The sequence below is a fragment of the Anolis sagrei genome, chromosome 1 (genome assembly GCF_037176765.1).
Source record: "Anolis sagrei isolate rAnoSag1 chromosome 1, rAnoSag1.mat, whole genome shotgun sequence".
NCBI classification, from domain to species: domain Eukaryota; kingdom Metazoa; phylum Chordata; class Lepidosauria; order Squamata; family Dactyloidae; genus Anolis; species Anolis sagrei.
In genome coordinates, this window is record NC_090021.1 from 52,309,690 (window position 1) to 52,381,778 (window position 72,089).

Sequence of the window (72,089 nt, forward strand, 5' to 3'; positions counted from 1 at the left end):
GTGGGTAAGGCAGAAGGGGAAATAGATGAGGATCATAGAATCATAGAATCATGGAGTAGGAAGAGACCTAGTGGGTCATCCAGGTCAATCCTCTGCGAAGAAGCAGGAATCACATTCAAAGCATCCCTGACAGATAACCATCCAGCCTCTGTTTAAAAGCCTCCAAAGAAGGAGCCTCCACTATGCTCTTGGACAGATTTCCCCTAATGCACAGCTCTCACAGTTAGGAAATTTTACTAATGTTCATGTGGAATATCCTTTCCCGTAGTTTGAAGCCATTGTCCTGTGTCCTAGTCTCCAGGGCAGCAGAAAACCAGCTTACTCCCTCCTCCCTATGACCTCTCCTTCACATCTGGATAAATGGCCCTCATCATGCCTCCTCTCATCCTTCTCTTCTGCAGTCTAAACATGCCCAGCCCTTTAAACCACTCCTCATAGGGCTTGCTCTCCAGACCCTTGATCATTTTAGTCACTCTCCTCTGAACATATTCCAGCTTGTCAACATCTCCCTTCAATTGTGGCACCCAGAATTAGACACTACAACAGTTGAACTCATCTGCCGACCGCCAAATACACGACAATATAACTTTGCTGCCACCAATCTAAATGTATTGGCCTACGTCCACACCATTCACTCTTCCCTGTCCCACTGGCCCACACAAAAATGGAGGGAAACTCTGATTTAAAGAGAGATGGCTGTTATCCAGACAGACCCCCTTCTTATATTGAGGCACAGAAAGACACACTGAATACTTGTGGTGAAGTATAAACAGATTTGTTTATTTGAACTAGAAGAAGAAGAAGAATTCTCAGATATTAGGAGAGGTTCAGACGTTTAGTGGTTTCAGAAGATTACTAAGCTGTTTCCTTAAAAGAAAATGGTTCCTTAACTACTCTTCCACAGAACTATGTTCACTCACAGGTGAACTAACCGGACTTCTCAAAACCCCTCAGTCCTCCCTTCCAGAGGCTTCTAATATCTAAGCACTCTGTCCCTTAGAGGCTCTCTAAAAAATCCCCGGAGGCTATTTTTAATTCCCCTCCTCACAGAGGTGTTTCCCTCCGACCTCCAAACATTTCTTTCTCCTCTTCCACTCTCCCAGATTCCTGCTGTCTCTGGCGCCCTCTACCTTCTGTAGCTAGGCAACACTCTCTAACTCTGCCACCAATCAGTCATCACTATCATATAAGGAGTAGGCTGTTCCTTCCTCCTTTAGCTTGGATTGGGCTTTTTCTCCCAGGGCCTAGAAATTCTTCTACACACTAGTCTGGCAAGGTAGGCCCATTTTGTTTACAGACACAGTATTCCAGGTGTGGTTTGACCAAGGCAGAATAAAGGGGTAGCATGACTTCCCTGGATCTAGACCCTATATTCCTATTTTCAACACATGACATTGTTGGCTCAGTGTTGTCCACAAGAACTTCAAGAACTTTTTCACACATACTTCTATTGAGCTAGGCATCCCCCATTCTGTATCTTTGCATTTCATTTTTTTCTGCCTAAGTGGCGTATCTTGCATTTGTCACTGTTGAACTTCATTTTGTTAGTTCTGGCCCATCTCTCTAATCTGTTAAGATCATTTTGAATTCTGCTCCTGTCTTCTGGGATATTAGCTATCCCTCCCTGTTGAAGACATTTTAAATGGCCGCCTTAGATACCTCTGACTTGTCTTTTTGCCTTTCTTGGCTCAGTGAAGGCTGGTGGGGGCTCCAAATTTCTTGTCTTGACTGGATTTCTTAATAGTGATCCCATTTACTCTCTCTCACACACACACAGATAAAACTCAGGTGCTCAGATGCATTCCCTGCCTTCTCCTTTTCTCCACACATTAATATAGCGTATTTTCCCACTTTGCCTCCTCAAGTTCGACAGCGCCCTCGTTTCTTTAAACAACAGTTACGAAAAAACCCTCAATTTCATCTCTCATCTTCTCTCCCCCTCTCTTCCATACACCCAACAACTCCCCCAGCTGTTAAAATTGTTTTTTTTCCCTGCTGTAAGCCAAAATGCAATATGTAACTTCATAATGGTAGCTTCTGTGTGAAATTGTATGTGTTAGAGAAAGAAGTGGGGGATGACAGCTGTATGCCATGGCACCTGCATTTCCTCTCCTGCTTTTAGTGTGCTTTGTTTTCTGAAGAGAAATGTGCACTTAAATTTGCAATTCTGATTGCTGAGAGACACATTTCCTGCTGCTGAATGGAAAACATTCCCTTTAAAATCTAATTTGACCACTCTGAATGTTCACAGCCAAAGTGAAGGTTTGAATCTTGACCTTTTTCCAAGTTTGAGTGGAAATACACTACTTCATAATGATAATCACTATATGTCATAGTGATTATCATTTGTATTCTCTTTCATATAACTGGGAGACAACATGCCTGGGATACAGCAAAGCAAAGTTTATTGACTAGTCCACTGACCGTATCAACATTAAAAACAAAAACAGAAACGTACACAAATAGACAATAATCACTATCCTAAGACTCCCATAATAGTGAACTAACATACATTCAAAGTTGATTAAGTTAAAAGAGAAGTAAAAATATCATCATTAAAATGCCAAGGTAAAATTTCAAACCACAAAAATTAAAAATGAAGGTTTTGTGGTTTGAAATTTTACCTTGGCATTTTAATGATGATATTTTTAATTATCTTTTAACTTAATCAGCTTTGAATGTATGAGGGGTATTTTAAAATAAGGTCCGTTTTGTTGTAGACACTAGTAGTTCATGAACATACCGCAATGAGCGCGTGCGTCGTGTACCAGCATGCCTCGGGAACAACTGTGCTCAGTTTCCGCTCTGTAGCTAATCTGTATGGTTCTGTTCTGTACTTTAAAAATATTTAAGACTATCAACTCACCCGCCGCATGTGATGTTCGCTCAGTGATACGGTTTTTGTCAGCAAGGAACCTGACTGCTGCAGAAATTCATCGGGGAGTGAATTGATAGTCTTAAACATTTTTAAAGCACAGAACAGAACCGTATAGGTTAGCTACAGAGCGGAAACTGAGCGCAGTTGTTCCCCAGGCATGCCGGTACACGACGCACGCGCTCGTTGCGGTATGCGCGCGAACTACTATTGTCTACAACAAAACGGACCTTACTTAAAAAATACCCCTCGTATTTTAGTTCACTATTATAGGAGTCTTAGGATAGTAATTACAGTCTATTTGTGTACTTTTCTGTTTTTGTTTTTAATGTTGATAGCGGTCAGTGGACTAATCAATAAACTTTGCTTTGCCTGGGATACAGAATCAGAATTAATACTATTTGTAACCTCTGAATCTCCTAAACATATCAATTGGCTTACATGCACTAATCATACATTTTGAATTGACAGATATTGCCCTGCTCTCTTGGAGTCTGGCTGTGTTCTGATGTCACTAAGACAGCTGTGTTTCTCGGGCAGCATCAGAAGTGAAGAAGCAGGGTCTAAAGATGGAGATAACACATGTGTGTTTATGTGTGCACGTGTGCTTATGAATATCGGCTGGATGCAGGATAGAGAGACGGATATGGATGCTTACTGATTCTAGTATTTTAGCTACAATATTGTGGTATCATATTGCACAGGAGGGTGTCTACATAGATGACCATGAGTTACTGCTGGATATGAAACCACTCCTTGAAATGTCACAAGCCTTGGGACAAAAGGTTGTGGAAGAACCCCAAGGATTCTTTCTAGTTGTCTGTTTTCAGGGTTGCTTGAGGCTTTGGATGTTGTTTCCCAGCTCTCTGATTTCCAGGTCCTCACAAATGCTTGGCACATCCCAGGCTTCAAAGGTAGGCTGGAAGCGGGTGGCATCTGTCAACTTTCATCAAAATAATTTCAATAATAATGAAGTATCTGGTCTATGTTCTTTCTTACAGCCACTTTGGCTACAATTTGTTCTTACATATGGTATTGTTAGTTTTGAGTATAGTACTTCAATACCTGGTAAAGCAACCTCACAACCTCTGAGCATGCTTGCCACAGATGCAGGTGAAACATTGGGAGAGAATGCTTCTAGAACATGGTCATACAGCCCAAAAAGCCTACAACAATTCACTGGTAAAGCATAGGTCACCTTGACTGTCATAGAATGAGTGACATCCACCTATTTTAGGGCACAGGAGGAAAACACCTAGTATTTGCCAAAAAAAAAAAAAAATACCAGCAGCAAGCAGAAGTTTTCAAACCAGTTTGAAACTTACCTATGTGCCACCAAATTAAGCCTAAAGGAAAAGGTGGATTTCGAAGGTTCTACTCAGACAATATAGCAATTAAAAGCTTTTCGGATAGAGTTAGGAATATTTTTCAGTTCTGGTCTTGCACATTTATCTTTTGCACTAAGTTGCATGTGTATTCAACTTGAAAGAAATCAGTCCTGTTCACCTGTAAAGAACAGTACCTTAGCAGTTAACTGCTCCTATTATTTCATTTTAATGGGTAAAGAATGAAGCTCTTATAGAAGACTTGGATAACAGGATGATTTACATCAACAGGGAGGCCATTTTAATATCTAATTGCTATATTTTATGCCTCCCAAGGGGACAGCTGGGCAGTCAAGTCAATGCCAATTACAGTTTTGCTCTCATCTAGTTTCATTTACAGTAGCAGAATAGTAAATCTGAAAATGAATCTACATATCCAAGTTGGTTCAGTTCATTACTAGTCATTCTTCTACACCATAGGGAAATTCAGATTAATATATGTGGAACAGGTTCCATAAAAAGATCACATTATTCTAGTCATGTGTAGGATTTTTCCATTCCTATTAATCTCTCAATTTACACAATATGATATATGTGTCACTAAGATCCAGGACATTAATTGCTTTGGTACCTTTCTATTATCAGCAAAATCTTGGGCATTGTAATTGTTCTATGTCTTACAGGATTATAATTCAAATTCACAAACAAATTGATTGATATTTTAATGACAGGCCTTTTAATAGCAATAATTATGTTTATGAAGAATATGTAAGAAGTTGATTTTGGATGTATGAATGATAAACTGCATAGTTCTGGGGTTTGTAAACTCCAAGCAAATGCATTAGCTATTATTTACTTAGCATCTGCTTGCACATAAATTACTCAGTTTCAAATCGTACTCTTCAAAAATAAAAATAAGTACAAAACAGAAAAGCTGATTTAACTAATTATGACAAAAACATGATAATACGTTTTGCTTTATTTTGGAGCATTTTATAACAACAGCATAACACAGAATTGCTTGACAGTTACTTGACAGTATGCCATGGTACACACATCCTGCTCTGGACACAATGATTTTTGACCTAATTAGTTAATGGGTTCTTGCATGATTCTCTAAAGTTAGTCCTTAGTTACCAGCATCTGCAGGAGCAGAGGTTCCATTTGGTGCTGACACAACAGAGCTTTATTATGCAGTATAGGCGTGGGGAAAATTCCTAAAAAGCTGCTTCTTACCAGTTCTAGCCAGTGTGGTAGCATCTACATCAGTTTCTCCCAAAATAGTTTCCTCTAGCTCTGTTGTACCACAAATCCAACGATCTCTCACTCGACTATATATTTTTTTCAGAGGACTTTGTTTCATCCATGTTTTATATACACTTACTAACATATACTTCAGAAATATATACATCAATTGGAACATGTAAAGTCATTACATTTACATGGGTGATTGAAATGAGAAATTGCTTCTTGAATTCTGAAATGGTCCATCTGTGTAGCCTGGAGCAAAGGGATAAAGTAAAGATATCTTTGGGAAGTTCATATAATTTATTTAAAACTAAAATATCTTTCAGGTTTAGAGGTTAATGCTTTCTTGAGTGGCCCCATAAGTAGCTATGGAAATAAACTTAGCAGTTGGCAACAGAAATAAAAAAGGATAGCAGAGTCAGACTTTCCAAAGATTATGCAGAGTTTTCAACCAGCTGATTTCCAAATTGCTTCAGTAGGTGAGTTTCATAGATGTTTATTTTCAAATTGAGCTGTCAGCACACTGCCAATTCATAAAACTAATCCTGTAGTAATATCAGACCATCATGAAATTGGCTGACAGACTGACTGCATGTAGAGATGAGAGAGAGAGAGAGAGAGAGGATCTTTTAAATCATGAATAATTCATGGATGTTGAAAACAGTGTAAAACCAGCTGTCACGCTAGACAAGACTGGCATGGGTGTATTGCAACCAGGCATGTAGTCGGGGGGGGGGGGGGGGCTTGGGGGGCTTCAGCCCCCCCCCCCCCAAATTCTCATAGTGGTTCGCGAAAAGGCCTTACTGGTGCATTATTTACACTGTTATGTTTATTCATACCATGATCTGATCACCCTGCTCAATATATCCCATATGCATGGGGATATTGGGGTAACAATACAAAAGGTTTGCTAGGGTAGACCCTCTTTCACTCGGACTCAGCCCCCCCCCCGAAACAAACTCAGCCCCCCCCCCCAATCGAAATCCTGGCCTCATTGCAACCAACATATCTTTCTACCTGCTGCAGAAAATTAAATTATATTGGTTTATCTTCAGGAAAAATGCCTTAACCAGACAATGTTTATCATGTTATTTTCATATACCCATGTGCCTCTGAAATGTTGTGTGTCTGTGTATGTTCTATATATAGGTAAAGGTTTTCCCTTGACATTAAGTCCAGTCATGTCCGACTCTGGAGGTTGGTGCTCATCTCCATTTCTAAGCCAAAGAACCAGTGTTGTCTGTAGACACCTCCAAGGTCATGTGCCTGGCATGACTGCATGAAGTGCCATTACCTTTTCAGCGGGAAGCATTATCTAACAAGATCTGGAGGACCATATGAGGTAAAATTTCTCCCATAACAAGTTACATTTTGTGTTAGACCTAATGCTCACAGACAGTAAACATCATGTATCAAAGTAAGGCTGAAATCTTCTACCCAACCCTAAGAGAAAGACCCACTGAAATCAATAGAATTTCCTTCTGAATATAATGGTGCTTTAAACCCAATCATCAGACTCTTAGCATTGTGAGAAAATAGTGGAAAGCTAGTGCCTTCTATTTCTCCTCAACATCATCAGGGGGAAAAAAAAAGCATTTTTGTGCATTCATCACACTGTCATGATAACAAGAAACCTATTAATAAAGCAGCTAGAAAATTAGCAGGTTACAAACTTATCACATAATGTTTAGCAACACTTTGAAAGGCAAATCTTCTCTGAAAAAATCTTCCCAGTGAACCAAGTCAAAGTTGACTTGAGTGTCCATAATAACAAATGTAGTTTTGAGAAAAAATAAAAAAGAAATGATGGATTCTCTGTATTAGGCTTGGTTGATCAAGAAAAAAAATGGTTCTAAACTTGTTTCGTATGTAGGGGGCGCTGGAAGTTCGATTTTTAAATTATTTCCGAAAATATCCTTTAAAAAAGTTCAAAATTACCAGGAAATACGAATCTTTTAATTTGTTTCGTTAATGGAAGGTGCCCTTCCCTCCCTCAGAACCATTAAAATCTCGCAGTTTCCCTTCCATCCCTTGCAGCAGAAGGGAGAGCTGGGCGTAGCCAAGCACAGAGCTCCTCGGAGGCCTCGCCCCCAGCCACCTCCAAGCAAGGAGCTCTGTGCTTGGCCACACCCAGCTCTCTCTTGGACAACTGGCCAGGGAGGAGAAGAAAGGTGACGGATTTTAAAAGTGTTGGTTTTTAAATCCGTCACCTTTCTTCTCCTCCCTGGCCAGCTGTCCAAGGGAGAGGTGGGCGTGGCCAAGCACAGAGCTCCTTGGAAGCCTGTTCCTAAAGGCCACTCCCCCAGCATTTACAATTCACTGGTGGACGTCATAAGGAAGATGGGGGCATGGCTTCGATATTGCAAAAACACTTCCGGGTTGCCAAAACACTTCAATATCGCTTCTAATTATAATAAAAAAACAAATAAAAAATGAATTAAGAAATTAACGAACTGGATCAACCAAGCCTACTCTGTATGTATAAAGTTGTACATCCATAGATTCAACTAACTACAGCTCAAAAATGGTTTTTAAAATGCCAAAAAGCTAACTTTTTTCATTCTATATAGGGGATGCCATTTCACTAAGCCATTTTATATAAGGAGCACTGAGCATCCACCCTATTTTTGTATTCATAGGCATTCATGGAACAAAGATATTAACCCTCCCCAAACCTAGAAAAGATATGAACCTACTCTAAAGCAAAGATACGAAGTTTCCCAAAACCTAAAAAAGAATGTGTTTTTTTCATAAGTGGGAGTGATAACAATTGGATATTCTGGGGAAAAATAGTCACAGGCAATTATTTCATGTCTTTTTTGTTTTTACTCCAGAAGGAAGTTTCTGGGTAGATCTTTCAGCATTGCAATAAAGCAGAACTCAGCTGCTTGTCACACACGCTGTAAAACTCATAGCTGAGTTCAAAAATAAATCTTGAAGTGGTGTTTTAAAATAATATTGTTGCAGCCAATACATGTTACCACAGATATCTTGAACCCAATTCAAAGGTTACAAGATGTTATGGATTACAGTTTTGCTATTATATTAGACCGGATTACAAAGAAAGTGGTTGTTTAAGAGCTAACATGGGCAGGGGGGATAATTCCAAATGTTGAAGAACTGCTTTCAAATATTGAGTCCAGTTTGGGAATCCACCAAGTATATTAGTCCCAGAATATGGGCAAAAACTATAGGTTCCAATAATGCCATTGGACAAGTTAGGATAGAGGACTCTGTGATTTCCCCAAGTTCTCTTTGCTCCTAATTATAACAGCAATATATATCAGTGATAAAAAAGGCCCTCGTGTATTTCATCCAATAGATGTGTTTTGTCTAGGAAAGAGCCGTAATGATCAGATGGACAATCATGACCAATTTGCAGATTTCCTTACTTTAGAAAAATAAAACTATTTTAGCTTTGCCATCCTCCTTGTGATAGCATTTAAATGCCAATGCTTCTTGATTGTAAAGTGCAATTATGACACATGACACCTCTTCTAGCTTTTTCTGCCATCTCTAAGTTTACCTAAAAATATTATATGTGAGAGATAAATTGATAATTTTTCAACTACAATAAACATCGAAAGATAGCTCTAATGCAATGCAAAGTATTTTCCGCTGTCTTGGCCTTGAATGAGCAATTAAAGCCCATCCATTTTTTAAAAAAGACCTGTTTCATGTAGAAATGCAAATGGCTAGAGCTTCACATGAAAACATCAGTTTAATGTGACCTTCTATAAAGGCAAGACTTCCTGCATTTATGAGAACGGTTTCAATTCAATGGGATTTCAAACATAACAAATGCAGAAGCACGACTCCTAGAAAAGTAATACCTGATAGCATAGCATCTGTACAGACATCATGGAGGTCAAAGAAGCAACAAAGTTATATGCAATCGTATAGGGAAAACTGAACATAGTTCAGGTGAATCCACTTAATTAAGCATGACCTTTAACAGACCTAGGCTGGATCCACACTGGCCCATAATCTGGAGAGTCAATCCAACATGCCCAATACTGAATCAGCTCTGGGTATAAGCCACACGGGGTCTCTTATTTTCACTGGAGAGTGTCAACCATTCAATGGCAATGACCACAGTTAGGCACTACTTGATAGCCATCTTGCCTCCCCCCACCCCATTATCTGTTTTGCGGTGGTCTCCAGCCAAGGTACAGGTCCTACCTATCTGCCATCATGAGACATTCACTGATGTGTTAAAGTACGGAGGGAGGAGGAGAGGAGGAATCTTCCTTCCTCTCACCCTGCTTTCCTCTCCCCATCCCATCCCAGAGCGTCCTTTCACCCCGACCAACATAACTGCATGTGATGACAGACTGGTAAGACCAATGCTGTGGCTGGAGACTGCCACAACAAGGAGATCAGGGAGTGAAGGGGACTTCTACCTTGTGTCCTTGGATAGACTAAGCTTAGAAAACATAGCATGGCAGTTGGGACAGTTGTTGTCTGTTTGATTTGGGAACTGGCCCAGCTGTCCCCACAAGCCCCAGGCCAGGGTGAAGTTCAAATTCTGGGGTAGAGATTGAAATTTACCCCAACCTTTAATAACATGGGGCAAAGTTACATCAAGCCTTCATTTTGTTATCCTGGATCATCCTTGTGTGACGTTTGATCACAATAGCTTAAATAGTTTAGAAGTATCAGATATTCTCAAATCTTAGAGGTCATCTGTCGAAGGTGCTTTGAATGTGATTTTCCTGCTTCTTGGCAGTGGGTTGGACATGAGGTCTCTTCCAACTCTATGATTCTATAAACTCCTAAAAGGCAACAACTACAGAACATTACAGCCTCTTCAAAACTAATATGCCAAGATAAGTCTCTTCAATACAGTGACAATCACATTTTATTGTTAAATATCCCCTGACATTTTAGCCAGAAAAGTATTTAAACATTATTTTCAGATAAAACAAAATTAATTTAAACTTCATTGAAAATGTTGTCCAAAGTCAACATCCAGTATCCTGTTAGAGACACACAAATTTTACCTTACAATTGTGTACGTCTTACAACAGAGCAGCTTACAACATAAAAAGCAAACATTCAATGCCATAAAAATAAACAATAAATTAAACAATACACGTAAATGGTATAAAGCATTCAATTGTAAAAAAAATCACAATAAAAGACCAGTAAAGCATATTTCACATCAATAAAAACAGAGTTAAAAGCCATATCCATATTCCATTCCTTATTTGGTAAGGCCAGATCTTCAGACATTGAGCTCTCCATATACTTGGAGCACAGTAAGTTTTTTAGTTGCTTTCTGAATGAGGTCAGCGTGGGGGCAATTCTGGTCTCCTATGGGAGAGAGTTCCAGAGCTGGTGGACAATTGAAGAGAAGGTCCTCTCTCTCATTCCCATCAGCCAGGTTAAGGTCTGTTAAGGTCATTTTGAATACTGATCCTGTTCTCTGGAGTATTAGCTATCCATCCTAATTTGGTTTTATCTGCACACTTGAAAAATGCACCCTCTATACTTTTACCCAGGTCATTTATCCATATTCTCTGTTTATATTTGGGATGTAAAAAGCCTGGAATCCTAACTATTTTAAAAATAGAAAAAAAATCCAGAATGTTCAATTTATGAGGTTCTTGGTGGTCTCAAAGTAGGAATGTCACACTTCAATAATTTCATCCTCACAGGAACGAATGAGTTATGTGTTCAGTTTTTCTCACTGTGAAAACATCTTCAAAATGTGCAGGTTTCAAAGACTTTCTCTCAATTTGAGTTTATCCAGAGGAGCATCAAGGGGCTTGCAACATTTTAAACACAGAGAGGCAAAGGCATGGAAGCCATTTTGTTGATGGCTGCTTTGTATGGATACTTTTCTAGAGAAACACAAATAAAAAAGAAAAGGAAAGTGGGAGAGGTGATTGTCATGTATTGACTTGCCTTCATTTTTATTATACAGTGGAGCATCGACTTAACAGCACCTCAACTATATTAGTTTTGAGTTAAGAGCTGTCTCTCAGCACAGGTTTTGCTTTACCATAATAGCAGCATTGCGAGTTAAGAGCTAGCTCTAGAAGGAATGCTTGTTGAAGAGTATGGGAATTTAGGGCTTTGGCGGAGCAGCCTCCATTCCTTGTACTTCTGTGCCTCATGGTCTTGTCCACTTTGGGGGATTGCTGAATGCTTTGCTCTTATCTGCTTTTAAGGAACTTTGAGTTAGTTGATTTTGTGTGATTTTATTCCTTGTATATTTGGCTTCATGAAAGGAGGGGGAGAGAGCAAGAGAGGGAGGGAGGCTGGAATGAGTACAGTATGATGAAACTGATGCTTCTGCCCCTGCATTTTGTGTTTCCTTGCCACAACTTTGTGCTTCTACCATTTTAAAGTTTATCTTTTTTCATTGTTTCATGTGAATGTGTATTTATAGATTATTTTTATTAATAAAATACATTTTCTTATTTAAAAACATGTAACAAAAATTTGGAGTGACTACAGGGGACCGGAAAAAATTAATAGCATTTTATATAAGAGCATATTGAGTCACAAGACAAATTAAACTCTTAAGTCAAGGTATCACAGTATGTTATTTTATTCCTATGTAACTGGGTTATAAGAAGACAGACAAGATGGCAAAGCAATGACTACCATAGAGGTAGCCGGGTTCCTATAGGAATTCATTTTTCTATTACCAATACTACCTTTGGATAGTAAATGGAGTAGCCATGAGACATAATGAAGAGAAAGCCAGTCAGTCAACCTGACTCCTTCATTATCCTATTTTTATCTCTCTTGGAAGCAGCAGATGAGTATAGGTGACATTGGATGCAAAAAGGGCAAACATAAGGAAAGTAGAGGCGGGAAAAAAATATATCCCTGGATAAATTTTGAAAGATGTCAAGTGGTCTCTAGAAGGTTCAACATGTTTTATTTACTTATTCAAGTCTTGACAAATCTGTTTCATTTGATATGTGCATACTGTTAGTTTTGGATAATCCATTTTGCTGAATGATACTGAAGTGCTTTCCCCCCTTTTGTATTTTAGGAACATATAATTATTATTATTTAAATGCTATTTCTGCTTTGGTATATAATTTTCTATTAAATAGACAATGTTCAGGAACACATCCATTTGTTTAACTATGATATTGCCTATTCCTTAGTATATTGATGTAATAGTGGACCAACAACTCCTCCCCAGAGCTGGGAGTTTTTTTTATCAGTATCAGGATTTTGTCTGGAGATTCCTTTCCATTCTTGTCACTATATATTCAGCCAGACCTCACTGGCATCCCTGCTTCTGCAATAATCCCTTTATTCCCTGGCAGCAAGAACTGGGCATGCTATCCTTTAGAGCTCTGCTCATGAGTACTAGAGAATTCCATCATGTGGTACAGCTGTCTAGATTTTAAGGGCATTTATGATCATGGCAATAGTGCCATGATCATAAATATGAATGGGAAACAGTTATGAGGTTGTAAATTTACTTTAAAACATTGTAAGTAACAGGATTCCAGCTGACATTTTAAAGGATTGAATGCAGAAGAAAAAAACACAGCCAATATTCTCATTATTAATAATATCTATGGATAGAGAAAGCTATCAGATAAAGACATTGCATCAAGAAATGATGAACCAATGCAAGAGTTTGTGACCCATGTGTGAGAATAAAAGGACTTCAGAAAACACTGGAAAAAGCAACAAAAAAAAAGTTTTTTCCTGATGTAATTCAGATTTTTTCACACAAAAATTGTTTTACACAAATAAACCTTTTAATTTTATTGTGTGCACAGAAAGTCCTGAAATATGAAAATTCATTCAAAATGCACAACATTTATGTAATGGAGATGGAACAAATCCATATGTGAAAGAACAAAAACACTGAAGGATTGCATTCATAATAACAACCCATGCTATATTGGCATCTTTCCAGTCCTTTAATAGATTGGGTGATTTTAGGACATATTGCATATTTCTATTTTTAAAGATAGTGCTGGTAAGATATATGTTTTCATTTCCATCTCTTTCACAGTTTCCAAGTTAAATTCCATTCTTTTCTTCAATGTAGATGGTTACATGTTGCATGTATGTTTCCTAAACATTTTATTATGATTCATAGTTATACATATGGCATAACCTGTTCTATACTTAACATGGTTGTTGTTGCAATTATTAACTTTATTTCTACCCCATCTTTCTACCCATAGTGACTCAAGACAGCTAAAAAATGTAACATATTTTATAAAAAATTAAAATTAGACAGATAAAAAACCTAAAATACAAGTAAGTATTTGTGGGCAAAAGTTAAAATAATGTTAAAATACTATTGTTTAAATAGAATTATAATGATATTCAAAGCTGACAATCCTCTCAAAATCCTATGAACATCCTCCACAACAATGTGCTCCTCATGCTCCCCCCCCCCCAATGCCTGATGGTAATGAAATGCCTTTATTTTATTGTGAAAAACAAGTAGAGATGGGCCATCCTGGTATCTCTTGGAAGGAAAGTCTGGGAGCTACCACCAAAACGGCCATCTCTCTTGTTTCCAACAAACATGCTTGAGTGGGTGGTGGAGCAGAGAGAAGGTCCTTCCCAGAGGATCATAGATTTCTAACAGGTCTGTAGAGAGATATACCTGGACATAAGCAGTATAGGGTTTTATAAGTAAAAACCAGCACCTTGAATTTTGCAACAAATGAGTTGGCAACTAGTGAAACTGTTGCAATAGAGGAGTTGTATGCTCTCTGTAGCCAGGCCCAGTTAGCAATTTGGCTGCTACTCTTTGGACTAACCAGATTTTCTGAGCACTTTTCAAAGGCAGCCCCATGTAGAATGCATTGCAGTGGTCCAACGTGATGTAACCACTGTTGCCATATCCAACTTCTCCAGGAATGAGGTGCAGTTGGCACACTAGCTTTAACTGTGTACACTGCTGATACCTTAGCTTTCAGATTAAGAGCCAGATACAAGAATACTCTCAAACTGAAAACTTGTATTCTCAGGGGGAGTGTGACCTCATATAATTCATGTAATTCAGACTGAATCCCTGTTTCTAGATATGTCTTTCCACTGAACAGAAGCACAACTGTTTTGTGTGGGTTAAGCTTCAATTCGTTTGCCCTCATCCAGTCCATTACAGCTGCCAGGCATTGACTTATACTCAAGTACATAATGTAAGCTATGTTTGTCTTGGCTGTGCAGATATTTATTTCCAGAAGTGTTAAAACCCAGAAGGATGCAAAAATATGTAGTAATGCATTTACATATATCATATATTTACATATTTTAATTGAACTATTCTGTCTCTTGCTATATTCACACTACCCCAGCTCAAAAGCATATGAGGCAGGAATTCCCAGAAGTTCTTCTTATTCATGCCAATTAGAATAACATTGCAGCAAAATAAATAAGTAAATGATTGCTTGCATGGCATTCAAAGCCCACTCCCTGAGGCAGGTATGTAAATCATCATTCACTTTTTTCTTAAACAATTTAACACTATTTTCTCCATATGCAGTTTTTGCTGACTATTACAGTTTGGGATTTATTCTGAGAAGAATCCACATATGCTTTTTGTGTTTGCACACAACAGCATTATTTTTGCACAGAATTTTTTTTTCATATAGAAAATCATGTCTCCTATGCAAGGAAATTGCTTTCTGTATAGAAAATAATATTTCAGTACAGAAAATGCTCTTTTCTGTGTTAATAATAATGTGGGAATAATGAGAGGAAAACAGGGCAGGACACAGTGCACTGGAACTGAATTATTTTACAAGTGTGGATTCAGCACAAATTTCTCAATGTGTGATTCTCCTCTTCCTTTCATATGGGATTTGAATATTTACAAATTCTCTTCCCATCCCTAGGCTGAGGCAGGTGCTTCATTCAGTAGGGAATAAATACCCTTTGAATTTATCTGGGGGTAAATTTCACACATTTTTGCATTTGAGATATTATGATATTGAAGGATCCAAATACCACCCTTACTGCACAGCCTCTTTCTTAAGACCATGTTAATTTGGAACAAGTTGTTATATCTTCAACAAAACAGCTCAATAGTGAAAGTTTCTTTTTTCATATCAGAAGATGTACCTATTAAGACCAGGAAAGCACACAGACTTTTTGCAAACTGTACTTTACTTTTACTCTCAAATTCAGAAAGGCATTTAGAAAGGTTTTTTCCTAATTAATGTAAAGGTGAGCTTGAGTAAGATCACTTACTTACTTACTTACTTAGGCGATCCCTCGTTGGACGAGTAAGATGGTCTTCCATTATGGATTTCCTTGTGGGTCCGTATGTGGCTGTGGAGCCCTATTCTTGCTCTGCATCTTCTTCCGCAGTGAGGGCATTGGTTTCCAGGTGGAAGGCGGTCCCGGTCGGGGTTGGCTTGACGCGCTTTCCTCCTGGCACGTTTCTCTCTTTCACCCTCCACTCGTGCCTCTTCAAATTCTGCAGCACTGCTGGTCACAGCTGTCCTCCAGCTGGAGCGCTCAAGGGCCAGGGCTTCCCAGTTCTCAGTGTCTATGCCAGAGTTTTTAAGGTTGGCTTTGAGCCCATCTTTAAATCTCTTTTCCTGCCCACCAACATTCCGTTTTCCGTTCTTAAGTTCGGAGTAGAGCAACTGCTTTGGGAGACGGTGGTCAGGCATCCGGACAACGTGGCCGGCCCAGCGGAGTTGATGTTGGAGGACCATTGCTTCAATGCTGGTGGTCTTTGCTTCTTCCAGCACACTGACGTTTGTCCGCTTGTCTTCCCAGGAGATTTGCAGGATTTTCCGGAGGCAGCGCTGATGGAAACGTTCCAGGAGCTGCATGTGACGTCTGTAGACAGTCCACGTTTCACAGGCATAGAGCAGGGTTGGGAGGACAATAGCTTTATAGACAAGCACCTTGGTCTCCCTACGGATGTCCCGGTCCTCAAACACTCTCTGCTTCATTCTGGAAAATGCTGCACTTGCAGAGCTCAGGCGGTGTTGTATTTCAGCGTCGATGTTGACTTTGGTGGAGAGGTGGCTGTCAAGGTAGCGGAAATGGTCCACATTTTCTAATGTTACGCCATTAAGCTGTATTACTGGCATTGGAGAGGGATGGGCTGGTGACTGCTGGAACAGCACCTTGGTTTTCTCAATGTTCAGTGACAGGCCGAGCTTCTCATATGCTTCTGCGAAGGTGTTTAGAGTGGCTTGTAGATCTTCTTCTGAATGCGCACAGACGACATTGTCATCAGCATACTGGAGTTCTATAACAGCTGTTGTTGTAACCTTGGTTTTGGCTTTCAGTCTGCTGAGGTTGAATAGCTTGCCATCTGTCCGATAGATTATTTCCACTCCGGTGGGAAGCCTCCCGTCAACAAGGTGAAGTATCATAGCGATGAAGATGGAGAATAGAGTTGGAGCAATAACACATCCCTGTTTGACACCGGATTCCACTTTAAATGGGTCACTTTGGGAGCCACTGCTGTCCAAGACTGTTGCCATCATGTCATCATGGAGGAGCCGCAGGATGTTCACAAATTTGTTAGGGCACCCGATTTTGTGGAGGATGGTCCAGAGAGCGCTGCAATTCACTGTGTCGAATGCCTTTGCGAGGTCGATGAATGCCATGTACAGAGGTTGGTTTTGTTCCCTGCATTTTTCTTGGAGCTGTCGTGCAGTGAAGATCATGTCCACTGTTCCTCTGGAGGGGCGGAAGCCATTCTGAGATTCTGGGAGGGTGTCTTCTGAGAGGGGCAGAAGGCGGTTTGCAAGGATTCTTGCGAGGATTTTCCCAGTGGAGGTTAGAAGGGAGATACCTCGATAGTTTCCGCAGTCTGTTCTTTCCCCTTTTTTGAAGAGGGTGATGATGGTGGCGTCCTTGAAATCTGCTGGGATTTTCTCGGTCACCCACACTTTTTCTATGAGCTGGTGGAGTTGGTGTGTCAGCTCAGGTCCTCCCTCTTTAAAGATTTCAGCAGGGATCCCATCTGGTCCACTGGCTTTGTTATTCTTCTGATGGTTGATGGCATTGCTGACTTCTTCCAAACTAGGCAGTGCTGCAAGCTCATCCCTGGTTTGTTGTTGTGGGATTTGTGAGAGGACCTCTTCGGCCACATTGGAGCTGCGGTTCAGGAGGCTTTGGTAGTGTTCTTTCCAACGTAGTGCAATTGAGTTTTGGTCCTTCAGGAGTTTGGTTCCATCTGATGAGCGTAGAGGCTGTATGCCATGGTTTCTTGGTCCGTAGATGACCTTTGTGGCTTTGAAAAATCCCTGAGCATTATGGGTATCTGCCAGGTGTTGGATTTCTTCGGCCTTCTTTGTCCACCAGATGTTCTTGAGTTCTCTTGTCCTTCTCTGGACCTCAGCTTTTGCACTGGCATAGATCTTTTTCTTAGCAGCACAGTTGATGTCTCTCTGCCATGCTTGGAAGGCTTTCCTTTTCTTGTCAATTAGCTGTTGGATCTCGATGTCATTTTCATCAAACTAGTCTTGATGTTTCTTGGCTTGGTATCCAATAGTTTCTTCGCAGGCTTGAATGATGGAGGTCTTCAGTTTGTTCCAATGTTCCTCGACATTTTCGGGGTGTTCTGTGGGTAGATGGTTCTTGAGTGCTGTTTGGAGATGGGCTCGTCTGGAGGGCTCCTGAAGGGCTTGGGTGTTCATTTTGCGCCTTGTCTTCCTTCCTTGGAGTCTGCGCTTGGGAGCGATCTTGATAGCCATCGAGGATCGAATTAGCCTGTGGTCAGTCCAGCAGTCGTCAGCACCTGTCATGGCTCTTGTGAGGAGCACGTCACGGCGGTCTCTGGCGCGTGTGATTACCAATGCCAATGCTTTGACCGGGGGTGCTTCCATGATGTCTTGAACTTGTTTTTCTGGTGGAAGAGCGTGTTGGTGATGACAAGGTTGTGCTCCGCACATTTGGTGAGAAGCAGGATGCCATTTGAGTTGCTGTTTCCAACCCCGTCTTTTCCTATGGTCCCTGGCCACAGGTCGAAGTCTCGCCCGACTCTTGCATTGAAGTCCCCCAGGAGGATGATTTTGTCCTCCTTAGGTATCCCCGATAGGGCGGTGTCCAGCTGACAGTAGAATTTCTCCTTGATGTCTTCTTCAGCATCTAGTGTTGATGCATAGGCACTTATGATGGTTGCCCGTTGGTTTTTGGCAAGGTCGATTCGGAGGGTTGAGAGACGTTCGTTGATGCCAGTGGGTGCTTCGGTCAGATGTTTCACCAGATCATTCCTGATAGCAAAGCCAACTCCGTGCAGTCTTTTGTCTTCTTCGGGCAGTCCCTTCCAGAAGAAGGTGTAGCCTCCTTTTTCTTCCTTCAGCTGTCCCTCTCCTGCTCTCCGGGTCTCCTGAAGGGCTGCTATGTCGATGTTGAAGCGTCCCAGCTCCCTTGCAATGATGGCAGTTCTGCGTTCGGGGCGTTCACTGCCACTGTTGTCCATCAGAGTCCGTACGTTCCACGTACCGATGTTCATTTTCCTTTTTTGGCCGCAGGGTGGTGACCCCACTGGACGCGGCAGTCCAGTCAGGGATAAGTGAGGCAGACTATGTTTAGGGCACCTTTTCTAGCCCCCTCCCCATGTGGAGTGAGCAGAGTGGGTCCTCAAAAGGGCTGCTCAGTCGCGGATACAGCTGCCGAACTACTCAACTGCCTCGGATCTTGAGGTAGAATGACTGAGTCCGTACCCACCGCCCATGTGCCAGTCTGTGACTAGGGGCTTCCAGATTTCACAGTCCTGCCCCCGTCGCCACTCGCTGATCGCCATGGGGCTTTGGTTGGTTTGTTTTTTTTCTTGGAAGATGCCTGTGCGTGGGTTTTTTTAATGTGTGGAGGTCAGTGCACAACTGATCAACACACATACTTCACAGAGTGAGGTTCCACTGGTGATGTAGTTTAACACAATGACCGTGGCTTCTCAGTCTGTTGCAGCCTTCTTCCGCCTTCGCAGCCGTTGTAACATGTACCATGTTATCCTCCGCCTGCTCCGCCGTTGAGGTCTTTGGGTCTTCGGACTGTGCTTGGTCTGGAACCTCCCCCGCGGCCACTCCTGGGAGTGCACGACTCCAGTTGTTGTGCCTACAGGTTCATCGGAACGCGCAAGCCCCCTCACCACGACAAGGTGACAGTCCATCGAGGGGGTTGAGTAAGATCAACTAGATCTAGTAAAATGGAGATTCAAATTTTAGTTTTTATTAACTATACTATGAGTCATCACCACATTTTGACTTCACACTGCAAAAAGATGACTTAATATAATCCTTGCATACCTGAAAGGCTCCTCTCCTTTTACTATGCAGGTGTGCAGTATAAATCAAAGTAATGAATCTATATAAACCTTCATTTTCCTGACTCATTTAAAACAATAGATCACTATCCGCCAAATGTCTTATGATCCCCTTTGGCTTAATAGAGCACACCGTATTTCAAGCGAAGGTTGAATGTCATTTCATATGTTCAGGTAGTTATAAAGAAAGGCAGTGCTATACCATGGGAAGATGATTCTACAAAGATAACACATCATAGAAGTATTGTCCAGGCTTAACATTTCAGTTAGTATTGTTTCTACTTGTCCTTACTCTTTACAAACTTTTCTGATAGATCTAGAAGGCATTTTCATGTTTTCTGCAACTTTTGTAGAATGAAATGAGGGAAAATCAGGATTTTCAATGTAATGGACTACAGAAATGGTAATTATGTAGATCTCCAGGTGTTATTGGACTTCAACTTCCAGCAGCCCTGGCAGCATATTAAGCCTAAAGGATGATGGGAGTTTCAGTTCAAGCATACTTGAAAGGCCACATTTTCTACCTGAAAAATGCTGCTATAAAGATGCCATCTGTTGGATCAGAAAAGCCTATATGTCACTAAAATGTAGCATTTCTCTGGAGCCTAGTGTGTACTCATATATCATCCAAACTGAGAAATTGCACAAATGTCATCAACTAAGGGTGGGAGGGGTGAAAGTTTGTGATCTCTCCCCCAAAGGCACAAGGGCAAAGAGTCTTTTTTTCAAAGCAGAATGGTTCAAGAATAAGATAACTGGTATAAACCATTAACTGTGGCTATATTATTCTTTGGTGTTCCATATTAATAGATAGACAATTTCCTAGGGATGACTACATTCACGTCCTGAAACCTGCCAGAAGATGCAGCCTCCTGCCTCTGCTCACAAGTCTCATATTGCATTATCTGTTGCATTGATGCCATTGCAATTATGTCATTTCTTCTGATGCTGGAAAAGAGGAGAAGAATTATGGCAGGACAGGAGAAATGTGTCTAGAAACATGGTACTCAGGTAAGAAATATAAAGTTCTACTGAAAAACATAGAAACATGGTTAGGTGACAGAGAGAGATAGCGGGGGCTAGAGGGAGGTGTATCTAATAGGGCTGTGCAAAATGTTGATTGTTCATTGTAAATCAGATCTAATTTAATAGATTCGTACTTACAACACAATATCTGGCAATCTCTGATGTGTAGGCATTGCCTATGCCAAAAATTTAGGAATAAAAACTTTCACTTGTTTTTTTTTTAAAAAGTTATGTAAACGTGTTAAATCTCTGTGACACAGTTTTAATCCAAAGAGCAACCAAGCTTGACTGGAAGGTGAAGCCAAACTTATGACATGCCTCTTAGCCAATCAGGGTGAGGGGGGGGGGGAGGTGGAGCAGTGGCCATTGCTCTTTGAATTCTTGAGCATCACAACACAGCCTCCATTTGTGATTGGGCAGGGAAAGAAAAAAGACCAGAGAAAAAAAGAGAGAAGCTTTGCATGCTGGGCACTGGCAGGCACTGCTTGCTTTGCTTTATTGGGGGGAGGGGGGAGGGGCACCTTTTGCCTTATGACTGCTTTATCTTTTTTATGCATTTTAGAAAATATTTGAGGCTACTTGGCTGCTGAGTGCACTGCTGACCTATCTCTGTGTGTTGGGAGCCAAAAACTACTAAACAACACTTTGTTTCAGTGAACATTTTCTAGTGCTACTCCTGTGCTCTCTGTGTGCATTGAGTCAAGTTGTTTCAGTCCAGGACAAGACAAAGCACTGAGACCAAATCCTTTTTGGGGGAAACAAACTATAAAGATTCCCTGTATTTTGGGAGACCTTGTTCTTGCTTAATAGTGTTTAAGAAATATCAGTTCTGTCAGTTATTGTATGTGATATTTTGGTTGGGGGGGCTGTGGTTTGCAAAAACCATTCAGTGTGTTTGGTAGATTAAGTAGCCCACTAAAAGTACACCAGTGTACAGAAAAGAAATCTCTTCTCAGTACTTGTATCTGCTTATTGTTACCACTAACAGGGTGGCCTGCAGTTGTTGGCCAAAAGCAATCTCTGTGTTTGAGAAACTTCTTCTGCCAGTTTAAAGTAAAGAAATCATATCACTTCCAACTTTGCATCTGACTGCTATAACTGTCTGTGCCAACCTGATTGGGACAGGATTGGGGGCAGTGTGGCCTGGCCTCTGTCCAAGTATTCCTTCTTTAGTAGACCAGCTATCACTTTTGGAGGCATGCAGCAATGAGTCATGTTGACAGTGCCCTTCAGGTGTGGATCATGAAGACTGACTCAAGACATATGACTGGCAATCATACCAACCACTCCTCCCTGCTCCTGCTAGTCTTAGAGTCCCAGGCTGGGATCTTCCTCCCATCTCCTCACCTTTCCTTCTTTAGGAGAGTTACTGCCTCATTTGGGGGTAGAAAGGCCAGCCAAACTACACCCCATCCCCTCAGCAGCCTTCTTTCTTTATTTGTAGAAACTTTAAGAATTTCCTAAAAACCAGTGGATGATGAAAACATTCTGAAAATAGATGGGCTTGCAGAACACAGAAATGCTGGACCACACCAACAACCACCATGTCAGACTACACAGAGAAGCCACTGAAATCCACAAGCATGTGGACAATTTCAACAGAAAGGAAGAGACCATGAAAATGAACAAAATCTGGCTACCAGTATTAAAAAACTCTAAAATTACAACAGCAAAACAGCAGAGAGGAAACAACCAGGCACATCTTAACACCTCTCAACAAGAGATTTTCCCAGTCTCAGGCAGGCCTTCAAATGCTAATGAAGGTGGTCAGTTGAAACATTCACACCTAGCTCCAGCAGAGAAGAGCTCTTTGCCCCACCCCAGCCATTCCACAGATATATAAACTCATTGTCCTATTTCCAACAGACCTCACTACCTCTGAGGATGCTTGCCATAGATGCAGGCGAAACGTCAGGAGAAATGCCTCTAGAACATGGCCCTATAGCCCGAAAAAACCCACAAGAACCTAGTGATTCCAGCCATGAAAGCCTTCAACAATACTTTAGAAACCCTTTAGAAACAATTCGCCAGTGCCCCCTAATTTTTTCACTGATCACACAGGCCTAATATCTAACTCATGGGGCATATTTTGCTTGTTCTTGTGCTATTAGAAAACACACACACATTTTAATACTAATACATTAATATTAAAAATGCTGCTGACTGCAAGTCATGGGATAGAAAATTGTTACATAGATCATTAGAATTATGGATGGGATCATTTTATATCTGATGTAGAACTACTAATGGGATGCCTGAAATCCCGTGCTTTCAATCTTATGCCTTTCAAAGAAATGAAGAGGAAAGAACATAAAGAAAAATAGGGTTTATATCAACCTCCTGCTGCTGGAAAGAATATTTGAAAAATATCTGAGTCATGGGTAAAAAACAGAGGAGGAAAATGCTGAAGAGACAAGACTCTTAGTGGTTGGAATATTTTCATTTTGAAAAATGCACATGGTATATTCTGTACAGAAAATGATATTTGGTTTTTAAAATTGCAGCTTTTACAGAAAAAGTCTTAATTTAAAAATAGCTCTCAAAAACAATGCAGGTTTTGCAGTGAGGAGACATATGCCATAATTAGCCAATCTTTCATGTGAGAACTATTTTGTTTTTTTGGAGATTTATGGTCCTACATCCTGCTACCTAAATCAAGAGGATTATATGTTCTGATATGCTTACAACAATTCTTGTGATTAAAATAAAGAAGATTCTCACACCTCTAATGAATTCTCAGACAAGATGATTTAGGTGAGCCTTTCACCTAACCTTGCCCACTGTCAGAGGACTCATCACCAGGAGGGTAACCACCGTGAATCACTTTTGGCTGCATCTAAGATTTCAAGATAGATGGGACAGCAGAGGGCTTGTCTGATCAGAGGTTGAGCAATAAAAGCTGAGCAGTGCTCGATCTAAACATAACCATTGGCATTTAACCTGATTTGGCATCCGAAGAAAGGTCTCCAGAGTCTACAACCTGATATTCTACTGGGGATGAGAGTAATCAAATCAAATCAAATCATTTATTTCGGTCACTGACCAGCACAGGAAATAGAAGTCACATTTTCATGCAAACTTGGTATGTGGTGTTTGGTACATTAAAAATATAAATATAACTACTGAAGCACAATGTGGGTGAGGGAGCGGAAGGGGAAACAGGGTAAAAACATACAATGCACAGATTCATCACCAAATTGTAGATTCAGGGAAGAAGATTATTGGACACACAGTTAACTTTTGGGACTAGTCATTCCCTGACGGATTTTGTATGCTGCTGCACAGAACTTTGCAACATTGTAGGTTGTAGCTGAATTAGTATCTGCAAGTAGCAAGAAGGTATAAAATTGCCCTGAATGGCCTGGGTGCTTTTATAACAGAGGTAAGATAAGCCTGGCATGGATATCCCTGTAGAATGGGCACTGAAGGAGCACATGTTCTATTGTTTCTACATGACCTGAGTCACAGGGGCAGAGTCTCTCTGGAAAAGGGATCTTCCGGTAGCGCCCTTTGAGTACACCTGATGGGAGAGCGTGGCATCGAGCCAGGGTGAAAGCCCTTCAAAGAATAGGAACCTCTAAGTTTGTTAAATATGCTATAGGCGAGCCAAGATATCTCCTGTCTTCATTGATAAGGAAGGTTGGAACCGAGACCAAATCTAGTTGGTGCTCTGTGTCTGTGATATATTGGGAGCGTGTGCTTCCAGGCCGGGAGCCGGGCAGCAGGCTCCGTCGCAGGCCTTCTCAGGCACAGGCTCCGGGGCCAAGATGAACTACATGCCGGGGACGGCTAGCCTCATCCAGGACATCGACAAGAAACATTTGGTTCTCCTCAGAGATGGCAGGACACTGATTGGGTATTTGCGAAGCATCGACCAGTTTGCCAATTTGGTGTTGCATCAGATGGTGGAGCACATTCATGTGGGGAAAAAGTATGGGGACATCCCGCGGGGCATCTTCGTGGTGAGGGGCGAGAACGTCGTGCTCCTTGGAGAGATTGACCTGGAAAAGGAAAGCGACACCCCTTTGCAACAAGTCTTGATTGAGGAGATCCTGGAAATCCAGCGGGTGGAACAGCAAACCAAGCAGGAGTCGGAGAAGCTCAAAGTCCAAGCGCTGAAGGAGCGGGGCCTCTCCATCCCGCGGGCCGACACTCTGGATGAATACTAGGTCAATGGACAATGGACAGTTTTCCTTTGGAAGGATTTTTGTACCTTGCGGGGTAGACTGCTGCCTTATTTTCTTTTATTTTAGTTTATCTTTTTTTTTGGAGCGCTGAATACAATGGAATCATGATCTATTTCTCTTTTTTTTCTCCTTCTTCATAAAAATCACTGGTTTCCAAAGACCCTAAAAGATGTCAGTGTTCGCATGTAAGTGTTACGAGTTCTGGCTTGGGACAAAATGCTTTCAGTTGAGCCTGGGTTGTGTTCTGTTTTTGTTGTGTCATTTCAAAGGAGGGAGGAAGGGAAGAAAATTCCTCCTCTGACGATGCATCATGTGAATAAAATCTGTGATATATTGTTTAATAAGTGCTTTGGCTTGATTGTAATCCATAGCGAATAGTAGACCTGGAGAAAATCCCAATGAGGAGATTTTGGATGCTACTGCCTGCTTCCATGTAGATTGGAAGCCAGCCTCCATGGTTAGTGGGGCAAGACCAAGGGCTACATGGGATAGTCTGAGCCAGAGGTTGAGTATGGCCACCCACACCCTGGCTTCCACTCTCATAAAGCCTGTCTCTAGTCGCAGGGTGGCATTAGAAATGCATTTAGATACCTGCAGAAACTTTGACTGAACCAGCTCTAATGGGCAAAACTGGGGAAGGGGCCCAGCTGAGCGCCATATAAGAGTTGGGCTAATGACTTAGATTCAAACAGTTTGAGTTTGTGGGTATTTTGGGTGAAAGAATTTAGGTGCAGCAGGACAGGAAAGTGATCACTGTCAAACTTGGGCTTAACTTCCAAGGTTTTGGCATACGGAAGAAGGTCCCTTGAGATGGCTATATAGTCAATGGTGCTCATTTTAGAGCCAGAAAGATAGGTAAATTCCGCTGGGTGATCACCTTCCAGAGCACCATTTAAGATGTGGAGATTCAATCTTGATGTTGATTGGGCCAAACACAACCCTGCAAAGTTTGTTTTTTGATCTTTGGAACACCGGGTAAGAAGTGGAGCCTCATATTCAGTGGCAGGAGGAAGGCCTTTGTAACATTTAAAGAGTGTGGCATCATAAGGTCCCATTCTTGCATTGAGATCCCCTCCCATAATTACAGAGGCATTTGGGGTTCTGCACCATGAGTTCTGCAGCATAATTTTCCAATTCTGTCCATAAAGCTCTAGTTTGGGCTTTCTTCCTCGTTGGGGGCAAATAGACATTTATTATCATCAAAGTATGATACGTTGCACTGCCATGAATTAGCACTGCCACGGCAGTTGTTTTTTAATGAGGGAAGGGGCCTTGTTATGGCACGTAAAGTGGTAGAGACTAGGGCTGGGCGGTTTCGTTTCGTTAATTCGTAATTCGTTAAAATTCGTTATTTTTTTTTGTTAACGAAGCGATAACGAACCATTCTGAAGCAACTTAAAAATGAAACGAATTTTTCAATTCGTTTCGTAAGTGCTTCGTATTTCGTTATGTATTCGTTTCGTTATTGGTTTGAGGTCGTTTCGTTATTATTTCCGCATGTCTGGGGCAAGTTTTATAGTTGTTTTTTGTTTAATTAGTGAAAAAAAATATAATATCACACCAACAGTCAACAACAGAGGGAGAGGGAAGCTTCAGAAGTTTTTTTAGCGTATTGCGCGATCGCGGCTGCCATTAACGAATCGATTCGTTATTGTTTCGTTATTGTTTTGTAATTTTTTTTACCATTTACGAAATTTCGTAAATATTGAACTTTTTTTAAGGAAAATTTCGGAATTCTTTTAAATATCGAAACGCAAAAAACCCCAAAAAACGAATCGATTTTAGAAACAAATTTTTCCGTTGTTACCCAGGCCTAGTAGAGACTAAAATCCCTAATCCACCTTTGGCTCTTCCATATGTAGCCCTTGGCTCTGCGCCTACACAATATGAGTGGAATCCATTAGCTATCAGATCACCTACTGCCCCAGATTCCTGGATCAGAATAATGTCATAGTGGGAGAGAAAGTCTATAAAACAAGGGTCTCTAATGGATGTGAGCCACCCAGCCACATTCCATGTCAATAGACTGACCCCGTGCTGGCCCTGTAACTGTTATAGTCCCAAGGGGTCACGATCCTTCTGTATCAGGTCCGGGTCCTTGTTTGGTGAGAAAGAAACTTGTCCTTCTGATGAAGGGGCTGAATGGATCAATGCGTTATGAGTAATGAAATGTGGATCATTGGCGAGTAGGGAGCCAAACTCATTTGCTGTCTGTAAGCACTCGCCTAACGACCGGTGAAGAGGCAAGCTCCATCTGGGTTTGAGGAGAGTCCATAGTATGTGGAATGTTTAAAGCGGCACCTGTAGGAGTGTCTTTGATCTGCTTTTCTGTTACTTGAGTCATTACTGGAATCACAGATTGATCTCTATCATTGTTGTTTTCTTTTGTAATGGTCTTAGAGGGGGGACTTGGCTTGGGAGGAGCCATTAAAGAATCTGTATTAGAGTCTGATTGAAGTTCCAGATCAATGTAAGCAACTGCTGGCTGGCAATTCCTGTCTTGGAGCTGTGTTAACTGTGTTAGGTTTCTTTTTTGTTCTTGTGTATCTAATGTATTTTGAGGAATGAGATGACTGACTGTCAGATCCTTAAATTCCCTACTGATAGTTATACTATGCATGTTCCATAAGATGTCCTTTATTTGAGCTAGGCGGTCTGGCATTTCAAGGGAGTTGAAGGTAAGGAGGATTCATTTTACACCATTCTGTGTTGGAAGAAAATGGTGATCTTTTAAGTCAATGAGCTTGGGCTGGATTCTGAGCAAGTAAGCCAGTGATTTTACAATTTGTTGTTTATGGCTCCAACCCAAGGCATTTTGATTGAGCTGCAGAACTATCTGGGTTTTTTGCAGAGTGAGGCATGCTTTAGTTTCAACTGTTGGTTTATGACTGTGATTTACAGCAGCTGTGGTCAGAGGAGTGTCCTCCGTATATGAGCGCCTGGGCATCTCTGCAGGCTTGACTCCCTGAAAACACTGCGGGGGATGCAAGTCAAGTAGCCTTTGAATTTGGTGTGAGATTTGATGTAGTCTGTTCAGAATCACCATCATTGATTCCACTGACAGCAAACATATCTTCTGATATTTCTGCATATCATAGTCTACGGAGGGGCTTCACCCCGGAGAGTTCAAATGACCATTATCTCCATTACCCTCTGGCATTTGTCCTACTGTAACCTCCAACACTTACTATTGTAACCTCCAACACTTACTATTGTTTTTCAAATGTCCCAATTTCCTCCCCGTTTTATTTTTATTCACTTGCTGTGTGCTCACTATATTCTGCAGCTGTTTATACTTCAGAGCATAATACATTACAATGTTATTTTCTTTAAAAAAAAGGAAGTAACTGGAAACTACTTCTAACTTCTTGCTTTTAAAGCAAGTGTAGGGCAGGGAAGATTAAAAATTTTCCCCATGCCATCTGGAGGTACAGATGGTCCCAGTGTGAGTATTGCTCAATGTTATCTTCATATCATCAAAGAATATTGGGGACTAGCCTTTATGGATTTCAGTCCTCTTTCAGCCATCTGTGTGTCCTAACAACATATAGAGCAATTCCAAATGGATGGAGTAAGCAGCAAAATGGTGACTGGTTGGGCTGAGCAGGAAAAAGATGTAGACAGGGATGTTCTCAGTAAAAAAAAAAATCTTGAAAAATCAGGGTAAGGAGTGAGTTCTAAGATATATAAAATATCTGAAAGACTAAATAACTTCCCTTGGATTTTAAATATTATTCACAGTTCTCAGAAGAGCTGAATTCTGGTTTTACTTCTTTGTTTAATTGTAGTGTATAATTGTAATTGTTTATACTGGCATTGGATTTTTGCCTTTACTTATGTGTAAACCGCTTTGAGTCCCTCTTGGGGTGAGAAAAGCAGTATACAAATACTACAAATAAATAAATAAACCTAACACGAGGCCAAAGCTGAACTCCTAACGGGAGGAATGCAAAACAACGTAGTATGTGATGACACAGTTAATGAGTGGAATTACCTATCCCTTCCTGGGGCTGAGAGAGTGTGATTCCCTTCAGACAACAATTCATTAAGCACTATTTTAAAGGAAGGTGTTGTCTACAACCTTTCACTGTGGCCTAGTAATCATGACTTGAGATTTGAGCAAAGAGTCTGATTCACTCAGGCAATAACTTATTAAGAATTTATTCTAAAGTTGGGAGGGAGGGCAAATCTCCTCTGCTACAGAATGTGCCTTCCTCGAGTGCAGCCACCCAAATCTCCAGCCCAGCCCTTATGCTCTGCTGGGAAATCTCTGCTAATAAATGCCAAGGGCAGAAACTGCCCAAATTGTAGGGTGTCTCACTGGAGCAAAGGCATGGTAATGGGAATCCTACTATCTGGAAAAGGGGAAGGGAGGGAGCAAAGAGGAAAAGGTTTAACAACCCTTTAGAAACCCACCTCCTACCCCAGCTAAGCAAAGAGCACACAGGGAGGTGGAGCTGCCTTAAATAGCCTGCAGCTCCACCCTAGACAACCGGGCCCATCAAGTCTGGTCTCCTTCGTGAGGGCCTTAAAATCCACCCCCCCTCCACACTCACACACTCCATGCCTTAGGCTATTGCTGCAAGTAATGACAGTGTGAATAAATTGTCAGAATTTGCTTGAGATAGTGATTTCAGTTCTGAAGGGATACATTTAATTTCTGCTTATCATAGTCTTAGCATGGGGATCTGGTTAGCCAGTTAAAATTCATGACTAAACCAAGTTTTTTAAAACTCCTAACACTCCCCCCCCCCCACAGCTACAGCCCTGACAGTCTTTTAAGTTAGAACTCGTGGTGGGATTCACCACTCCACTGGCAGGGAACAACCAGCCAACATTGCTGATAGAATGAATATGATACAAGTTCACAAAAAGAAATGAATCGTAGTCACTAGGCCTGGGTAACAACGGAAAAATTTGTTTCTAAAATCGATTTGTATTTGGGGTTTTTTTTTGTTTCGATATTTAAAATAATTACAAAATTTTCCTTTTAAAAAGTTCGATATTTACAAAATTTCGTAAATGTGAAAAAAATTACAAAACATTAACGAATCGATTTCCGAAACAATAACGAATCGATTCGTTAATGGCGGACGCGACCGTGAAATACGCTAAAAAACCTCCAAAAACTTCTGAAGCTTCCCTCTCCCTCTGTTGTTGACTGTTGGTGTGATATTATAATTTTTTTTCACTAATTAAACAAAAAACTTGCCCCAGACATGCGGAAATAATAACAAAACGACCTCAGAACAATAACGAAACGAATACAATAACGAAATACGAAGCATTTACAAAACGTGTTTAAAAATTAGTTTTTTTAAAAAATTGCTCCAGAATGGTTTGTTATCGTTTTGTAATTGAAAAAATTAACGAATTATTAACGAATTACGAATTAACGAAACAAAACCACCCAGCCCTAGTAGTCACCATTACTATCAGATACATTGAAGCATACATAGTGATTCGAATACTTACATTAGTTAAAGAGAACTTGTAGGAGACAATTAAGTATTGCTTTCTCCATTGGCAATTACTCTGATTTATGTGTGGCTATCATTCATCCTTTCTTGGCCATTCACAGCAGCTCAGACTCATTTCTATTTAACTGGACTTTAGGTAATACAAAGGGCCTTTGAAGGATTCAGTCTTTGTTTCTTTGTGTGTGTGCCTATATCTATAGATCTATATTATAAGTGTGTGTATGTGTATGAAACATTTTGAGATACCGAAGTAATACAATGAAGAAATTCTTCTAAAATGCTTTAACACGTATTTCTTATGGATGAAAAAACACAGGTGATCTCATGCACATTCTCCATTTTTGCCCCAGTGGTATCATAACTGGAGCTTTTTAAAAAACACACACATTCATTTTTTTTTAAAAAAACTTAATGAATAAGTCTAGAAGTTTTAGTCAAAACACTGATCCAAAAAACCTGGGTCATCTTATCCATGGGCACTGAACCTTAATCCCTACATATAAAAAAATCCACCTATAAGTAGTGTAATGAAAAGTGAGAACTTGGTCCATCCCAGGAGAACCTAAAAGAAGCACCAGCCCACTACACTGTTTCTAATGTGGCCTTTTCTGAATGCTTGGGTGGGAAAACAGCATTGGCAACAGCAAGGTGTGGCTGACCCTCTATGCAATGACCCTCAACGTATCCTAGAGTCATATGGAAATCCACAATTTTAGTCCCAAAACCTGTCTTACACTTATACATGAAGTCAATTTATACATGAGGATATACAATAGGTTATAAGATAATCAATAACAGACATATTTATCTTCAATAACGTTTATCTTGAAGTTTTATCAGTTTTAGGATTCCAACTGTTTATAAATAAATGTGACTTAACTGTAAAATTGTTGTCTTGTTGCCTACTGTCTTTGGTTTACCGGTTCATAAATACTGGTAAAGGAGAACATAGGAGTGAATGAACAGAAATAAATTTGCCACTTTTCACCTATGAACCCAAGACAGAGGTGCATTAGTGCTGAGGGCAGAACTTGAAGAAACTGTGTTATGTGCTACTGCTGCAGAAATCACTGGGGTTGATGTGGAGGCATCTGTCTTTATTTTTAGTATGGCTTCAGTCATTCAGCAAGCAATTCCCTCCCTCTCCTTACCCCGGGGATAAATGATCTCTTTTTCTAATGTCTTTAGCAGCAGCCAGCTGATTAACCACACCATATTTGCAAGTAACTAAGACTAAGGGACCATTTGAGCTGCAGAAAGTTGGGTTTGTTTTGGAACGAGTTGGGTCAAATAAGGGTTTTAAAGCTCTCCATCAAAGTTAGGAAGTCTTAGCGAGGCACCTAAGGCACTTTATAGAAGTAGAGTGTACTCTGGCAAAGATCATCAAACAAATGGTAAATTCAGGTGTCTGTCCGGTAAGGATGGAAATATATATATATAATCTAGAAGCAAAGCCTTTCATTCATTACTGAGCCAGGCTGTAAGTCTTAAATATAGCACCTCAGTTTAATTTATGGCAATAATATTCACAATGACTCTTTATTACTTCTGACTAGAAGATCACTCATAACACTGTAAAACAGGAAAACATTACATGAGTCAGACTGTACAGGATGTTTAAAAACTCCCGGCTTCCCCAGGCTTCTTTTGTATATTGTAGAGAAATTATCTTTAGCTTTGATGGGGTAGGGAAAACGTACAGAAAATAAGGTTCAAGAAGAGAGGAGGATCCACCTGTGAAAAGAAAGGATTCTTAGCTGTGTGAATTGCAACTTTCCTGATTTACCTTAATGATAGAAAGAAAAATATGGCCAGAAGAAGTGAATGAAAGAGAAGGGGGAATTGATATCTACTATTAAATTGCAGAGCTTCCAGTAGTCTGTTACCACAGCTGTGTCAATAATTTTGGAGGAGGGAGTCAAGAAAAAGTATCCTTTGGCTATGTTGGAAAGCTGGGGGAGTTGTGTTTAATCTGTAACCCTTCAATTTCTATTTTTCAAAGGAAAGGTAGAAGAAAAACTTCAATGAAAATCTTTCTTTAAAATATGAGCAGCTCATTCTTCAGTACTGACACAGGTACTGCAAAGACTGCATTTTATTTTACAGAACTTCCTCATTGATTCTGAAATAGTAACAAGGTTTGCATCTATATATATCTATGCTCATCTTTTTGCTCAGAACTAGAGGTATAAGCAGGACAGAGTAGACAAGCACAACATAAAAGGAGATGGCAAAGAAAAGGTTAATTCACACTTAGAAACAGCTGTTTCGTATTTTTCCTTTTTAAAAGAGATGGACTGAAATTGCTCAGAATGTTTTCTATTTAGATATTAGGAAATTTCTTTTGTGAATTCCAAAGAAAATTGGTAATTTCCCCCAGCATGGAGTGTTTCAGAGACAACTCTGGACTCAAGATGAACATTGTTCAATAGTATTTTACTATCACTGAAGGACACGAGTCTCTGGGCTGTATAGATTTTGGCCCAGAGACATAAGGAGCAGTTCCAAATGGAAAGGGTAGGCCATAAAATGGACATACTGCCACATTGCAAACACAGCCAAGCTTGTATTGGACAGGGCAAAAGTGTTGGGTAGGTGTGGCCTTGCTTATCTTTAAAAATTGAGTAAATATTTTATTTAAATTATTGACAAATTTGCTAATATGGATCCAGAATGATATAATTGGGGGGGGGGGGGGGGGATAAAATCCTGTTCAGAGGAAGGCACAAACCTTGGAAACAGTGGATTCACAGCTAGTACCAGGCACCCATCATCCTTTTCAAAACTTAATGATTCCTTTGGTTACCAGGAAAACCATTGGTAGTAGCTGTGTATACTTTAATTCCTCACAGAAGCAGTAAGAGTAGTTCAACAGGAGGTTCTCTTTATCTACAGACTGGGGAAGGGGAATCTCTTTCAGATTCTAACCTAGGCTGTTGGCCAAGTTACTGGATCTTCAAGTTAACTGTCCAAATTATGTATCCCATATTTGGACTCACCAAGCATTATGAAAGGAAAAACATAGGATCTGTATTAATATATCTGGCAGGCACTGCAAACTATAAAGTCAATTAGGAAAAAGAGCACAGAATATACTCTTATATAGACTCAGATTACTGGTCCAAAATATCCACTGGTGTTTGCTTCTAGAACCCACCCCGCTCCCAAAAAAAAAATCCCTGGATACCAAAATCTAGATATAGAAGTCTCATCCTATACAATAGCATAGTAAATGGTGTCAATACTGGCATAATCACTGGTTTTTTTAAAGGTTTTTTTTTTTGGGGGGGGGGGGGCGGTCAAGCTGTGAATGGTTGAATCCACAGATATAGAACCCATGTATATAGAAGGCGAATACATTTTAAATATTTCTTGGAAATTGATACTGGAGTGAAGATGACATGACATGAATTTCAGTCGAAACTGAAAGCAACAGCTGGTGTTCCACAACTTTTCCCCCACTAAGTATAGCTTTAAAGAAACTATATAGGTGATGGCATAACATGAAATAGCTTGAAGTCTATGAAATTTGAATCAAGAAATGGGGGGTGATGGGGAAGAACTGATAAGGGGGAAAGAAAGAGAGCAGAAAGAAGAATATCAATAGCAACAATTGTGCGTTCAATTTGAATATAATGTTGCCAGGGCATGTTTTTGCAGAAAAAATTGACTAATCATTTGACTAATTTTTACTTCCTTCCTTTACATGACAGCATTTTCATTTATTCTATTCAAGTATTCTAAATATGTGAACATGTGATTTGTGGGAAGATGGGCACATAAGCTAGTCCCATCCAAAGTAGCACGCAGGGAGGGTTCATCTCACATGTAGTGAAGGGATGATTTCTAAATCAGGCAATGTTTCTGATGTAGGGAACCTTCCCTTGAAACTTGGAACTCAAGAAAATCAAGGTGGCAATTGGTTGAAGAGCCTCCACAGTAAAGAGAAATTCTTTCTTTCAGAAAGATGCACTTCTTGTGTAGATAACAACAGAAACCAATGAACAGCAGGCAGGGCTTGTATGTATATCTCTCCATCCATCCCTTCACACATTTACAGTAACCCTATTAAGAGTGCCTGATTTGCTTTTCATGCCCACCACCAAGGTGTTGGATTTGGAAACTAATGAGGGCAATTGTGCAAATAGTACACCTCTGTACATATAAAATCAAATTCAAAAAAGGCTCACACACAGGTGATCCATTGTGGGACCGTCATGGAGTTAAGAAGAAGAAACATCTACAAAAGTAAAAGTTCTATCAAGAATGTTAGCCTCAAATAATTTTTGAAAATGAATACTAAGTGACAGGTTTTGGTGGTTCGACAATATAGTAAAATGTAATGATATAACCCTGGATTCCGGAATCCTACCAGCGGAGTTCTTCTTACAGGATGTGCTATGTTTGTAGAAGGAGAAAGAGATGAATATACCTTTTCCCACAAAGTTTCTGCCACTGAATCAACGTGTCTGTGAAGGTTTATTTTTGTTTGGAAAAGAAAGTATATTTTATTTATCCTCCACAGAAAATTTCTCAAGGGATTACATTTATGAAAATAAAAACATATTATTTATTCAGGCAAAAATCAAGCCAAAAGCAGAAATATTTTTTTAGCTGTTTTGATTTGAAGGGAGGGAAAATAAAACACCATGCCTTACTGGAATTGCTTCCATTTTTATTGCAGGTTTTTAAGGGGAGAGAGGTATTCTGGGTATATTAGATTTCATATTAATATACAATAAAGATTTTCTTTTTTTCTTTTCCACAAAATATGCAATAAATAAAGTTGTTTAAAATTAACAACAATGATTATGGTTCTTTGAGCAAATACATGAACAAAACCACTGGAATTAAAAGCAATATAAAGTTTGAAAAGATGGAGATAGTCTACAAGATCATTATTTTTCAAACACTACAAAGCACAACCTTTCCAGGTAGATATATTTTTATCCTGGGAAAATAATGTTCAATCCCAACTATTCTCAGCAAGATACTACAAAATCGAATGTGTGAAAAAACTAAATTTGTGTTAAGGGAGTGTAGCTAAAAAGGATGAGTGAAATGCCAAATCAAATAAAAAGCAAATGCTGGGAAAAGCAAACACTCAGATTATATGGAAAATTACAGATCATCCAAAGAATTACTCTGCATTTTTCCTTGTTTCTGAATGCTTTGCAAGTTTCAAATGTCTTTGTGAAATCTTTCCCTTCTTCATGTGGAATTCTTGACTCAGCCTTAACTATCCACCACAAAACCATTAATCTTGGGTGTGTGTTCACATTCCCATGCAACACATTCATATTTCTTCTAAACTAGTGACTGAATTGAGTGTTGTAGATGGTTTTATGCACAGCTGGTTGAATGTCAACATTCCATGCTATGCAATTCTCGTGCCATTTAATGAGTTTTATGGCTTAAAAGGCCCTTCATTTGTTCACATGGATTTTGCAGATGAGTGCTGCCATGCCCATTCACCCTTGTCCACTGAAGTAATTTCAAAAATCATTAGTGAATATATTACTCCACACTGGCATCAAATGCTGTATCATCAGGAACCTGATGGGGCCCACAGCTCAACCTAGAGCACCTTGGCTTTCTGTCTTTTCCTCCAACAGGATATTCCTACATGTTTATCTTTCCATACTCACTTGCCAAAAGGGAAGGAGATGGACCATGCAATTGAAGGTGTCAATAACACCAGTTTTCCAAAATCCTGGGAGAACAATACAGCAACAAAGACTTTTCTTGGGGTCAGAAAAGTGAAAGAATTCGTGCTGTGAAGAATTCCAAGGTGGCAATTATAATATTAGTGGGGTCTGTCTCGGTCAAATAGGAACAAGTTGGAATGTTTGTAGCGCAACATCCTATTCTAAAAGTGAATATCTCCTCTTATTCTACCCCTTCTTTTCATTTTAAATTCTTTCTTTCCAGTTTCCTTATTTCATGGTAGGCCCCGAGTCCCTACAGGGAGAGGGGGCAGGATACGAGTAAAGTTTTGATTGAATTTTGATTGGTTGATAGGCTTGCCATCCCACTTTAAATAATTTGCATGAGAGACTTTGAGAGATGATGATGATGATGATGACAATAATAATATAAATGAAAAAATCTATCACTTCCAGACTCATCCTTTAAATAATGAGAGAGTATTTATATTGTAATCCCCTCTTCATGAAATCATAACTTGAATGTGGTAAAAAAAAAAAGGAAGGGAAGGGGGATGCCTGAAAATTTGACAGTTCAGTTATCACAGTGGGAACTCCTCCAATAAAAGAAAAAGATGAATCAAGATGCATGGATGCTTGATAGTGTCTTGATGCTCCTCACAAAGACTGCTGAAATCCTATGGAGAATCTACAAAGCTTTCCTTAACTAATTGATGTGTGATAATAGATTCAGGGAAAAGAGATCAATAACATCATCAGTTTTGAAGACAGTGGGTTGCTTTTCTTCTCAGTCTTTGGTTAGGATCCACAAAGACCTCTGCTATTTCCAGTCACAATGATGTGAATGTAAAGTTCAGGATCTGACTGTCAAGTTGGCATTTCTAAAAGTAATTATGTCATAATATCTGAGGTGCTCTTTCTATTTTCTTCAAAGGCCTTGAGAGCATATGGCTCCAAGAGCATACTAAATTCTGATCTAGAAAATAAGCTTAGTTTTTGAGTGATTGTTGCCTTCAGCTTTGGCTATGTAAAGCTTTCTGTTATACTAGGAGGTGCATGAAGTTTATCTGTATTAATTTTAAATAGATTTATTGGGTGTTAACCTCTCCCAAATGGTTGCCGTATATTCACTGATGAAAATGCTTTTTTATGCTGTACAGTGCATCACTGTCTTCTAACCAAGGACTTTGCACTAGAAAAAAAACAAATAAAAATCTTTAGAAATAACAGCATTTGGGGAATGACTTGTAAGAAATCGTTAAAATATTACTGTTGTTGTTTTTTTGTTTGGGGCACAAGGGAAAACAGACAAAGTTTGCCTCTTAAACAGCTGGCAACTCCCTCCTCCCCCCAAAAAACCCTCTTCATATTTCCACAATAAAATGAAGAGTTATGTTTTTAATTTAGTCTCCTTTTTTGCACTTCTGTTTCAAAATAATAAATTCTTGCGATCCTGCCTGCTGAAGTTATGCATGAAATGATAGCAATAAGTGGAAACAGTTTACTGAAAGTTGCACTGCATTGGCAACAGGAAGCAATGTGGTTCTAAAAGAAGCTTTGGCGTCAAACTCTTGGATTCAAACAGGATGGAATGATGCCCAAACTGCAATCAAGTTTTTCCAACAGATTTATATGTACTTGTTGAAACAAAATACTAAACACTGCCATTGTTGGATTGTTTCCATCTTAAGGCCAAACTTACTATTTACCTAGCTCTGTTTGACTTGTATATGAGAAATGAGGCTTCCAATCCAAAAAGAATGGATTAGATGACAAAGGTCTACATATAATCTATTTTTTTTGTAGGTAACCTCCAGATAAATAAATGGATTCCATTTCACCATACTGTACTTCCTTTATCTTGGATTGCCCCCAATATGGATCAAGAGCTTGCATCAGGATACATACATGTATTTCAACGACATATTCACAGCATATCCTCCAGCACTCCCAGTTCATTCACCTTGTTATCCCATTTTAGCCGCTTTTAAAATGTCTCAGTTTCTCTCTCCTCCTCTCACTTTCCCCTTTCATTTTCAGAAGGTTCCAATTTCTGAAAATTTAGTTCACAGTGCTAAAGTAATTGGCACACAATTAACTCAGCAAGCAAAGAGGAAGGGATATATGACATCTTTTTTCTTCTTCTAGTAGACTCAGCCAAATGCAAATGTCACAGCCTGTCCTAGTATGGCTGTTCTCTGTTTTAATAATGTTTGCCATCTTGACCACACACTGATGTTGTTTGGCCCAAAATTAAACTGTGAATTGTTGGAAGACAAACATCTCCTCTGAATGCATCTTGTGAGCAGTGCAGTCCCCTGCAACATAACCATTTCTGTAATGTTGGAGAGGGTCAGTGGAAACTCAGATCAAGGCAAAAATGGTAATGGATTATAGTATGGAGATACTTCAATCTGTCTTTTTTACCCTGTGAAATTGTTTAATAGTTTTAGCTTACCAAAATCATTTTATCATTCACACTTTTTAAAATTTGTCAAATCAATTTTATTGTCTGCAACTCTGGGATTTCTGTTCTGTGGAATATGCTGCCTCAGAGCATGGTGGAATCTGTCTCTGGATGTTTTGAAGCATAGGATGGATTGCCATTTGTTGGGAGTGCTTTGATTTAAGAGTATTTTCCTGCATGGCAGGGGATTACATTGATTGACCCTTGTGGTCTCTTCCAACTATATTATTCTGTGACTAAGAGCTAGCTTTTATCAATGACTATGAAATACGTAACGAGCCAAACATATATATTTGGGGTTAAACAAGGGTCACTTTATTTGAACTATAATCCTATTTATGTTATACCTGGATGAAAAAAGAGAGACAGCAGGTGAAGTGGGTCTGCCTGAAGCTTGGTGTCTGTCTATGACCACCTCCTTATCCTCCCATGGGCAAAACACTTGGCCCTGCAGTGGAGCCTAATTCTATTGTTAACTTATGACAGCTGATCTTTATCTGGGAGTATAACCCAGGGCCCTTCCTCTCAAGGCCATCCCCAAACATAGGCAATTGTACAACCTCACAAGCTGCCAGACAATTCTGGAGTGCCATTCTTTAAAAAGGTGCCAAGATGTGCACTGAGCCCTGTTATTCTCCCCTAAATCCTATCCCTAACAAAGGGCACCAGGCTGGCCAAAACAGCCTTCAACATTTCTTCTAGTTATTCGGGAATCACATTTTTCCCACTACCAACAAATGGACCCCATCTGCTCTGTATAGCATGGGCAGATGTAAAACTATGAAGAGATGGAAAATAAAATAACTAGAATTTTGTCTCAAAGCATCCCAGATCTTGTTATTTACCAAGTCAGTTTTACATGGGGTCCCCAGTGACTTGCATTATGGTGACTTCTTGCTTGGTTACATTGTCACACACTCTCTCTTTTATCTTTCTAATTTGCAACCATTTTTAATTTCCTCTCTTTCCTCCATAAAACCACACATTTGCTTATTAATGAGGAATCAGTAAATAAAGCAACCTTTGTGTATTTTACAAAGAATAGTTGGCATATTTATTTTCACACATAGATCCTTTTGTGTATGGTTGCGCAACTGGATGTTGTTCAGCCAATTGATTATTCTGTTTGAGAGGCCAACATGTATCTCAGCATGGTTCCAGATAATCTGAAAGACTAAATCACCCTACATGAGCTGGACCAAGTTTTAAGCTCTCTTTAGAAGTCATTATCTTGGTCCCACCACCATCATAAGTCTGTTTGGCAAGGATGCAGGAGAGAACCTTCACTAGCTTACCCCAGACCGTGGTATTCTTTCCAGAGGAGATCTGACAAACCTCCTACCTGCTTTCTGTCTATTTAGGCAAGCATTTTTCATCGTATGTAAGCAAGGTATTTGAAAATAACACACTGAATTTTAGCTGCATTCTTTCAGTTGTATTTTAAATCTATTTTAGACTGCTTAACCATGTGCTTTTTTTAAAAAAAAAGGTTTATTGTTTTTTTAATTTTTGTAGAACAAAATTTTAGCTAAATTTGTATTTTCAGTTCTGTAAGCTGTTTTGAATCTCATGCCAGGAGGTATAAACTGAATAAACAAGTGAATCACACACATTCCCCAAGTATTCTGTCTATACTGAAGGCATATTACATCTGGAGAGTACTACTGTTCCACTTCTTAACCTAAAGGCATCCACCTCACTCCTCTAGTAAATTTGTATTTTACTAAATGTCTGTCAGTCTCTCTCAACATTTCTTAAGTATCTTATGTGCATAAAACCCAAACATTTATCAGGATTTTTTGTCAAAGAAGGAAGAAAGCAAAAATTACATTATTATAAAGTGAATGGAAACATACTCTCCAACTGTCCCAATCTGTCCCCATTTCTCTTTTCTTCTCCCAGTTTCCTCCATTTGTTCTTTGCTTACTTCAGTGGTTACAAAATGAGTTCAGTCCTTAAGTAGTTTATATTCAGTTAACTCAAAAAAGGGAAAAGGAAAGGAAAAGAGGAATAGGGTAGCTCATGCAAAAGCAAGCTGCTGCAATCTCTCCCAGCTTATATATTCTTCCTCACTAATAACTTTTGACATCCTGTCCGCAGTCTGATATGGCATGCATTGTCCACCATGTCTCAGTTGCCATCACTGAAATGTTGGCAGCTATGTGGGAGGTTTTATCTGTTTTGCCATGAGACAAATAAAGCATCATTTTTCATCCTTTGCTTACGTTCAGGTAGGTGAATGAGACCTATTTTTTCATGTTGCAGATATGGAGTTCTTATTGTTATATATGGTGGGAGATTAATCATTTTCCATTTGGGTTTTTCAAAGAAATAAAATGGTATTACTGATGGAATACAAATATAGCTGTCCATCTAAGCACCCACTGAAAATTCATATGTCTATGGAGACCTGTGGTGGTAAATAGGAATTTCAACTTTGCTTTGTTTTCATTTTAGTTTTGTTTTTCGGTGTTTACCCAATTAAAAATTCTTAACATCTGTTAACATTTCCCAGCTTAAAACCACCCAGGTCTCTGTATAATAACTTTCCATCTGTCTATTTGTCTGCAAGGTACTAGAAGTTAACAGATGTGTGCAACCTATGTTGTATTTCCACCTCTGAATTCTCAATACATTAGGTTAGGTATTATTAAGAATAAAATATTTTTTAAATTTATAGTCTTATAGTAAAGGGAAGGCTTAACTTCCAAGATAATTCTTGAGCAGTATGTACAACATACTTAGGCATGTTAGTATTAATAACTTAGGTTAGGTAGTATTAGAAGGGGTTTTCCTTAGTTTTAGTTATTAAGTTAACAATGCACACCTTGTCTTTGTACATCTTGTACAAAAACGAGAGCGTTACGTTTCCCAATGCATCCTGTGTGATTTGCAACTCCAATTTTGTTAATGTATTTTAAAGCTGAATATTACTGGCATCAAATTTTAAGAGCGTTCTTTAGTTCCAACCACATCCCATATTCCTATTTGTAATTAGCCCACATAGGATGAATAAAGAGATCACTCTTTAAAAAACTACTGATTTTACATTACAGAAGTGTCTACAAATATAACAATCTGCAAGAAAACAAGAAAATGAGAAAATATGTTTAGAACAATAAATGGGATGGGGTCATTGCCAGCCATTTCAATGTCATTTTTTGCTATGAACATGCCAACTGAAGCTGAAAACAAGAGACATAAGCAGGTAATTAATGTTAGAAACAACAATAACTGGGGGGAGGATGACTTTAAAATGACATTTCAAGTCTGTTTAGAAAGGAGGGACATGAAAGAAAGGACAACACACTAGCCCTGTTTTCTCTGTCATAAGTGCTGGTTGCCCTTCACAGATGGATGTCCATTTTTTTAACATAAGACAGCCTGAAACAGATGGTCTCCACACTATTGTGAATGCTGGAAGAAGAGTGTGTTATGAAAAAAATAACATAGAATTACCCCCCTGAAAAGACAATATTGCTGTTAAAAGAGGAAATCAGGAAAAAAGTGGAAGAATGCATTGCAAGGAGACAGACTCAGTCAAGGAAATTACAGCCCAGAATTAATGTCTTCGGATGCTTTCTTAGTTATAGGGTCATCATATATCAAAGCTGACTTAATGGAAAATTACCAACAACCACAACCCAAATTTTCAACAATACTAGTGGGTGATGATTGAAGGTTATTATTTCTAAACTTTTGCAAGACTACAGATGTGTCCTTTTGTTTGTTTGGGAGAATGAAAACACACACACATACACACACACACATTTTTGTCATTGAGTGTTACGCCTTTGACATAGCAATGTGTTTTTGAACAGTTAAAATGAATCACTAGGAAGCAGAAAGAGAAAACCAATAAGTGATCATGCAGAATGTTATAGGAATATAAGAACAACACTCCTGGATCAGACAAAGGTGTATGTAGTAAAGCATTCCACTTCCTAGGCATACTTAATTTGGTATCTAATAGGCTTGTGCATTTCAACTGAACTTTGAGCCATTGCTGCTATCCAGATTCTGGGGGGCCTGCGGATACATTTTGCGTGCCTCCCAAAAATGGGCGGCTGCCCAAATGTGACTAGATCCAACCCATTGGTGGCAATAGGGGGGGCTTCATGGACTTCCCTTCTCATCATTTTAGGGCTATCAGGATTAAAGTGGCTACACTTGGAGGACACATCTACCACTGCTGGCTCACCAAGTTTCATAACATTTGGGTCATCCCCTGATTTTTAGGAATTTATTTTCTTTCTAGAAAATAAAATCCCTTTTAAAAATATACTAAAAGGTATCCCCTGCTGGCCTTATCCTGTAACCTTTCCAGGAGCAGCAGCAGGGAACCATTCCTTCCTGCCAAATATCTAAGATGCACTTCCACATCACCCAGCACACTATTTATCTATTATTTATTTATTACACTTTTTAGTAATAAAAAACCAGCACAAACTTCTCTCAAAGCTTTTGCAATTTGCCTTTCTTGTTCTCACAACATTCTGGAAGAGACCAGCAGCCCACCATCCGCAAGCAAGCAAGCAACCAAGTATGCCCCCCTTCAGGTTAGGCAGGCAGGTGGCCAGCAACTAGAGATAATGGGGACTGGGGCTGCTGGCTATGGCTGGATGCAGCTGGATGATTGCCTGCACCCACCCCTTAAGTTAACCACAGCTCTCCAAACAAGGGAAAGGTAGCAACAGGTGATGGGACACAGTGTGCTGGGATGGGTGCATGTCTTAGCCAGACTGGCAGTGAGCCACTCCACCCCACAAAGAACAAACCACAAGTCCCCTAAAGAAGGAAAGAAGAAAGAGGGGTGGAGGACACCTCCACAACGGCCAGGGGTCAGGGGTGGAGTGGTTGGTTGGTCACCACCCCGCCCCACAAAGAACAAATTAATCCCCTAAAGAAGGAAAGGGGAGGGAGGAGGGTGGAGGACTTGGCTCACTTAAGTTACCACAGCTCTCCAAACAAGGGAAAGGTAGCAGCAGGTGACCCCAGAGACAAAGAACAAATCAAGGCAAAGGAGGAAACCCCAGGACTTCTGGAGGAATGAAGAGGAAGGAGGAGACCCCTAAGATGGCCGGAGGTCAGGGATGGAGTGGTTGCTTGGCTGGCCACCACCCCCCAAAAAATAATTCCCTAAACAAGGAAAGGGGAGGGATGGGAAAGGAGGAGACCCCCAGTATGAATGGGGGTCAGGGATAGAGTGGTTGGTTGGCTGGCCACCACCCCTCCCCACAAAGAACAAATCAATCCCCTAAAGAAAGAATAGGGAGGGAGGGGGTGGATGACCCAGCTGACTTAAGTTACCACAGCTCTCTAAACAAGGGAAAGGTAGAAGCAGGTGACCTCTAGAGACAAAAAGCAAACCTAGGTTGCTATGAGTTTTCTGGGCTGTATGGCCATGTTCCAGAAGCATACTCTGCTGACATTTTGCCCACATCTGTGGCAGGCATCCTCAGAGGTTGTGAGGTCTGTTGGAAACTAGGTAAGTGAAGTTTATATATCTGTGGAATTTCCAGGGTGGGAGAAAGAACTCATCTCTGTTTGAGGCAAGTGTGAATGTTGCAGTTGGCCACCTTGATTAGCATTTAATGACCTTGCAGCTTCAAAGCCTGGCTGGAAATCTAAGCAGATGAACACCAAAGAGTGTGTAAAAAGGAAAGCTCTTTATTCTGGGTAAACTAACTCTGTTCAGCTTCTAACAAACTCTCATGGGTGGGAAAGGGCCCACCACCCTTTCCTTCTCTCTGCTGCATAGTACCCTTGTTATTTTAGAAATATTTTTTTTCTCTAAGCTTCTTTAAACTTGGACTTTAAACTCAACCTTATTATCCCTTTGATTGCTCCTCCCCCCGCTCTGTTGCCTAGATAATAGTGAGGGCTGAATATCACATGATAGTGGCACAACATATCTGCAAACACAGAAAACTAGAGGTTGGCTATACTGTCAACTAACAGACATGTAGGAAACATCTCCTTTGACCTCCCCCTCATGCACTCGAGGAGAGAGAGCTGGCCATGGTGCTGGAACTTCCAGACACATATTGCAAGTCAAAGACTTCAAGTGACAGGTATTACTGGAGCAGTTTCTTATTAGATCCCTGGATGATGCAACACTTTCAAAGGGTGGTGTGATCATATGTACCAGCTAGTGCCCTTACATATGGTCCTAGCTGGTAAAGCACATACACAATGGCATAACATTCTTTTTCATGTATGAACCAACTGAACTTCCCCATTAAAGGCTTCTTGCTGAGAAACAGGACAGGGGCAGGATGTCATCTGAACACCCTTGCAACATCTCTGTCAGAAGCATCTATAGCCATTATTAATAGTTTGTCAAAGTCAGGTGACATCAGTACTAGATCTGACATAATAGCCTGTTTCAATAATTTCAATATTTATTGATACTCTGTTACAAACTTCACTGTCTTAGGCTTCTTGTAACCTGTCAGATCTGTTAGAAGAGCCACTTTTTGGCTATAGCTGAATACCCATTTTTATAGTATCCAATGAAGCCAAGGAACAACTGAACCTGGTTCTTGGACCAAGTAGTCTGTCAGATGTGAATAGCTTCCATTTCCTCTTGCAAAGGAGTGATAATCCCTCGGCTTATGTCTTAGAGTATTAAAACTCTTAATAATTGTACTTTGATATTATCTGGTCGAGTTCTCAAATAGATACTGACTCGCAGGCATGACCATTGATTAAATTGGAAACATGAGCATGTATGCTTTTCCTACCCTATATAGTGAACCACAAAATAAAACACAGGGAGCAAAAGATGTACCCTGGAGTTGCCTGATATGAAATCCCTATTCAGTTATTTTAATTTCAGCATGCATGTTGAATGAGCTCCAAAAGAAAACCCAGGTTAAAATAGCAACCCAGTTTTTTGTTTTCTTTCTCTACCTAGTACTTAGCTATTGTAAAATTCCTATTATTACTCTTAATTACCTCAGTCAGTGGATACTGGCAGTGCTATTATTTGGCATTGTTAAACTAGAGGTCATCTGTTTGCCCTGCTGCATTGCCCTAGGGATAAATAAAATTAATTGCCTTTTTCTAGACTGTTGCCAAAGATTCAGTGGAGTGGAATATTATCCACCTGAATGTTTATCATTACAAAAACTATGTAAAATAACACGGCAGCATAATTCCAGGGAAACACGTAGCAGTACTTCTTACACTTCAGATAAGTTCTCCAGATACTTTTGACTTCAGCTCCCAAAGTTCCAGAAAGTGTGACCACTGGTCAAAATTCTGGGAGTTGGAGTATTAAAAGTCTGATTTCAGATATTCTGTAAAATTCATGGAAGGTGCTTTCGGTTTTCTTTTTTTTCACGGTGATCTTTGTAGAAATTAAATACAGGGATATCTATGCATTTGGGCTCTCTGCGAACTTTTACTGGTGAATCAGCATGTTTACCACCTTTTTGTCTTTAGGAACTTCATCATCATTACATTCAGCTGGAGAAAATGAGGGAAAGCAGGGGGAAAGGGTGGAGTTTCATGGGATTATGTCTTCAAATTAAATGGATGATTTTCCTACTCTCATCACAGCTTCTCCTTTTCTCCAATATATATATATATATATATATATATATATATATATATATAATCACCCCATCATAGAAACTGGCTTTAAATTAACCCTGATTGCAACCTAGAATCTCCTAGCTAACATGGCCTCTTGCAATGTTGGTCTCTAGATTTTTGCCTTGTTCAATAAAGGAAATTCTATATACAAAGAGTCCTCAATATCCACTGGTTTGGATTCAAGGATCCTGACAGAGCCAGCCTCTGCTGAAAAACTTTCTTATTCTTATGTTTGGTTTTAATATAAATGTTTATTGTATTGTATGTTTACATTTTGGCATCAAATTGCTGTGTAATTTGTAACTCTGCTCTGAGTCCCCTTCGGGGTACAGAAGGATGGGATATAAATGTAGTAAATATTCAAATGCATATGTCACTGAACAGAATGAGAACCTTCTCCAAGATGGCATCAATGCCAGAGAGGTTTTGAGACTCCTCCCTCGTAGAATACTCAATCATCACCAAACTGGCACACAAGATGTTCTGGTGTGCCATCTGGACATAATCTGGCATCCGGAGAACCAGGAGATCCAAGGGATCATATCATTGATAAATTAAGGTAAAGGATAGGCCCTGTGAGTCTCTGGGGATACCATCACTGCAAAGTATTGGAACCTAGTCCAGGGATGCATTGATTCTGTGTTTCTGCATGAAAGGGGATTGGATTGGGTGGTCCTTGTGGTTTCTTCCAACTCAAGGTTTCTAGTATTCTAAGCAGCAATATTGGAAACCACCATTTTTCCATCAATTAAAAAGTGTGCTCCAACAATGGTTTAAATGCAAAGCAGCAACAGGAAAGATACAGCACCATGTAATATTACCAGCTACCTACACTAGCTTCATGTAATTGCTATTTAGCAGTCTCATATGATAGAGTCCTGCAAGTTGTTTAAGGCACTTTAAGATTTAGAAGCTGAAGATTTTTTTAAAAAATAATCTTTATTGAGAATTTTCCATAAAAACAGCTAAAAACAATTAAGAAAAGATAGAAAAGGTGAGAGAAAGAAAGCTATAAGGATATATAAGCAGATAAGCAGATAGACAGACAGACAGACAGACAGATAGATAGATAGATGATAGATAGATAAAAATTAATCAGAGAGAAAATAATGTGTCCGAGAGACAGAGTAGAGAATAGAGAATAAAGAAGTTGAAGAAATTAAGGCATTTCAAAATTAGCTGACTCTGATACTTTTGGACCTCAGAATCTGATGCATAGGCCTACTCTGCATTTGGTGCATGACAAATTCATGGTCTATTTCTTGGATTTTTTTCTAAATATTTTTGAGTTGTGATTGGTTGAATCCCTGGGTACAGAATTTCTGGATGGGTGTGTGTGACTATTATGTGTAAATTGCAGATCAACTTAAATGCAACTCATTACGTGCCATTTTAAAAACATAAATTCTGAACTGGAAAATGGATACACTAGATTTGGGACTGAATACATAAAACTGATACAAACTATAAACAGACTGGGTTACTGTGAGTTTTTGCCTGCCAACCCCCCAAAAGAAGACACCATACAACAGTTATGGGTTTAAAACTGGGCAACTTTATTAATTGTTACCTAATTAAATCTATAACTGAATCTCATAATCAGACTAGCATGAACGTGTAGTGAATAAAGCCGAGGTGGTGTCCCTTCCTGGCCTACCCCTCGGCTAAACAGGGCAAAGCATCCGGTTCCCAGATGACATAAACCTGGGTAACCTTTTAGCTAATAGCAACCTCCGCCCCCTTGAAGCTAGCCTGACAGGCTGTCGGCCAAGGACGCTGCCTGCCACAGTGCGAGCGGCACCCCGATAACAGCGCACATGCTCGGCAAAAATCTCCATGAGTGGGCCTCAGGGGGAGGAGACCAAAGGCCTCTCATCCCCCATCAGGCACCTTACCCTTTCACCGTGCGACAGTCCATTCTTCGGAAACGCTGGGCTAAAAGCCCCAAAAGCTGGCCCGGCAGCCTGGAAGTTTAATGCCTGCACCCTATGGGTACATAATCAAGCCGCGAGCCACAGGGGCAAGAGGCCAAAGGCCACACCGCCCCTGCAGGCCCACCCTACCGACCTGCACTGAGCGTCTGTCCTCTTCAATGTCTGGAAAAGACTGAGCTGGAGGGAGGCTATTTTGCTCCAAGCTCCGTCCCCCAAAGTAATGGCTTATTGGCCTATGCATTTTGACTAACCCTGTAGTTCCGGTCGGAACTACTTTGGGTTGCTTTTCTTCCTTGGGGGAAGGAGGCAAAGCTCTCTCGGGGAAGATGATTCAGGCTTTATGGCCATGTTCCAGTAGCATTCTCACCTGATATTTTCCTGCATCTGTGGCTGGCTTCTTCAGAACTTCTGATGTTGCCAGTAACAGATGGAGGCAAAACATTAGGAGATAATGCTACTAGAACATGGCCATATAGCCTGAAAAACTCACCACAACCCAGTCTGTTTATGATTCTGGCCATGAAAGCCTTTGACAAGACATAAGCCTTATCTGTTAATTTCTATAAAACAACTTGCCAAAATGAGACATGAAAAATAACTACAAAATGTGACTATATCTTCCATTCTTTCCCCAAATTTGCATGAACTGGGACTGAATAACCAACCATACTTTGAATTCATTTTGAAGCATTCAAGCAACTCTTCTTTTCCCAAAAGGATATAGACCTATGATGACTTTTCCCCTTTTGGTCTGCCACGCTGAACCTGTATTGCTCTTTCATTTTCTTAATAGATACCCAGAGTTTATAACTCAAAGTGAACTAACTTTATTTGGGCTGGTGGTTTAACTAGAGCTGTAGCAAAAAGTGGAAAGGAAATAAAGATAATGAGGGGTCAAAAAGGATCAGGTTAATGGGGAGGATATGCAAAATAAATTGTATTAGTTGCAATTGCTACTGAATATTTGAGATATATCTCTCTGCACATTTCTCCAGCACACATGCTCATGACATATTTTAGTTCACTGTGACCAGAATAGGCAATTCAACACAATCAAACTCTTTAGTCACATATTATCTTCTATTAGAAAGAATCAGTTGAGTTATTTCAGAGTCTGTGAAAAAATAGTAGTAACAGTTACTTCTGACGGCCCACAGCCATATAATCCAGAATATCAAGGTGGAAAATCCCACAATATCTCCTTTGAACTGGGATATCTGGGTCCACACTGCCATATATTCCAGTTCAAATGTGGGATTTTATTCAGCTGTGTGGAAGGGGCCTGAGTGTATGGAGATGTTTTCATGCTACAGTTTTTTAAAAAAAGAAAAAAAAAAGATCTCTCGCATGTAAATGAGGCAAGATGAATGTTACCTTTAAGACAAAATGAATGCAGTTCAATGCAAAAATTGAATCAAAAGAGACTTCATTTCTGTTAAATTAGTGAAAAATGCATGTTTTAAAAAATAACATTAGAGCTCTATATGGAAATTTGCCATGTCCTACTTATAGGAGGTCAACTCGAGCAAATGGGAAGGGGAAAACCAGAATGATGACCCCTCATCCCCTCATTTCTGGAGCTGGAAAAGTGTAGTGGGCCTGCCATGACACCAGCAGAACATCCCAGGCTGCAGATGTTTATCAGGAGAAAGAGGCACTTCACCTCAAATGTCATACATTAAAATGATGGGAGAAAAAGATCAAGCATCTTCCATTTTAAATATAAGTTGCTGACCTATGACCTCATCAGATGGTTGAAATTTGGAGACATACATCAGTTCCTCTTCAGTATTGCCATGGAGCCCACCAGCTCCCATCCCACAATGTACATCTTCTTCTGGTGAGGCTTCATGGTAAAATAGAGGAGAAACTGGCATACGCCACTGCCATGGCTTCCTGTGTTACATTAGGATTGATGAGGGGAAGTTGGGTGGCGGGCATTTCCTCCCATGGGATGAGATAAGGGGTAAGCTGGGCGATGCAGGACATGGGGCAACAAGGCGACAAGTTCCTTTTGCCCTTAACAGGAATCACTGGATTTGCCACGATCTATGGCAATTCCAGCAGCAAATGTGATGATGTCCCTAGTGAGACAGGGTGAGCTGTAATGGCTGGTCACAAATTAGTGTAGGCCATTCCTTGCTCCAAAACAACTTTTTCCAAAACTCAGTTCAACCCTGCCTTATATTTCCGCCTTCCTGGATCTTTTGAAATATTCTTTCTGATAGTTTCCTTCTCTACTGAGCCTTGTTTACTCCCTTTGAACTTGGGACTGTTTTAATCCTGTGCAGGTTTTAGAACCAACTTGTCCCTGCCAGCTCTTATGGACAATAGCTGTGTTTATATGGGCATACAAGGCTGTAAACAAGGCACAAGCCTCTTTGCTTCTCAGATAAACTGTGGCATAGTGATGTCTAGATATTCAGTGATCACAGTCTGCACAGTCACTCCATATAGCAGAAGACAAAAGTTTCAGTGGCTCTTTTGACTGAAATCAATCAAAATCAGCTGATAGAAGCACTGGAACTTCACCAGTGCTGTGGGTAAAAACTGATGTGGATTCCATGGGTTCTGTCAGTGTATGATTTATGTATGATGTGTGTTTAAATGTAATTTTATGTAATAGGATTGTGATTGTAAAAGGATTGTATTGCCAGAATATATTTTTACTCAAAAGGGTTAAACAGCAGAGTTAGCAAGCTGTGAAGATGTGACCCTGAGTTCTTGCCTTGAGAGATTAGGGAGTGTACAGAGATAACTCTCTTCAGCTACAGTTTGTGTATTGGTTCTAATCTCTTTTGGTTTGTTCTTCGTGTCTGTCTGCTGATCGTGTATGGTGTGTTGTTTGAGCTGCTTTAGTAAAGCTGAAAACCTGCTTTTACCGGAGACTCCAGAGTCCATTATTCTGAGCTTCAAAAGCTTCTGCTATACTCAGCTAACGCCAACAGGTTTAACAGCTAATTAGCAGCTAATTGGATGGCCACCATGCTGCACCTCTATTCTGCTTTGGTCAGACTTCACCTAGAATACTGTGTCCAATTCTAGACACCACAATTCAATAAGTGATATTGACAAGCTGGAGCATGTTTAGAGGAGGATGACTACAACAATAAAATTTTGGAGACCATGGCTTATGAGAAGCAGCTGAAAGAAATAAGTATGTTTAGCCTGCAGAAGAGAAGGTTGAGAGGAGACCTGATAGCCATGTTGAAATATTTGAAAGGATATCATGAGAAAAGGGGAGCAGGCTTGTTTTCTGCTGCCCTGGAGTCTAGGGCCTGGAGAAATGAGTTCAATGAGATGCCACCTGAACAGTAAGAAGAACATCCTGATGTAAGAGTGATTCAACAGTGGAACTCTCTCCCTCAGAGTGTGGTGGAGGCTCCTTCATTAGAGGCTTTTAAGCAGAGGCTGGATAGCCATCTCTGGGGTGTTTTGATTGGCTTTTTCCTTCATGCCAGAGGGTTGGACTGGATGATCCTTGTGGTCCCTTCAAACTCTATTATTCTATCATACAGCAGTGCTGGGCTAGACAGGCCAATGACCACACTTTATTATAAGGTGGCTTTCCATATTCTGTTCTCTTAAATATATCTTTAAAAAGATACAATGAACAGATACTTGTGAACATTGTCATAGTACTTGTCACAATTATTTCCTTGGTTTGATTTTCTAATTCATTATTGTTTGTGCACATATGCACCAAGAATGTTATAGAATCATCATGGTGTCTTCAGAAATTTAAAAATTACTATCATTTCACTTCTTAATCTTTTCATCTCTAAACACTTCACATTAAGTTGTGGATTAACCATGAATTGTGGTGAATCCATCGAGGCCCATCGGGGTGTGTGGTGAACCCATCACCCCATGCCCTGCATCACTCTGACCTCATCCCATGGGGGGAAGCATCCATCACCCAGGTTCCCTCAGTTGATTCCTATGCACGAGATTCACATAGTTTGGTGAACTCTTATGTTAAAAAAATTGAAATGAAATTCTCATCTGTACGTAAACTGCTTTTGAAGATACAGGGCTCTGAGAGAAGATCTATGAAGCCTTGTTCACATTCCTATCAAACATCCCATAACATCTTTGGTGCACAAGAAATTCACAGCTATTCACATGACAATTTCTCACATCTGTCATTTGTGAGAAACAACATCTTCAGATGGGGACAAACATATTCCCATCAATACTTCTTTAACTACTAGAAACTCTCATGGGGTAGAGCATGGCAAAGTTACTTTTTTAGATAAAAACTTCCATAGTGTCTTGGGGATTTTGGGGATCTATTGTTGACAAAGTAACTTTTTAAAGTTCTGTTTTGGATTACCTTTCATAAATAAGAGGCTGAACTTTGTGGACAAAACATTTTTTTCTCCAAGGAGTTTCTTTTCTCAAGGGGACATTCCTTCCTTGTTCTACCATACTAAAAGATACTCCTAGGAAAGGCAAGAAAAATGACCTTTCTGAATAGAATGTATAAATGCAGTATGGTAGCATTAACCATTATGTGAAGATGAAAATACCAACCAAAGCTATGACTAAATAATATTTTGTTTTCTTTATAGCTATTTATCATGCATCTGAGCAGGCATGCAAAACTACACCCCCAAAGAAGATTAATTATTATTACTTTACTTCCCTAATTTTTCAATGGCCTGCCGTACAGGATGATGGAAACATGAGAAAATTCTATATTTTTTACTTTCCTCATAGGTATGAATCAAATATGCCAAGCCTGGACTGCTATGCATTTATTATTCATATAATTTTAATAGCATTGTGAAAATAAGTTATGCACTTTTTGATTAAAATTTTCTGATCCCCACAGCTAATACAGAATATATATCACAATAAACAGTAATTTAAATACACATGGCTTCATTGATGAAGAAGGTCCAAGAATTGAATAAGTTGTAATAAATATGCATAAAAGCAACTTTAAAGCTAACCTCTGTATCTGACAATACCATTTGGGAAGTACAAAGCTACTAGCCTCTGTGGAAACCTATGAGGGTTATCCGGAAAGTAAGGCTGCAAGGCATGTAGATCTTGCGGGGAATTTTCTCAGGGGATGTTGGTATCACTGCTGTGTAGCGGGAAGCCAGCGGATGTGAATGAGCAGTGCCGGTCATCAGTAGCTCATCGAATGGCATTGTGGTGAAGGTTAGAGATTAGTGTTCTCATTCCATTTCCTCCAAGTGTGAACTTTGCGCTGTAATACGCTACTTAAATGCTAAGGACATGAATGCCATTGTGATTAATCATGAAATTGTTTCAGTTTATAGAAAGGACATAATGTCAAGACAGCATGTGACAAACAACAACGAAGTGAAAATCAAAGTTACAATGTGGCTGAAAAAAGCGGAGGGAAACTTACATGACACAGGCATCAAAAACTCATCCCACAGATGACAAAATGGTAATTATGTGGATAAATAATGTAATTCTTATGCTACAATTCATGTAAGTTTTATTAAATATATTCATTCTTTATATTTTTTTAAAAATCTTGTAACTATGCTTTCCGGATAACCCTCATCATTCCAGCCTTTATATGTGCCAAATACAGTACTTGGATGTGGTTTGTATAAAACCTTTTTGGGAACTGTTACACGACTATATGTTTAGTTTATATTAATGGCACTAGTTGTTATGCTAATCCCTTTGTACTACTGCTATTCAGATATCCAACTATTAGCTCTGTTTTGCTACTTTTACATTTGATAAGTGGCCACACTTCAGGCAAACATGCACTTTGCAAGTTAATTGGCAAAAGATGCTGGCTAGAATTCTACATACACGACTTAGTTATGTAACTCCTTTAGTTGTGTGGCTATTGCTCTAACTCCTCCAAACCTATACTTGTGGGTAGAAGCCAGACAGAGAGAAGGGAGTCTAGTCTGCTGGCAATCGAGGCACAAGCAGATGGCAATGTCACCTGCTTCTTGAGAGCCAGAGAGGCAGTGACAAGAAAGTGTGACAGGGATCCTATTTCTGATATCCATAGATCCATTGGTTGTTGGGAAGGTGATGGAAACATCATCCACCTATGTTCTGATCATCAGCAGAATGGGGTTCCTACTCTATGTACAGCCAATTCCTATTTGGGGGACAATCACATGGACCATGAATAGCAATCTGCTACAGATGCATAATTCCTTTAAATCTGCTCCTGAATTCCTGCCATTATTTTTGAAATTGACTCCAAAAGTACATCTATACTGTATAATATAATTTGACACCACTTTAACTACCAAGGCTCAGGGCTTTGGAATCTTGGGATTTGTTGTTTGGAGAGGTACCAGCACTCTTTGGCAAAGAAGGCTAAAAGCCTTGTAAAACAACTCTCACAATTCCATAGCACTGAGCCATGGGAGTTAAAATGGTATCATAATGCATTAATTCTATAATGTAGATGTATCCCCCCCAAAAAATGGAGCAACAAGACAATATGGTCAGACTCCTGTTGGTACACTACACTACTAGAGATCATGGAAACTTTCATTACTTCTTGAATTTTGTTCTTTGTGATTGGGAGATAGGCCAAAGAAGAGTATAGTTAAATGTGAAACTTTCATTTCAGAGAAGCTAATTTTATCAAATGCAGGGTCATAGTGGGCAAAATCCCATGGTTAGAGATGCCAAAGGGGGAAAAAAGGTATCTAGTGTGGATGGGATTTCATGAAGGAATAACTACTAAAGGTATAATCACAAACAATTTCATGGAAGCAGGAAAATGGGACATTTTTTTAAAAAACCATTGTGGCTATACAATAAATTAGGGAGATGTCCAAAGAAAAATGAGGATGTATAAATAACGAAAGGAAAAATAGATGTGTAGCCCATGCTTGCAGAAATAGTGTAAGAAAGGCTAAAGTTCAGAATAATCTGAGACTTCCCAGTAAGCAAGCAACAACAAAAATATAATGTTTAAATATGTTTATCGCAAGAGCGTGAGAAAGCAAATGCTGGAACAGCAACTAAGTAAGGATGGTAAAATCCTAACAGATCATAACGAATTGCAAAACTGTTCAATGCCTACTGAGTTTTTTGCTATAGCCTCTTCCCGCCCCCCTCATGAATCAGCAAGACATCAGCACTGAATTATTAGTTTAGTAGATGGTGAGAATACTGTGATTGCCATTTGTCTTGTATTCAGAAAAGTTTCCCAAGACATTTTGATTAGTAAACTGGCTTAGGACGTCCCGTCATTGTTCCTTATACAGGAGGAAGGGGGGGGGGGGGGGCGAAGCGGAGGAAAGAGGGTGGAAATGTCCTTAAGTGTGAGGACCTGACTTACCCAGGCAAGATCCGTCTTTGGGGATGGCCAGTCATCTCATGATATTTTTTCTGTCTTCTTCCAGATGTCCTTTGCTTCATGCCAATTTCTTCATTCAGAAGTTGGGGAACACTCGACTCTTGAAAATGGACTCCTCTCTCAGTCTTTGCATACTGGCAAGATAGATTCCCATGGGCAGTTACTGGAAGTGACTGTGAAGGTCCCAGTTGGAATTCATTTTGCCAGCATACTAAGAGAGTAAGAAAATGGGGGAAATTAGAGTGGGATATGGTTCTAAATATGAATTAGGTGGAAACACCATTACATGGGTCCATAATTGATTGGAAAACTGTGCTCAAATTGTTATCATATCTGGCTATCCTTCCAATTGGGAAAGCTAACTTACAGGAGGAAAGATTTTGATTGAACAGTGAAAGGTACTTCTAGACAGTGAGAGTCGTTTGGTAATGGAGCCGATTGCCAAAGGAGGTGGTGCACTTACTTTCTCTGAATATCAGCAAAAAAGACATTGGACAACTACCTGTTAGGGATGCTATGGCTGAAGATCCTCCATAGATTAGGTGTTTGGACCTGATGGCCCATATGGTGCCTTCCAAATCAATGATTCTAACCTGTAGCTACATCTCGGATGCTCTCTTATGTGTGGAAGGTTCCTTTTTAGGCTTCATAAAGAGCCATGCTCAGAGAACATGTTTGTTGCAAGTGTGTGTTAGACTGCTTGTGATTATTAGTATTACTATGCTATTGTCTTATCAACCCAGAATGAACAATCAGGATGAACACTGTACTTTTTAAAAGCCATCTGTCAAATTCAAATTTTATTATTCAAATGTGATCATGTTTGAGATCTGAATAATCACAGCCTCTTCTAGCACAAGCAGAGATGGGGTGAATAAAACTATTTTTTTTCCCCTGATCTGATCAAGAGCTACTTTTAGACCTGTAAAAGATGATCACTGATAATTTCCTTCCTAGATTTCTGAAATGATCTGATATTTTTCTTTCAACTATGATGTGCTGCTTATACAAGCCAGTTTTCATGGCCATTCAACCATATTGGGAAAGCCTAGGTGGAAATATTCTTTTAACCAACTCTAGTGTTCCTAGCTGTTTTGCTGACCTTGCTATGAGCTTAACCAGTGAAGAAGAAAGGAATCACTCATATAACCCCAACTACAGCATGAATGAAGTGACCCTGCCAACATTTAATTAAAGCAGATCACCAAAGAGTAATATACCTGTAACTTAACATGTAACATATTTAAGAAATGAATACATGCTACAATAAAATATGACTTAATCACAACCCTTTCAGTAAGTTCAATATAACATTTTCAGCAATACAATTGATTGAGTGCACAAAGCAAAAGAAAAAAAGAAGATAAATTGGATAGCGGTAACACCTACAGGTAACACTTCCTTTTAATAGATCAAATTAAAAACGGCTAATAAGATGAAAGGAAACCGCTTTCTGTGCCTCTAATTAAAATATGAAGTCATAGCCAAAAAAATAAAAAAATACACCCAAGTTGAAATAAATAAGTTTTTGATAAGGTCCCTTTGAGTTTTAACTTCATAAAGCACAAGCCATATTTTTCAGCCACTTGCATCAGTGAATTTAAGACTCATTCCTATCTGCGTAATACATTATTTGGACTCTTCATGTAGGAATAATGTCTTCTGGCACACCATTTATTTTATACAGCATTTAATTCAATTATGTGAGAATACTCAGCACAGACAGGCAATATAAATGCAGTGGCATCAATTTATTTATTGACTTCCCCTCTTACGAAAAAGACATTTGTAAAATGCAACCAAGTTTAGCTGTCATATAACAATTGGTGAATATTACAAAACAAATAATCAAACTCTCTCAGTAGAAAATTATTCTTCCACACAAATATAGTTTCTATCAGCTTCACTGACAGCATCGATTGCATGCTGGTTGATTTAGCTGATGCCATAGAAGAACTAGATGCATTGTCTGGTTGGGATGGGTTTCATCCTCATTCATTCATTCAACCTTCAACAATTTGAAGGGGCTTTTTTCACCATCAAATAAATACTGCACTAGTCCATTGAGCTTTATCACTGTTGAGAATTAGCTATCCATCAGTCACAAAAACCACTTTTCAAAGTTCCATCACATTCTGGCACAGTGGAATCTGGAGGCTTCCATAGGAGTGGAAATATATATCAATCTCACCTGTGGTTTAGTTCAAACTTTGAATGAGTTATCCAAGATACTCAACCTTTATTGAAGATATATTTGAATAGCTCTTCTGAAAATTGGACTAAAATTGGAATATATCACCTCACTAACACAGGACCAGCTGGCTTTCTGAATTGAAGAGCTAGAAATTGAGATCCGAATTGAGTTTTCTTTGGTAGGGGAAGGATACTTTTGAAGAGTAAAGTTTGCAGAAATCATCAACTGTTAGGGCTAGTAGGCTGTTAACTACAATTAAACACAATCAAAATACATTGCAACAACTTTATTTTCATGAGTATTTTCTGTTGTGCAAGCAGTTGTGGAAAATTGGGATAAAGGAGTCCATCCAGCCCAGTGGTGACCCCTTCTTGGGTATACCCCAAACAGCTGTGGTTGGAAAAGATGGATTCTATTTTACCTTTGATTTTGTGGCAGCCTGCAAAAGCCACTAGCTATTCAAAGTGTGTAGCTGGAAGGAGAAACTTTAGGGTATTTTCACACCTGTGCCCACTCATTCTATTCAACAGTTCATCAGGGGAACTCACTGCTTCAGAGTGTGGTTGAGGTGTCTTCTTTGGAATCTTTTATTCAGAGGGTGTTCCTGCATGACAGCAGGTTGAAATGGGTGGCCCATGTGTTCTCTTTCAACTCTTTGGCTCTTTTGATTCCTTTTCAGGAGTATACAGGTTATTGGATTGACACTAGAGCCCCTCCAAAAGCCCTCCTAAATATAAATAATGCATAAAATAAAATAAAATTATTGTAGTTTATTGGGAGGGGGTATTTTTTCAAGGGCAAATTTTCTATTCTCTGATTTTTTAAAAGACGCTGTTTTAAAGTTGCATAATAATAATAATAATAATAATAATAATAATAATAATAACAACTTATATCCCACCACCATGTCCCTGAAATAAGGTATAACACAATTAAAATACATTGCAATTCCATAAGTAAAACAATAAAACCAAGCAACAAACATCATTAAAAACTTAAGAACATCAATAAGCATCACCCAGTAGTCAAGATCAGTAGGTATGTTCAGAACTAGGAGGGTGGGGCAAGGACTAGTGCAATACAGCTGTAAGGATGGGACTGGTAATAAAATGCTACAGAACCAGACAATAAGTGAGGGCTAGGGGAAGGCTAGTAAACAGATGAACAGATTAATCAAAGGCACATTGAAACATCCAAGTTTTCAGGTCTTTATGGAAGGTGGACAGGGTGAGTGCTAATCTAATCTTCCTGGGGAAATAGTTCCAGAGCTAGGGTGCCACCACCGAGAAGGCTTGCTCTCTCATTCCCACCAGCCATGCTTGTGACGGAGGCGGGAGCAAGAGAAGGCCCCCTCCAGCAGATCTTAAAGTTCATGCAGGTTCATAGGGGAAGATGCTATTGTGAAGATAGGCAGGACCTGAACCATTTAGGGCTTTGTAGGTGATAATTTGCCACTTGAATTGGGACCAGGCATTTATTGGCAGCTAGTGAAGATGGGGGGGGAGGGGGTGTTCTGCTCTCTACCACTAATACAAAAAACATTGTTTTAGAGCTATAGTACAAAAATGTAATTGCACTAGTGCGCTAAACTTTTAAGATTAAAAAAGAAGAAAGGGGAGGACCTAAATATATTTTTAATATCAGAATATGTCTCAGAATGAAAAAGAAACAAATTCCAGGGGAATAAAATGCTGCACCTGGTGCTGGGAATTGCCAGAAAACAATCCAGGAAAACAGAAACCTCATTTGGATTTTTTAAAGGAAAAGAAAGAAATACTGTGACCTATTGACATTTTTGTCCCATTCAAATGAACCCATGGTTACATAATGGGGGTGTTTACACTGTAGAATTAATGCAATTTGACACTACTTTAACTGCCATGATTCCTATAACACTGAGCCATGACAGTTAAAGTAGTTTCAAACTGCATTAATTCTACACACAAATTATCATGAGGCTTACTTGTGAGTAAATGTACATCTATTTAAAGATATACAGAATGTAGTGTAACAGGGGAAACTCAAACAAGACCATAATTGTTTGTGTTCAGAAAAGGGTGGTTGGGAAGAAAATATAAAAGATTAAAGTTGAGCCTACTGAGGGGTTATAAAGCACAAAGGTGGACTATAGCATACTGAGGAAAGAGGAAAGAAAGCACAGAAGGAAATGCATCTAGGCCAGCATTAATGAAGAATATCAGGAAAAAACGTCCAGTCTCAATCTAGTGGACTGTTTGCAGATCTTGGAACTATATTTGGAAATCTTCAATTTCTATCACTCTCCCTCTATAACTCCAGCATGGACTCTCTGTCATTCTTAATAGTGCCACAACTCCAGGAGCTGTTTTTAGGGGAGCAGAAACATCCCCTAAAAAGAAGTGAGTAATTTCTTCTCCCAATTTTTCATCACCAAACTAAGGACATTCATCAAGTGCAATAAGTAGCCAAGGTAACAATTTCTTAAATGGAGACACCATATATATAAAAACACTGTAAAAGATTTCATGGGCTGGAGCACTTCTGCCTGATTAATACAGAGGCAGGTGAAGGAAATGTGGGAAGACCAAGGAGAAGATATCACAGTAATCATGACCAAAATGAAAAGAGAGAGGAAAAGGTGACCAATTGAAAACAAAGAACCATAGAATTATACACGATATACATTGAATATTTGATTACACATATATCAAACATTTAGAATCTAGTTTCTTTGTGCATATAAAGAGAAACAGAGAAAAAGGGTTAAGCTTAAGATCTTGTGAAATCATGGCAGGATTGAACATGAAAATGGAGAGAACAAAGAGGACGAAACAACAAGCCATCTCTGCTATTTATTATGGGCAAGAGATGCGTACAGGAAAGAACTGAGACTTAGTCCTCTATGCCCCTTCCAGTTCAGCTCTGTGATCATCAACATCGAAAAGTAGAGAGGGGCTTTCAAATATTTCAGAATGAAAGAACCATCATCAAACAGCTCAGGCATAGCTGGAAATAAACATCCTCCAAATCCTATGATAAATTTCTGCACAGTCATTACAGACTATGAACCTATATTGTTCACAAGTGCCGTTTAATTAAGGAAACAATGAACTGCAAGACAGGAATTTGAAGGGGAAAGGTCTAAATCTCTTTCAGTCAGTCCCCAGGAGCCCAATGGGTTAAACCTTTGGGCTGGAAGGACTGAAGACCGATAGGCCAGAGGTTCAAATCCGAGGAGAGTGCAGATGAGCTCCCTCTGTCAGCTACATCTCCCCATGTGGGGACATGAAAGAAGCCTCCCAGAAGGATGGTTAAACATCAAAACATCCAGACACCCCCTGGGCAACTTGCTTGGAGATGGCCAATTCTCTCACACCAGAAGTGACTTGCAGTTTCATTAGTTGCTCCGGACACAAAAAAACCCCAAACAAACAAAAACAAAAACAAAAAACAGCCAGACCCTGGGATGGAAGGAGAAAGGTCAAAACTCTTACACTCAGTCCTTGGATTATGAACAAGATCATAGAATCATAGAATCAAAGAGTTGGAAGAGACCTCATGGGCCATCCAGTCCAACCCCCTGCCAAGAAGCAGGACTATTGCATTCAAATCACCCCTGACAGCTGGCCATCCAGCCTCTGTTTAAAAGCTTCGAAAGAAGGAGCCTCCACCACACTCCAGGGCAGAGAGTTCCACTGCTGAACGGCTCTCACAGTCAGGAAGTTCTTCCTCATGTTCTGATGGAATCTCCTTTCTTGAGATAGGTTCTGTAGGTTTGTTCTTAAGTTGAATCTCTACTTAAGTCAGAACAGATACATTTTGTAAGTGTAACGGCAGCCAAAAAAGTGTGTCTGTTTGCTTCAGACAGCATAGAGAAGGTAAAGTTGTTTTTTTTTTTTTGGTGGTTTGTGCCTCTGTTCAGAAGATTTCACCTCCAATTGTCACAGGGACAATTGGATATTGAAAATTTTGGGTTCTCATGAAAACAAGGATATGTGATAAAGCTTCAGAGGAGACACTCCTCCCCACCCCCATGATAACTCTTCCAGGAGTGAATTTCCTTTCCTAGAGATAATTGTGTCCCCCTTATTTGTAACTAGGAGTTGTATGAAAGTTGGATGTTTGTAACTCAGGGACTGCCTATACTTCCTCCATTTCTATTAAAGTAATTTTCAAAATATCATTTAAACTAAAGCCACAGTAGTACCATTTTTATTCATAGGCAAAGGTGTATGAGGGAGCAAGGATCCCTGATTGGCTTAAATATCTGCCTTGGAGAATGAAAGATTGGGCACTGATATGATAGCCATTGCTACATATCTGAAGCAATGTCGTATTGGTCCAAATCATGGACACAAATTACAAGAAAAAAGATTCCACCTAAATGCTGGAGAGGACATTGGAATAAAGAGCTTTAACACAAATGGGGATAAAATAAGGGAAACTTTATGAACTGTTACCTATTTGTTTTTGGTGTCATGCAAATTTAAATGGGGGGGAGCAATTTGGTGCAGAAGCAGCTGGGGCCATTGGTCTGGCCAAACCAGCCTCCTCAACCTCTGCTGGATGAAAACACCATAGCCTCGGAGAGGAATCCCGGAAAATCAGGGTTCCTCCCAGACTGGCGAATTAACTGAAAAGCTAGTTAGAGACTGCTAAGCCTCCAATGGGGGCAAAGATGCAGTGACCAGCTCTTTTTTTCCCAAATCCCCCGTATCACGGGATGCCCAGAGGCAATTTCAAATTGTCATTCTACACAAATGTGTCAGAGGGTGTATCACCAGCTCGTATCTCCCCCCAACAGCTAACATGGAAACCTATTTATGACACACACTCCCTTAGACAAAACTCCTTAGCAGGGGATTCCTACCTGGTTTCATAGCTACCAAAACTATTATACTGTGTAAGAAGGTGGGAGGGTGGCTTGAAGAAATCCAAGAAGAAAGATGGAGGGTAATGATCAGCAGTTTGGTTGGTTTGGTTCCCTTCTATGTTTCCTCCCCTATGTTATAGTGGGGTTTTTTTGTCCACCCCATAAAATAAAGAAGATGCATTTTTAAATAGGGCACATGTGGAAATAGCAAGGGATTTTCATTTTGCTGTAGCCCTAAGGGACCCCCTTTCTGTGTAGGCCAGGAATGAAAACCCTCACCTGTGGTTCAAATAACCAAGGTGAGGGTGAATGGAAATGGCCTAGGATTAGGGAGAGCCTGGCCTCACTATCCTTGGGGCAGAATTCTCCATCACATTTCTGTTAGTAGTCACTCAGAATTATTTCAGCCAGGGAAGCTGGTGGTTTGCCCAAATTAGCAGAGGAGTAGCTCCAGGATGGCTACTATCTCTGCTTTATCCACACCAAGTTCATGCTACCCTTTAGAATTATCTGCAAGTCATAAAGTTTAATTTGGTAACATTAATAAAAGTTGCCCATAGTTTAACCCATATATGTTGTCTGGTCTCTTTATTTCAGGGGTTGGGTGATAGAGACCTATGCAGCATCTTTAAGACTAAACACAAAAGAGGGATGTTGTTGAAAGCCTTTAAAAAGACACAGGATGTCTTGCTGGAAAGTAAGAAAATCTTTGAAAGAAAAAGATTGGAAGATGCAATAAGATAGGGAAAAAACTACAACACAATTCCTGTATTTGAGGAATTGGTGCCTGTAGTTTTACTTACTAACATCTAACAAAATATGCCCTCTCTAAAAATTGTTTAGGTTTTTCAGACGATTCTATGGTATGTTTCCTCCAGAAGTTACAACAGAGCTGCCTAGGAGGACCTATGTACCTTCTTGATTGGGTGAAACAGTAGACCACTACTGAATTTGGCAAAGTGATACTTAAGACATGGAGCAGGCATACAATATTGGAAGTAAAATTGTATGTGATGATATTTTGTATGGACTTAGTTATCTCTGAGAGGTCACTAAGCGATCACCACCACAACTGATAGAACAAATTTAAAATTTATTAGGCAGTGAAACAAGATGAAATGCCTTGCTGCTCTTAATTAAAATGAGTTCTAAGAATGCAGAACACAAGGGAATAAAGACAATAAAACAAGTGCTATGTAGGAGGTAATTCAGGATGTAAGACAGGCAGAATTCAGGGTGTGAGCAAAGCAAAACACTGGCTTTTTATGTGCAAATGTTGTTCTCTTTAGTAGGAGTGGCATTTCATTATTGACATTCTCTCACCCACCTTTTAAAGGGTTTTTAATCTGCTGAAATAACTTAAAGATGCATGGAGAGAATTAACCTGTGGCTGGATATTTCAGTCTTAGACAATTCCCACTAGGGCTGGTTCTACACTTCCAAATGATTTAGTCTGAACTGCATTATATGGTCAATGTGGAACCATTTCTAGTTCAAACTGCATTATATTGCTCTACACTGACCATATAATGCAAGTCAAAATGCACCATTTGGCACTGTAGGGCCCCATATACATTGCCACACAACCTAGTTTCATAATGCAGATTAATTGCATTAAACTGGATTATATGGCAGTGTAGACTATCCTGTTCAATATAATTCAATCTACATTATATGTGTGTACACTGACCATTACAATGCAGTTCAAACTGCATTATACAGCAGTGTAGATGGGTCCTGAGTCTACACTGACCATTATGATGTAGTTCAAACTGGATTATATGGCAGTGTAGATTTATTATTTATTTAAAACATTTATATTCTGCCCTTCTCACCCTGAAGAGGACTCAGATCGGAGCACAACATATATATGACAAACATTAAATGACTGAACATAAAATAAACTATAAATATACACAAATGCTAAAATCAGTTATATCTACTTTAAAATCAATTGTTTAAACCATCTCAAAAACAACTATATCTAGATGGAGTCTAGAACCAGTCTAGGACAATGAAAGTGCATTTAGTCATTTCTCTTCTGCTATACTCTAGCTTCATTGCCTTCCAAGTGTTGAAGAGAGATTCAAAGCGGCTAACACTGTCTCTGAATTAAGCCTATGCAATCAATGAAAAAAATGTTTCAATACTCATTAAAAATTAGGGAGTCGGGTAAAATCATTTCTAAAGTTTTTACAAAATTGGACAGGGTCTGTATTGTAACTATAACAAGTTAATGACTTTTTTTGTTACTTTTCATTAAGTGATTTTGCCAATGGGGAAACTTTAGGAACTGCTTTCTCCCTCATTGTTATAGCTATTAGCAAGAAACTTGCTACAATTATATAACACATTTACCACTGTTAGCCCATCAAGTTTCAGAATGTTTAACTCATCCACGGATTTTTGGGGAATATTCAATTTTTTTACAAACAACATTTTTTAAAAACTACAAAATCCCTAGTTCATAACATACACCATTGCAACACACTTTCACATAATGGCTCCTTTAGGTGGGTTCTTTTCAACTGTAGTAAACATCCTTCTGAAAATTGGGGTGCATGTTCTGTTTTTTATGCTTTTAACATTGGGATCTTTTTAAACAATTCTTTTACATTTTTGTTTTAAATTAGCACTGACTTTTGTTCAATTTTTTTTGAAGATATATAAAACTAATTTGTACTGGGATCATCTGGTGTTGCAAACGCTATAGGTAATACATATGGATATACAAAAAATATATAAACAGACACCTATATGCATGCATAGATTTTTCTGCGTGCAGAAACATATGAATGTAGAGTTTTCTTTTGTTTTTAATTGTACTGTTTTAATTCATTTTAGCTCTGAGTCCTACTTTGAGAGAAAGCCAGCATGTAAAACAAGTAAATAAATGGATTGCTCCTTTTTTCACATGGTTTTAGATGGGTAGCAAAGAGCATTCTGTTCTGGCTACCTTCTAATGCTTTTTTATTTGATTTTCTGTGCCACTCTTGTGCTTATTATGTTTGGGGACTTTTGGTTGTTGCTTGTATGTCTGCATGTATGGATCAGCGTGGGTTTGCACGTGAAATTTTCTCTCGCTCTCAATATATCAACACCACTTGGGAGAGAGAAACTATAATTTATACACCTTAGCAGAAAAAAACAAAAGCATAATGTTAGTATGTTGTAAGTGTTTGTGAAGCTGTCACATCTGTGATACTTCCCAAAATGATGGATATTATTTGGTATCTGTCTGTGTGGTGGCGGTTACTTTTGTAGAACACTGGCAAAGTCACTTTTCTCAATTCTTCCATGGAAGGACATATACTGAGACAGTTCCTTGATACCCACCAGACAGTGTTAATGAATCACTAACAAGGTTGTTTGCCTGGAGCTCAACAAATGACATGCCACTTTCTGTTACTGAAAGGCTAAATCTGTTCAGCTGATATTTGATAACCTTTAACCAAAAGCACAGGTCATTCAGTAGTCTTGATTAGTTATGTTTGCTTTGTGTACTGAAAATAGAAAGCCAAGCAACAGAGATGAAAATCCACAGAGACCACATTGATGCATACACACGTCTCTGTGTGTCTCTGTGTCCATGTGGCATTGCTCACCCAGGTCCCACTGAACTGGGCATAGATCTTTTCAGACCTTGCATTTTGACTATCTTCTACTTGAGATGACTTCTGCATTTTAAAACATAAGAAGTAAGTCCCCCAAGGTAAAAACATTTGGACCAAAATCCTTAGGCACAAGAATTGTGTGATTCTCTTATACAAAGAAAGTGGCCATGCTTCAACTTTTTATAACTGCTTTTAGTATGTTTTTGAACGAGGCTGTATTTCTGTTTTGTTTTTCAAAATCAGATTTTACAACACACCACTTTTGGGGGCCTTGTGGACAGAAAGGTGAGGCAGAAATACATTTCATATATAAATAAGAGATATCTCTAAAAAATCAAATGTCCCAGGATAAATCTACACCTGCAATATAATTCACCCTCACTTCATCTCATTCTAGGGAGTGCAATTACACTGTAGAACTAATGCAGTTTCATTTCATTTTAACTGCTGCAGCTCAAGACTATGGAATTCTGGGAGTTGTTGATTTACTAGATTTTTAATCTTTTCTATCAAATAGTATATGGTAAGAATAATGGAAAAACAAGAAAGGCTATTGGTTTATATGAATATGAGGATATTGTTTATCTACATGCATGCCAGGAGGGGAAAAAGTAGCCGCTACAGTTGTGTAACTTAAAATGTTCCAATACAATGAACATAATATAAATATTCTTTTGTACCCATACACCTTTAGGATGGGGAAACTGTGGCTTTCAATATATTTTTAAGTCTGCTTAAAATGAATTAGTGTGATATTAATGGGGTCAAACCACAGCAAGATATAGCACATAATCTCATATTACTCATTGAGTTTGAGGACTCCTTGTCTGGGAAGGGACTGGATACAATGCTAGATCTTTGCTTCATATTTCCTAAGGCAGGGGTTGGGTGAACCAGAGACATCCACAGAACAGGTTCTCCAGAATCAGAACCAAACACTCAAATCATACAACACAAGCTATTAGAGACATAATACCCATAAACAAACACTAGAATAAATATACTATTCTTCATGTCTATAGCTGTTGAGAGAGAAAGTTGTTTTCTTAAGTTAGAAGGCAGTGACTTGAGAGATGTACTCAACAAATTAATGAACCTTCCTCTCCAATCCGGTTACACCAGCATCTTGTGATGTATTTGCAGACTATTGTGAGGCACACATTAAACCATCCATTTGAAGCAAATAATCTCTGCAGGCATTTGATTCTTTTACTATGAATTTTACAACATCTCAAAACAACTTGACTTCAAGCATTTTGGATGAATTGTAACACAGCCAGAAGGAGTTTTCTTTTACGCACACACACATCTGACAGTTAAGAAATTGAAATATTCCTCTTCTGAGGATTGAATTGTTGCTGCTAAAGCACCTAAACAAGACTGCATTCCCACAATTATTTTACATAACCTTTAAAACCTAGGGTCCTTGGTGAAACAAAAAATAATATCTTGATCAATAAGGCTGTCCATATGCTTTATATGTATACAGATCTTCAGTGTGAAGGTATTAATTGGCATTCTCTGGAGTAAGTTAATGTTGAAAGATCTTGAAATTATTCTAGCTTTAGAATTCAGAAGTAGTTAGAATTCAGCCTAGAGTGCAGAAAAACTTGATATGTATAATGTTACGTTTCAGAAAAGCAAGCACATATAACATTGGGGAATGGGCAGATAAATTACGCTGAGAACCAATATTTAAAAAATGATGATTTACCTCCAATCCTAGTGACTGTGTTTTAATCTTATTTATTTAGATGTTTCCCCCTAAACATTTTTACCCATATGCCTGATTGCCATCTAGAGAAATATCCTGGCTTGATTCAGATAAGGAAGAACTAGCCAAACTCACTGGATCAGCAGCTGAGAGATAACGACCATTCCATACTACAGAATAATGCCTGGGTCTAATTTAAAACCCACAATATTTAATATTTCCAATCCAGGAAAACTGAATGTGGACTTTTGGAGGCCACACCCTTAGAGTTTGCATTCAGATCTATTAAAAAAAACCCCATCTTACAGGGATGTAAATTTAGTTATCATGAACCAGAACAAATAAAACTGGCCAGCACTAGGGCCTCAATGGTAACCATACTTCTGGGTGTATTTGACTTGCTGATTCTACATATGGTACCAGTTTTCTCCTATCTGCTTTACTTTTTGAGATACAGAACATATGCCATCTGCCAATCACCATCTGCTTACCCATGGATCTAAAAATCTAGAACGGATGTGGTTTATCCAATGCAATTTTCTAAATCAGCATCCCAAAAAATGCCAGGAAGAGACCTAAACCCAAGACACTAAGAATCTATTTTGTTTAGCTGTGTAATTTTTCCATTTTTTTTCACAGCAAGAAAGTAGTAACAACTATACATTGTTCAAAGACTGGGTTTTTTTCAGGTTATATGGCCATGTTCTATTATTATTATTATTATTATTATTATTATTATTAAATTTATTTGTACCGCACTAACATCTCCCGAAGGACTCGATGCGGCTTACACAAGCCAAGGCCTCAATAAAACAACAGCATAACAAATACCTGATAAAACTCATAAAGCAAATCAAAAACATTAAAGCAACAATAAAAACAATAAAACAATACACCATAACGCATTTAAAACTAGGGCCGGGCCAAATGTAATGAGTACAGTTAAAAGTGCTGGACATGACAGGTGAAATGTAAGGATTCTAGGGTAGGTGCAATGTGCAGACAATCTTAAATCTCTAATAAAGTGCAACTGGGACAGGGTGCTGGGAGTTTCGTATTCTGGGAAGGCACACTGGAACAGCCAGGTCTTCAAGCTCTTCCTAAAGGCTGCCAACGATGGGGCTTGTCTGCTGTCCTTGGGAGGGTGTTCCAGAGTCGGGGGCCCACCACAGAGAAGGCCCTGTCCCTCGACCCTACCAAGCACGCTTGCGATGCAGGTGGAATCGCGATCAGGGCCTCTCCAGATGAATGAAGGGAACGTGTGGGTTCGTGTACGGAGATACGGTCACGCAGGTAGGCAGGTCCCAAACCGTTTAGGGCTTTGTAGGTGAGCACCTGCACCTTGAATTGGGACCGGAAAATGAACGGCAGCCAATGGAGCTCCTTAAACAGAAGGGTTTCCCTCTCTCTGTAAGGGGCACAAGTTAACAACCTGGCCGCTGCCCGTTGGACCAGCTGAAAATTTCAGGCCGTTTTCAAGGGCAGCCCCATGTAGAGCGCATTACAGTAGAATGTTCTAGAGGCATTCTCTCTGTAAAGTATTCTCCTTTGCAATACTTCAAACACAAGCTATTAAAAGTCACAAAGAGAGGAAACATATAGGACGAGATCCTACACCTTTACATACCTTGGCAATTGCAATCCTGTATCTTTTTGTTACCTGGCACCTGTTAAAGTCTTGCAACTGCTTCCTACCATTCTGAAGGAAAGAGGAGAAGCAATTCAGACCATGGAGAAGCAGCTGGTTTCAATCTGGTCAGGGAAATGGAGAAATAGGTGGACCTGCCTCTCCCTTCCCAAAAGAGGAGCCAGATTTTTATGGTTATATTAACTCTCTCCGTCCTGACAGTTGCTGAGCATGGAGGATTTTTGGATAGAACAAGTAAGTAGCATTCTACACATGTAAGGTGCAATTACATGCATGTAAGTTATGAAGAGGATGCCAGTCACAGTCAATTAGCTTTCAGTCCAAGGGCATGTAAAACCTTCAACACCTTGATCTGCATTGGCAAAGTGAAAGTAATATCACATTGACTGTTCTTTTTTTTTTTTTGCAATTGCAAGTAATATTAGTTGTATATTTTTTATATAAGGATAAGGTTGGGGATAAAACAGATCTCTATATGTTAGTAAATTGTAGCTCCCAGCATTGCCAAGTAGCATAGCTAATGGTGAGGAATGATAAAAGTTACAATCTAGAATGCCACATGATTTCTCCCTTATGTTATCACAGTAATTGATTTTGTTAAAATGTCTTAGCCATTTTTTTTGCAGCTGAATCTCTTAAAGAGGCAAGAAAGTGAATAAATGCAGTACCATAAAAACAAACTGCCTGTCACATCCTTAGGAGAAGACCAACTAAAAAAACAAAGTCCACGTAGCTATGGAATAACAAGCTCATTCACACTGGGTTTTTTCTTTAACAACCCACAGCTAAATTATACATGTTTCAGCTTCATTGTCAAAGATTCCTGTTTACTACTTATGTTGTTTGCTGTTCTAAGAGCACTTTTTAAAAGCTTTGCTTAATATCATGTAATAAGGAAAGTTTTCCTTAATTAAGTTTGAGGAGCCAAAGTGTAGACCAATTATAAATTATGTTTTGCTTTGCAGCAGTTGCAATTGTAAGTAAACAATGAAGCCCATAGTAACATTTACAAGCTTAAGAGATGCTGTTTAGATCCCCAATACAGAGGGTACTTGTGGAAATACTTCACATTAACTAAGTTATTGTTTCATTGCCAATCCTCTCTTTCAGTTAGTGAAGCAGTATTCTTCTGTTTCACTGAAATCCAAGTTTTCCAAAATTAAACCCCCATGTATTCTAAATGGTAAGGTTCCAGACTAAAAAAAATATCCCCACATTGTATCCTGAAGAAGGGTTTGGGGAGTTGTGTATGTTTAGCTTGGAGAAGAAAAGATAAAGAAATGATGTGACAGCCATTAAGGATTGGTTTCATTGCCATCACTCCATGATTTTTTTTTAAAAAATGCAGGAGTTACCGTATATTCCGGGGTACAAGACGACTTTCTAAGCCAGGAAAATCATCTCAAAAGTGGGGAGTCGTCTTGTACCCCGGTATAAAATTTTTGGCATCATTTTTCCCTCGTCTCCCTCGCCCTTGGAGTCCCCGTGTGGTGGAGCCTGAGGAGGAGGGGGGGCAGAGGGCGGAGGGGGGGGAGGGAGGGAGGGGGCGAGGAGGAGCACCGGCAGGCTTCGCTACCAAGCTGGCAGCATGGTAGCTTACTGGGCTGTTTTCACCCTCGCTGGCATTGACTTGGCTCCGCCTCCGGCCTCTAATCCCAGAACAGCTGCTGTAGGAGCCAAAGCCGGAGGGGCGGGGGCGGGGCCTCTGGCTGCTCCACCCCGCCCCCGTGGAGGGTCCCGCCCCCGGTCCCGCCCCCCTGCGGAGGCTTCAACTCCTGCTGCTTTACCAGGACGGCGGGGGTTGCTTGCATGCTGTGCTGTCCCCTCCGCCACTGGTCTGCTGCTAGCTCTGCCTCTGGCCTCAAAGCCAGAGCAACTGCCGAGGAAACCAAACCCAGAGCAGGGAGGCAGTGGGAGAAGAGGACCCCGCCCCTCGCGGCCCCGCCCACGCTCCGGTTTTGGTTCCCTCGGCAATTGCTCTGAACTTGAGGCCAGAGGTGGAGGTAGCAGCAGACCAGTGGCGGAGGGGACAGCACAGCATGCAAACACCCCCGCCGGCCTGGAAAAGCAGCAGGAGCTGAAGCCTCCGCAGGGCGGTGGGGCCGGGGGCGGGGCCCTCTGCGGGGGTGGAGCGGAGCAGCCAGAGGCCCCGCCCCTGCCCCTCTGGCTTTGGCTCCCTCCTGCAGCAGCTGTTCTGAGATGGAGGCCGGAGGCGGAGCCAAGTCAATGCCTGCGAGGATGAAGACAGCCCAGTAGGCTACCACTCTGCCTGCCGCTCCTCCTCCTAGCCCCCTCCCTCCCTCCCCCCTCCCTATGACTTCCTCTCACATATTTATACCCAGCTCTTTAAGCCACCCCTCATAGGGCTTGTCCTCCAGACCCTTGATCTGCTCTCTCCTCCCTATGACTTCCTCTCACATATTTATACATGGCTCTCATCATGTCTCCTCTCAGCCTTCTCTTCTTCAGACTAAACATGCCCAGCTCTTTAAGCCGCTCCTCATAGGGCTTGTTCTCCAGACCCTTGATCTGCTCTCTCCTCCCTATGACTTCTTCTCACATATTTATACATGGCTCTCATCATGTCTCCTCTCAGCCTTCTCTTCTTCAGACTAAACATGCCCAGCTCTTTAAGCCGCTCCTCATAGGACTTGTTCTCTAGACCCTTGATCTGCTCTCTCCTCCCTATGA

At 39.8% G+C, this 72,089-nt stretch overlaps 2 long non-coding RNA genes and 1 pseudogene across 2 annotated transcripts; all 3 read left to right on the forward strand.

The window, feature by feature from the left end:
- Positions 1-6,562: 6,562 nt before the first annotated feature.
- On the forward strand, positions 6,563-52,735 carry LOC137095887 (uncharacterized). The gene is made up of 3 exons (XR_010909035.1): positions 6,563-6,790; positions 20,498-20,698; positions 52,624-52,735. It is a non-coding gene; the product is annotated as an uncharacterized lncRNA (long non-coding RNA).
- LOC137095886 (U6 snRNA-associated Sm-like protein LSm1 pseudogene) lies at positions 24,411-24,979 on the forward strand (annotated as a pseudogene).
- A 568-nt stretch (positions 52,736-53,303) lies between the features above and the next one.
- LOC137095888 (uncharacterized) lies at positions 53,304-56,274 on the forward strand. Its single transcript, XR_010909036.1, has 2 exons — positions 53,304-53,521; positions 55,423-56,274. It is a non-coding gene; the product is annotated as an uncharacterized lncRNA (long non-coding RNA).
- Positions 56,275-72,089: the final 15,815 nt, after the last annotated feature.